Source organism: Fundulus heteroclitus, chromosome 6 (assembly GCF_011125445.2).
Source record: "Fundulus heteroclitus isolate FHET01 chromosome 6, MU-UCD_Fhet_4.1, whole genome shotgun sequence".
NCBI classification, from domain to species: Eukaryota; Metazoa; Chordata; class Actinopteri; order Cyprinodontiformes; family Fundulidae; genus Fundulus; species Fundulus heteroclitus.
This window is the reverse complement of record NC_046366.1, coordinates 14,923,374-14,984,321: the sequence shown is the minus strand read 5'-3', so window position 1 is coordinate 14,984,321 and position 60,948 is coordinate 14,923,374. Positions and strand designations below refer to the sequence as shown.

At 39.7% G+C, this 60,948-nt stretch overlaps 1 protein-coding gene across 3 annotated transcripts; it reads left to right on the top strand.

The window, feature by feature from the left end:
* The first annotated feature begins 7,517 nt into the window (after positions 1-7,517).
* LOC118556098 (fibroblast growth factor 12) lies at positions 7,518-47,605 on the top strand. 3 transcript variants are annotated; one of them, XM_036138139.1, is made up of 6 exons: positions 16,099-17,292; positions 18,688-18,735; positions 24,233-24,343; positions 31,975-32,078; positions 44,463-44,661; positions 47,063-47,605. In XM_036138139.1, exons 1-6 carry the CDS (start codon positions 17,097-17,099, stop codon positions 47,176-47,178), a joined length of 774 nt encoding a protein of 257 aa, XP_035994032.1. In that variant the 5' UTR covers positions 16,099-17,096; the 3' UTR covers positions 47,179-47,605. The 3 variants fall into 3 exon arrangements, with proteins under 3 accessions (XP_035994034.1, XP_035994032.1, XP_035994033.1); XM_036138141.1 differs by lacking the exons at positions 16,099-17,292; positions 18,688-18,735 and adding an exon at positions 7,518-8,009; XM_036138140.1 differs by lacking the exon at positions 18,688-18,735 and having other exon boundaries at positions 16,101-17,292.
* The last annotated feature ends 13,343 nt before the right edge of the window (positions 47,606-60,948 follow it).

The window sequence follows — 60,948 nt, the reverse complement described above, 5'->3', positions numbered from 1 at the left end:
AAAAGAACTCAGGCTTTCCGCACTTTTACAGTTTTCTGGAAGTTTGTTCCAGATCAGTGGAGTGTAGGAACTAAATGCTGCTTCTCCTTGTTTAGTTCTGGTTCTAGGTATGCAGAGTAGGCTGGAGCCAGAAGACCTGAGTGGTCTGGATGGTTAATACACTGATAACAAGTCTGTGATGTATTTAGGTGCTAAGCCATTCAGGGATTTATAGACTAACAGAAGTATTTTAAAGTCTATTCTCTGAGATACAGGGAGCCAGTGTAAGGACTTTAGAACTGGGGTGATGTGCTCTACTTTCTTAGTCTTAGTGAGGACGCGGGCAGCAGCGTTCTGGATCAGCTGCAGCTGTCTGATCCACTTTTAAGGCAGGCCTGTGAAAGTAATACATTTGATTAAAGATGAATGCATGGATTAGTTTTTCCAGATCCTTTTGAGACATTAGTCCTTTAATCCTGGAAATGTTCTCCAGGTGATAGAAAGCCGACCTTGTAACAGTCTTAAGATGCTTTTGGGGGTTCAGGTCTGAGTCCATCACTACTCCCAGATTTCGGGCCTGATCAGTGATTTTTAGCTGAAGCGACTGAAGCTGTGTGCTAACTTTTGATCTCTCCTCTATTGGTCCAAATATTATTACTTCTGTTTTGTTTTTATTCAACTGAAGAAAATGTTGGCACATCCAGGAGTTGATTTCTTCTAGGCATTTACTCAGTGCCTGAACTGGTTTATAGTCACCTGGTGACATGGTGATGTAAAGCTGTGTGTCATCTGCGTAGTTATGGTAGCTGATGTTGTTTTTTATGATCTGAGCAAGTGGGAGCATGTAGATATTGAATAGGAGGGGACCCTGGATGGACCCTTGGGGAACCCCAGTATGATAGGAAGCATACTGGCTCCTTTTTCTACCTCCTACCCTACTCAGTCCTGCAGCATCAGTCCAAACCTTTATCTGTTTTAATTAAACTTGTAACAAAGTCAATAAAAATACATATAGCTTGTTTACTGAAAAAAAGAGGAAATTTTAGGGTTTAATATATTTAATGAAAAGTGAAAACAATATTGGATAAGATTTTTCTTAATGTTTGATCTACAAATCATTGGTCAGAGCTGATCAAGTGGAAATTGGTCAATTTCAATCACTGGCAAATTAATTTGTGCACCACTAATAATATAGGGATCTGATTAGAATTGTTAAATAAACATATCTGATTTTTTAAAGTTATACTTTCACTGAAGCAGAAATCATAAAAATATTTTAAAGTATATTTTCCAGATGGTAGACGATTGAATCAATAATAAGTAATAATAAAATAAACAATAAAACAAAGGTTCATTAAAAATCCAACATGTACCTTTTGTAAAATTACTTCAGTTGCAGTTTCTTAAGGTGTGATTACTTTGAGCAAAAGTCTCTCATTATTATGACAGAAAAAATTTAAACAAGGATATAAAACATGATCTAATTGCAGAAGTGCAACAAGCATTCAGATTGGTACTAAAATAATACAATACATTTATTTATTTAGATAGGATGTATTATTAATTTAAAGAAGAAAAGGGAATAGAAGACAAAACTTGTACAACAAAGTTATGTTAAATATTATATCTCTTTATGGTAAATGCTTAATATACAGAGGATACACCTCTGTGCTGTTCTGCTCTTTATAGAGTAATACTGGGAGTCTAAATTAGCTGGTTAATTTGTCAGTTCTCTGCTCAGGTAAAACCTGCAGTCGAATGTTTAACAGCCATGCTGCTTGTAGCATGCTGACACATTATAAAAGATTCTTAAAATACTATTAAAACAGCATTAATTCAATAAAAGTTTCCTTTAGTTTCCAAGACGTGATTGTTCTTGGATTGTGCCACCAAAAATATTTCCAAACAGCTAAATTATCATTTTTTTGTGAACTAGGGAAAAGTGGTGTTTTATTTTTATTTTATATTGTTGAGGTACTGGCAACTGAATATTCTCCTTGATTAGTTGTACTGTTTTATTTTTATTTATTTATTTTGCAATGCAGCAACCTAATGTCATAAACAAAGCAAATATTGTGTGATTAGGTAGTATAACTAACTTAAAAGAAAAGGAGAATTCTATAAATCTTTTGCTGTAAAGACCTTTTATGTGTTTGAGAAGAGTCCAGCATTGTTTGTGATGTAATGTTATTTTATTTATAAAGTATATTTCTAAAGTTGTTATATTTATAAAGTGTTTTTCTGTTGTTAGCAACTACCGACCGGACGCAAACTTGGCTCATTAGTTCTTTCATAGAGAATTTATAATATTGTTTCTAAAAAGATAAACTTAGCCACGTTTAGACGGTGCCAGAGGTGTCAAGTAACAAAGTAAAAATACTTTGCTACCTTACTGGTTACTTGATGGGTTGAGTAGTTGTCTTGAGATCTGAAGGTTGTGAGTTTAATTCCAGCTTCCCTTTGTCATATGTCGATGCGCCCCTTTGCAAGGCAATCCCAATTGCCTACCGAGCTGCGTATCGGTGTATGAATGTGAGTGTGACTGGGTGAATGTGGCTCTATTGTACAGCGCTTTGGGTGGTAGGTATGACTGGAAAAGCGCTCTGTAAGTTCAGTCCATTTATACTTTAGTGGAGTAATTATTTTTTAGCCCACTTTTTATTTCCACTCCTTACCTTTTCAAGCAATTACCTGTACTTTCTACTCCTTACATTTTGAAAATAGTCTCATTATTTCTCATTTCTAGAATTGCGCCGCTCAGGGTGGCAGCACGTTGAAGTAGCTCTGTTACTCTGATAGAGTTTTATTTTTATTTTTTTCAAAATTTCATTCCTGCTTTTCAATTTAATTTCCCTCTGGGATACATAACGTATTTTTGAATTTTGAATTTGAGTTTGAATTACTTCTATTTTATTTCAGCTTGTTTTTGTTCTGGCTTGTCAATAAAAAACAAAAGAAAAACAAAAGAAGTATTCAGATAAATTGCACTACCCGAACAGAATGATTCTGATTGTGGTTGGAGGCAGTACAGCACCAAATTGTTCGTCCAACAAAAACTTAAGAGGAAGAACAAAATTCAGAAGAACATTGCATTTTTAGGATTCTTTGTTCTTTTTCGTTTTTTGATTAACTACCAGGATTAATCATTCATTTTTACAACGCTGTCTACTGTATAGAGAAAAACATATAAGGGAATTGTTATAGGAGGGTAATGCACTCATTTTCATGTCCAGTTGTGTTATTATACATCTGTTGTCCTCATCAATTCCTGTAGCTATGCTTGGATGGCCTATTACATTTCCAATAATAACAAGTAAAAGGTTATTGATAATATGTCTCTGAAGTTTGACTTTTTGCACCAATGCTTATAGGCAACCAGCATCACATTTTCTGCTCTATGAAACCTATGTTGATGCTCAGTATTGTACCTATATAGACCTTTAATATTTGCATTGTACTAAATGGTACGTTTTCAATGGACATATGTGGGTGAAACATTTTTTTTTCAATATTAACATCATACTATACAATTATAATAATAGGGGTGGGTGGTGGCAGGGGATAACTTCTGTTTTAATACTTTATGTAGTTTTATATCCGGTACTTTTATGCTTTTACTTGAGTAAAAGGTTTGAGTTGATACGTCTACTTCTACAGAAGTATTTTTAAACCCTAGTATCTATACTTCTACTTGAGTAATAGATGTGGATACTTTTGACATCACTGGATGGTGCCGTGTATGTAAGTGCAGACATTTCCTAGTTAAAAACCCAAAATCTCTTCTGATTGTTCAAAAACATCAAAAGAGCTATCCAAATAGTTGTTTTTTTATGTAAAACAAGCAAAATTTTATATTTATAAAAAAAAACTAAACTAAAAACCATTTTCAGTTAATAGATAAAAAACACTAAACAAGATACCACTTGAGACTGAAGCACCTATGCAAATCTTTTATACTGATGTATAATATTTTGTTACAGTGCAATACCAAATTAATTTTGATTATGCTTCAAACAAAGGCAGTATTGCCTTACAAGGTGAACATTTTAACCTCCCTGATGCTGACGTATTTTTGAAGGTGAAATGACTAATGGCTTGTTTAGCGTCTTTCCATAGTGTCATTCAAGACAGACCTGAGTTTGCTTTAATGCAGACAGGTTATATACAGCTGAAACCAGATATTTATACATGCTGTATAGAAAGACACATACTTTTTTTTCTCTGTCTGACAATAAATCACACTCGGCTTTCCCTGTTTTAGTCCAGTTTGGATTACCTTCATTTTTTCTGTCTGCTAAATGCCTGAATAATAAGAGAGATTAGTTGTAAGGCAGTCTCTACATACATTAAGATCAGTATGTCTTTCTGCTATTTGGGAGAGGGTTATGTTTTTTTTAAACATTCTGCTTCCTTGTGACATCAAAAGAAATTCACTCAAGACCCGAGGGAGAAGAATTGTGGACCTCAAGTTTTCATCAAGGGTACAATGTCCAGATGTCTAAAGGTGCAATGTACGTGTGTTCAAACAATAATTAGCAAACGCAGTATTAGTCAATGATAAGAATGTGTGTTTGGATGAGGCTTGAAAACATCAGTCTTTTTGTAATTAACCTATATAATGTGTTAGAAATGTCCAGCCAAAATAGAAATGTCCAGCCATCATATCATTCATGAAGAATAAGAGTTTTGTGTCTTAGAAATAAATGTGTTTTGATGTGAAATGTGCGGATCAACCCCTTGGTCAAAGCAAAATATCTTGTGAAAATGCTGGGTGAGGCTGGTAAAAGACTAGGATCATTTACTGTGAAACAAATTCTGTACTGACATTAGTTGAAAAGCCACTCTGAGAGGATTGACTCGAAATGCCAGATTGCAGTTTGAAAATGCAGTTAGGGACAAAGGCTTTAATACTTTAGAACACCAACTCAACTGTGACGTATGCAGGTGGTGTCATCATGACCAGAGACTGGTGCACTTCATAAAATAATTGCATCATTAGGAAAAACAACTATATATTCAAATAAGAAGGCATAATCTCAAGCCATCAGCCAGGAAGTTAACATGGGTCCTCCAAATGGACAGTGAACCTTAAAGTACCACCAAATTAATTACACAGTGGCTTAAAAACAACAAATTCTATGTTTTGAGATGGCCTGCAACCCTTTTACACTTGTTCTGTCAGGAGGAATGGACCAAAATTCAAGCAACCATTGTGAGGAGCTTGAGGACAGACACCCAAAACATTTGACAGAGTTTCTATAAAGTAATTCTGTGAAATACCACTACAACACTGCATGTACACCTGAAGAAATAAAAATAAATCTGATTTATCTGCCTGGTTATATTTAAATACATGAAGGAGGTACAGTCATAGCACTGGTTTCTGGAGGATGGGTGGGTAAGAACTTACCCGAAGAAAGGAAAAATACTGAGAGTAGATACGGAGCAGGACAATTGTGCAAAAAAAAGGTAAACCTTTTAAGAAGATTTATTATTATTTGTACAAGGAAATAACTATCACCACACAATTTTTCACTTACTGATCCCTCACATCTATTTCAGGGCTGCATCAGTTAATTTCAGGCCAATACTGAAATACTGATCAGATTTTGGGATATAAGAAGATAAAGAAGACTGATAACTACAACTTTTCTCAAAATATTCCACAGTTTAAACATTCAACGGCTTTGAATAAAGAATTTGTTTACAGTAAAACATTTTATTAAATGTATTGATTGATCATGAATCAGGATTCCCTTTGTACTTTTATGCATGCAGACAATGTCATCCACTCTCTGCTGAAGCCGGCAAGTGGTTGCTTTGCAGGGGGGCAGTTTTGGGATCTGAACAAACAGCAACATCAACATATCTGTGACTCTGGGTCTGGTGCCAGACCAGTCCCCACATCATCCTTCGCCACAGCCCCTCTATCCTCGGTCTCTGCACTCAGCTTCTCTTTATTCCTCTCTGACCTCTTATTTGCATGACTGCTGTTAAAGCTTTTTGCTGACCTGACGTGTTCTTTGATGTACATTGTATCTTATGAACAGCCACAGCATTTTCCCAAGGTATTTTGTGTGACAAATTGTTGTCCTTGTGCATGGTGCAATGTTGCACAATAACTAGAACCAACACGAATGGACTACACAAAAATGCAGTAATTTAAAGCAGTTTCAGAAAAATGCTGCAGAGGGAATTGAGCTCTAACACCAACATCTGGGATATAAACATTTCGTTTTGGTTTCGCTGTTGGTGTCCATTTCTTATGTTGGCCAACTTTAGATCCATCTTTTGTCTCTGAACTTTAAACATTTAATGCTATACCCCCCTCTAGTGGTAAAAGTCTCTCTATGTCTTCCTTTTACCATTGCAACAAAGGATAGTGCTTGTCATCATGGACCAAAATGCATGTCTACATCCTAGAGCTTGGACTTTAAGGATTAGGTCATGGCTTTTGTATAAAAAGTGTATATTTCTTTAACACTTTCTAACAGATTTTACCGAACACCCATTAAACAGGCATTTATAATCATAGCCATTTTCCAACTGCCAAAAACTCCTACTTTCCAGTTTATTGCTAAGGCTGATTATACTGCACAAGTCTGCTCACCAACTGTTTAAAGAGCAGCTTTTAATAAACAACAATGTTTCTGTTTTATTCTTGTTTTGTTCCTGCTCGCCTACCTTTTCCCACCCTTCTCAACGTCTTTTTTTTATAGTAAGACACTGGGCACCTTTTTCTGAAAAACCTGCTCAATATGATTTTCGGCTGAGCCACACAGTATTTCAGATCGCATCAGTAATCGCAGCATCCATATTTGATGCTGTGATTCATACAATACTTATAAATAATGTTTATATATAATCCTGCAATATTTACTTTTGCAGGATTGCTTGGGTGCAGTATGCTTCGTTTGCTCCTAATATATTAGATGGACTGTATCACGTAATTATACAGCTCAGGTAGAGAGGAGGGAGAAATGTTTTGATGGAAGAAAAATAACCCCAAAATATATTGAAGTGAATATTGCGGTCTTTATACTGCGCAACACCAGTTAATAATTATATTCTGTGTGGAAAAGTGACTAAAAAATGATGGTATTGTGGCACACAACTCCTTCACTGATGGGCGATGATTAACTGAACCTAAAGGGCAGTATATTTTGGCTCTTTCATAACGCAGCGTCAAAGCCGGACACTTTCTGCTACTATCAAATTACGAGGAAGACTTTAGGACGGCGGAAGTCTGTGTTTTGGTCCCCGTGGATTTATCGAGAAAAAAAGAAGAGAGAAACGAGGGGTGTGTTGGGGGGGATCTCTGGTTCCAACATCTGTGCGGCTTTTCTGATCTAAACCGTCAACTCCGCATTACCTCACCGGTGTCCGGTCTGCCACTTTACCCCTGCAGTTTAACTTTGGCGTGCGTACTCCCTTTCCCCCCCTCCCCTCTTCTCCTCCCTCCGCTCCTCCCTCCCTCCTCCGCGCAGTCTCTCCCTTCTCATCTCGCGTTCCTTCTTTTTCTTTTTTTCTTTTTTTTTTTTTTACGTCCGCTGCTGGAAAAGACGCGGAGGCAGAGGATGTAGCCACAATTAAAAAGAGCACACTGTAACGTCCTTGCGTTGCCTTGCTGTGGCGGAAGAGGAGTGCGCGGACGCGAATGACCGTGGCTAGACTGTGGGAGAGTGAGATAGGACGAGAAAGGGAAGATAGATAGAGAGAGAGAGAGGCCGAAAGAGAGAGAAGGGGGGATCACTCAAGATGCCTCGTTTTAGCGTAATCTGTCCCGCAGACTGTGCCCTTCTAGCGATTTGAGGGGCTGCTGTGAAGCCCACGGAGAGCGGCTGGCTGGCTGGCAACGCTATGCTGCCTGACCCTTCTGTGTTGTGATAGCGCTGTCCGATTGTTTGGATTGAGGAAAGGCTCCCACCAACCCAAATCAATGAGGATTCTGAGGCCATTCCTTCAGAAAGGAGCGCATATGCTGCAGTGTTTCTGTGGACAACGATCGAAGTCGACCACTATCACCGACGGTGAGAGACAAACATAGCTTCAACAGCTGCCTTTGCTTTGCATGCTTTCTCTCTTGAGTGACAGAGAGGGAGAGAGAGAGGGCGAGCGAGAGCGAGAGAGAGAGAGAGAAGAAAGGTGAATATAAAAAATGAGAGATGATGCGAAAGAGGAAGGAAGGAGTGGGAAAGCTTTCATTAAACACTCGAGTGTTTAACATCCTCCGAGTCTGCAGCAGAGAGAGCCTCCCCTTTCCCTGCGCTCCTCGCGTTTGTCCCGAGTTTTGTGTGCAGTATGCGCCGGCCGCAGAAGGCTGCTGCCGGTCGGCACCGAGAGGACACGGAGAGCTCCACACACTTCATCCCAGCCGAGCTCTATATTTGCAGGGCTTTATCCGAAGGAGGGCAATGGAAAAGGACAATGCAGGGATGAAGTCACTAAACTTCAGGGGCCGGAAGAGGGCCCCAGATATGCAGAACCGCGTTCAGCACCACGGATAGCGCTATAGCAGACGCACTCCAGGGCAGTGATTCAAACTTTTCATGTCAGTGTCGGTTTTAAACAGCTTATAGCAGAACTGATCAACAAAAGGTTAAAGAAAAATCACTAATTTAGTAGAAAGAAAATCAGTGCTGTGGTCTTTTTTGCGTGAATATTATTTGGACTCTGAAATAACAAAAAACAATCCCTATGCTTTACTTTGACCTGAGTTATTTTTTTGCATATTACAAAACAGGCCAAACTTGGATATGAAACATTCTTCTTCTACTTTTTGAATGTGCACAACATAGTATACTGGTCCTAATGATATGAAAACTAAGTGACATTTATATGCACGTGCGCGCACACGTGCACACAAACAAAACACACACTGGTGTTTGGCAAAATGCCTGAGATAACCCCTGTGTCCTTTAGTCATCTCAGAGGCAGCTGACTGCAATGCTACAGTTGTTCACTTGTGACATAACTGTTCCTGTTTTCAAAGGCATTAAAGAAACTGACTAGTATTTACAGAGGGAACACTGTGCATTGTTTCTCCTCCTGCCTGCTGCTGTCACCTCTCAATTGCTCAAAAATTCAGGGCAGACAATTAGAAACTCCATTAAGCACAGCTGATTCCTTCGAGGTAGTTTGGACCAAAAGCAGCGTGCACACTGGGATCTGCAGGGCACCTACTGACAGCCCTGGCGGTCGTTCTCCTGTATCTCAGCTCACTGTTACCTGAACCGGGTGACCTCAATCAAGTCTTCAGTAGTCAGCTCAAGGTTTTGATAGAAATTGATGCAAAGTCTCAACCTATCATATTTCACAAATCTGCTACAAGTTCAAGTTAAAATGTTTAAACTGCATTTATGAATTTTTAAAACTTGTAGAGAAATTCACAGGTACAACCACCAAGGAATAGGACTCGACAGACTGTAGTTAAATACCTAGGCATTGTGCTGGCACTAGTTAAACTGCTGACCCTCTGGTGCCTCATGAAAATTTGGGAAATGTTAGATTACCAAGCATCTCCTGAGTAAATAATTGATACAATGAAGCAGGACAACACTAGTTTGGAAGAAGATTCCTTAACAAGCGTTCTTCCGTGCCGACCTCTCACTGCATTATTTACTTCCCTAGCATACTTTCTTCAGTGGATAATGAGCATAAAGAAAAGATTAATGTTTTATCACTATGTTCAGTCAGTATACAAACCTTTCTTCCCTATGTTTGTTTTTGTTTTTCAATGGGCTTTTGGGGTTGGCATAAACGTTTGCACCTGCTTTTCCTTGTGTCAGATATGCACCTGGATCATAACCTGGAGATTTCACATTGCTGTCTCAAACATATTTTGAATAATTTAAATGCAGTAGGTTGTTTTCTGTTGTTCAGACATTTAATTTAGCATTTTTCTGCAGATTAGGAAGACTTCTTAGCTCATTAACATGTTTTTTTCATGTTAAAAGCTACAAACTTAAATATATTAATTTGGTTATTTGTGTGACAGATCGACAAACCAGTAGTCAATAACTTAGATGCCAAGGTAAAAATTTTTTTTTTTTAAAATATCGTTTTACACATAAGAATCTGAAACTGTTAAGCGTTCCCTGTATTCAACCTATTGGGTCAGTACATTGTACAGCCAGCTTTTGCTGTAATTACAGCACCAAGATATTTGCGGTATGTCTTTACCAGCATCTAGAGATGGATAAAGCTCAGCCAGAAGTGTACATGAACATCAACCTTTAAGATTTGCCATAGACTCCTAGTTGGATTTAGGTCTGGGATTTTCTAAATCAATGAATTGTAGCTCTTGCTGTAAGTTTTAGGATTGCTGTCCTTCTAGCTGAGGAGCCACTTGGCGAACCTAGATTCCTATGTAGTATATAGCATGTTTTACCCAGCTTCCCTGTTCTTGCTGAAGAAGAAGAAATCACCCCACAGCATAATGCTGTCACCACTGTGTTTCAGGGCAGTGGTGATGATGAGTGCAGGGTGATGTGACGTGTTGGTTTTGTGTGTAGGCCAAAAGCCTTCCATTTTGGTCCCATCAGACGGGACAAGAGCACCTTCGCTCACATGCTTGCTGTGTCCTCTACATAGACTTAGACTTAGACTTTCTTTATTGTCATTTTGTAGCACAGAGTGCATACAGAACGAAATTTCGTTTTTTCATACAGCTCAGAAAGATTGCAGTAACTCTACAGGATACCTTGCAGTGAATTTACAGTACAGGATAAGAAAAATGCAGTGGTAAATCACAGTCAAATACAGGATAACTTTCAATTTAACTTTTGGATAAAGTGCAGCAGTGAGCAGTAGGCAGATTGAAATGTAAAGACAATGTAAGCAATGTAAACAAATATGCAGTAAGGTGCAGCAGTGATTTAACAATAGACAGTTGCATTGTAAACAGTTTTGCAGTACGTTTCCGGAAAAAGTGCAGCAGCGATATTGAAGGATACATACAAATGTGCAAATTAGCGGGTCGAGTGTGGTACACAGTCCGTTTATAGGGTATGGTAACCAGCTTATTTTGGCTTTCTTTTAACAATGGCTTTCCTTACCACTCAAAACAAGATTCTGGGAGTGCACAACCTACATTTATCAAAATAATGAATTTTCCTATCTTATCTTATCTTGGGCCTCAGTTTATGTAGACACCCATTTCTTGTTAGGTTAGTATTTATGTAATGCTCTCTTCATTTTCAGATGATAGACTGAATAATGCTCTGTCAGATTTTCAAGAATTAGACTATGCATTTATAACTAAACCCTGATTTAAACTTCTGCACAAGTTTATCTCCGATATGTCTGTTTTTTCCTCTGGTCTTAGTGGTACTGTTTTTTTTTTCTTTTTTTAACTAATATTCTCTAGCAAATCTAAGCAGCCTGTGTAGGACCACTGTATTTATACTGAAATTAATTGCACACAGATGGATTCTATTTACCAAATAGTTGAAGGCGATTGATTGCTCAAGATTCTACGCAGGGTTATCAGAGTGAAGTGAGGTGAACAGATATCCTTGCCACATGTTTATGATTTTGTTTCCAACACATCTGGCCTTACACATTACAATTATATACTAGTTTGTGCCAGTCTATCATGTAAAAACCCAATATGATTTGTGGTTGCAACACATAACACTGTGGAAAATCTCAAGAGAAAGTCTCAGCCAAAAGGGAGGCTTTCTGGTGGGCAGCAAAATAGTGAAAATAATAGATGACACTTTTATGTGGTTACATCTCTGCCTGAACAGATTTTTTGTTGTTAGGGTTGTTTCCTGTCATGAGTGAATCTAAATCTGGGCTTCACTTGTCTAAATGTGTTTTTCCTCAGAGACTTTAACACAGGGAAAATGCTGGTTTAAATAGTTTGCCTTTTTTTTTAAACAACAGCTGTTTTGCCTTTACTTCACTTTTTGTAGCCCAAACCATAGTCTGAATGTGTGATTCACCCTTACAATAAGGGAGGGTCTTTATGGCCCAAACTGCTTGCATTTATGTGATGATTTCTGCCGATAGTAGAAGTGTGTTGAACAAGCAGTCTGAGCTGTGGGATTGCTTTCATTCTCTCACATTTCTGCTCCTCAGCCTCCTACGGACTCAGTGAGAAAGTCGAGCAGACATTACACTATGAAATCTCACTCCAGCTATTGTGAGTCAACAAATCTGTGAGGTATTTCAAGGACACTCAGTAGTGACAAACTTAGAAGTTGGAACGTGTACTCCCCCATCGCCTCCTCCTCTTGTCGTGTCCTCTTGTGGTTTGTTTTTTTAACCACAAGATGGCAGCAGACAACAACAAGTGAGGTTGGACCGGACCACAGATGCTCTGAGGCTTAGCTTTATTTTACTTAACGTTGAAGTATCGCCTACACATTTTCATAAACATTTTTTTTATATAAAAGTTTTATACTTGATACGTTACAAATGGAGGTTTATGTAAAAAAAAACAGTTTGACATTTAGAAAATGTCTCTTTCTGGATTAAGCTTGTGTAGAACTGGTTCATTGCTCTGCTGTAAATCTCTGCAGGGAGCGAACACTAATTGTCTGCAGTGGAACGAGGAAGCTAAGCAGATTCCTGAAGGGGAATGCTTTATCTTTTCCTGACAAAGATATATGTCCACATCTGTAGCTCTCAGACTGCAAGGTCCCGCTCACTTCTCAGATGTTCCCTTTGTGCCTCACTCTGCAGCCTGCCTGCGCGCCCTGTATATCATGCTGTTGCACACAGCTGGGAATAGTTAATGTTGTTTAGACTCTTTATCATTGATATATTCCTTAAAACCACAGTGGCATAATGATTTCTTCCTCTCACCTGCAGCTCCATTTAATACAAAACTGTGTCTGTTACTGTGGCAATCGCTCAGTTTGTAATCAATATCTTTTTGCTCGTTTATCTTTGTCTTGGAAAGGTAAGAGTTTATCCATCGTGTGTCTTTCTCTGTCTGCCTCACTGTCATTGACATGTAAAAAACAGACAAAAGACTAAAAAGGCTCTAGCTGTTCAGATTCTTTTTCTTCTAAATGTTATGTAAGTCAATCTAAAATCGTTTCCCTGATCTTGCTGGGGGAAGAGATTTGGTTTGGATAGAGAATGTCAAACAAAGTCGTGGAGAAAGCCTTTAAATGTTTCATGCTGTTTCATCATGGGACATGGAAGGTTTGCTGACCCTCGTGTTTTTGTCCTTCTGCAGTTTTTGCTTCTGTGCAACAAACAGACACAAGATGATGGGCATCAACTCTGGCAACGTAGTTTTTAAATGTATATGTATTCTGCAGTATTGCACGCAAACATGCATTTACATCCAAGCACATGTCTGTGGGGGCTCTTAGCAACATGCACACACTGAAAACCATGTGGAATTCCCAATGGGAAGGGTTTTTGGTTTTGTCTTTGAGGCATCTAAGGTTAATTAGTGGGTTTGTGCTCAGTTAGATGAAAAACAGAGTCACCAGGAGAAAAGGGTATTTCAAGTGCTCTGTGAAAGTGATAACATCCATTGAACCGCTTCATGTTTTTACATTACAATTGTGAAGAGAAAGAAATATGATACATGATTTATTAAGTAAAATTGTGTGATTTGTATTTAATGTTTAACCCACTTTTGCTGTATTTTATCTACCCACTTTGCACATCTAAAGACCAATATTTTTTTACTTTGTTTTCTTTGAAAATATAGCTCAAGCTCAGTCAGATTGATATTCTTAGTTGGATCTTTTACCTTCCTTTGGAGTTGTATAGGCTTGTAGTCCTGCTGTAGTCCTGTCTCATATCTGTTGACTTCTTATAGTTTCTTTCAACAGTTGCTTTCTTCTTACCTCTCTTCCATAAAAGCTAGCTACCTGAAGCTTGCTACCTGAAGCTAACTATCTGAAGGGCACAACTGATACAACTTATAGTTGTCCTGTCAACCGAATCTTCTACCCGAGCTGTATAACTCTGCAGCTCCTCGTGAGTTATTGTGAGCCTCTGGGCTGTTTCTCTGATTAAAGGCTGGTTTATGCTTTATTGCATCCATGAGGTCCACACGGCCAAATTATGACATTTTAGCAACCATGCCCCTCTGCGTGCCATCCATGCTCCCCAAAGTTTTTGAGAAGGTTCTAGCTATGGCTGCAGCTTCAAAATATGCCTAAACCGGTCCCCTCACCCTACCCCTAAAGACAGCAGGCGTGTTTTGCAGGACGGGGGCACGGTTCGTAGTGTCTGTGACAACGGCAAACGCGTACCTAGGAAATTTTCTAACTATGCAGAAAGTCTCATGCGAAAAAATGTGGGGGACGAGCAAACACTTCTACTGGTGTAGATTCATCATTATGATTCGGCCCATAAAGATCACCACCATCAACAGATTGTGAACAGTTCTTGGAAAGAAATTGCTGTCACTCCTAAGAAATGCCAATTATTGGAATTGTTGGATAAATTGTTGGAATACAAGTAGTGTGGTGTTGTAGGATTGCTGTATTTGCATAGACTGCCCCCTAGAGTCATGGAGTGTAAAGGCTGCAAAAGTTGTTTTGGCTTGATTCAGTGTGTTTCATTTCCGCAGGGAACATGCATGCATCAAGTATAAATGAAGGGTGCATAGCGAAAGTTTTGAAGTTGGACATTATTTATTTTCTTTTCCATAGATGCCCTGGAAATTGCCCGATCTGTAAAATTAGTTATCCTATATTTACCGCAGTTGCCTCTATATGTTGGACTAGTCAGTTTATGAGAGAGTGATTTAGGCCGAATCCTCTGGGTGCCCAAGCGCGTGTCCACAGGATGCATTAGCGAGGGAACGCAGGCTAACTTCAATATTTATAGCTTTCTTACCTCAGAAGACATTACACCTCTAGACAAAAGATCTGTGCAGTCGCAGCAGCAGATGTTTTGTCCTCGTCTCCCATGCATGTTCACAACACTGGTGTCGTTTCAACTTGCCACCACAGGGGGCAGACTTCTGCAAAAATCCTGGAATTTACACTGTGTTCCTTTAAGTTTATAGCACTCCTTGCCAGTCTGTTAGTTTAGAAAGACAGCCAAGTCTTGGTAAGTTTGCAGTTTTGACATAAATCCAAAAGTGCACCGTGAGATGTTCTCGGCTCGGAATATAATTGTATAACCTAACTTTGCTTGAAACTACTTCACAACCTTATCCCTCCCTCAGAGGATTTGTTCCCAGGTCTTTCAGAAGTTGCTTGTTCACTGATGTTCTGTAACGAACCTCAGAGCCCTTCACAGAACAGCGGCATTGATACTGAGATTAAATGACAGGCAAGTGGACTCTGATTACTAATTAGGTGACTGCTGAAGGCATTTGATTGCAATGGATTATATTTAGGGATATAAGAGTAAGTGGCACTGAATATGATTGCACCGCAAGCTTTTCACTATTTATTTGTTAATAATAAAACCATCTATCCTTTCCGTATCACAATAATGCACTGAAGTTTGCAGTTCTAGGTGTGAAAAGTGTTAAGGGGTTTGGATCCTTTTGAAAGAATCGGAATCACACATCATGAGGTGCGGTTATGAACTGAGAGGTGTTTAAATGGGCAGGAGGAGATTTGTAACCTTTTCATTTCATTTATGCCAGAGCATTTAATTTATTCATTTAATTTGTTCATTCATTATTTAATCATGTCCACCCACAGTGTTTTGTCTTTGAACTATGTCTCCAGTTGGCCATGAATACCTTTTGTTAGACCAAACTAAATATGTTCTATATCATCTCTTCCATTAAGATCTGAGGTGATTATGTGGATGAAAAAGTATTGTCGAAACGCTTCCCTAACGAATGCAACGTTGTCATTTTACATTTATTTGTACCTGACATCATCCCGAATTCTAGGGATGAGGAACCCATTTTTTTGTCTCATTGAAAAGACACGCCCAATAGCTGTTTAACCCTTATTCTTTTTGTATTTCTTTTTAATGCCACATTTTCATCAGGAGAGAATCAATCTATACAACCCTTGTGGATTCCTTATACGAACCTCAATCACGTATGATTGCGTTAAGAGTTAGAGAGGAGAGAGAGAGAGAGAGAGAGAGAGAGAGAGAGAGAGAGAGAGAGAGAGAGAGAGAGAGAGAGGAGAGAGAGAGAGAGGAGAGAGAGAGGAGAGAGAGAGAGAGACTGTGGTCCATTCAGTCTCGTCGGCGATGTAACTCACCGACTGCGTTCTTTCATTCTTCCTTGCGCTTTGGGGGGAAAACCCACCCTTCATTATTTGTGCGCTGCACTGTGCATTGCTTCAACTAGTTGTTGCTCTTCAGACACAAATCGCTCCCCACCGGCTTCATTTCCAGCGCTGCAGCATGTTTGCGGAGTAAAACCTCTGCTGCCGATTTGATTCCCCCCCCCCCCTCCCCAAGCCTGCGTCTAGAGGTGCCATCGACGGAACAGAGGGGTGGGCTCCCATATGTGGGCTCCTGTCTTTACCGGCGGACGCGGACGGTCTCATTGTTCAATGTGCATGGAGGGAACGACGTAATACAACACGCAGAGGAAGTTAGGACAGCCTTGTTTCTATTTTCTTTCTTTTTCTTTTTTTTTTTTTTTTTTTTTTTTTGCACACAGAGGCGCGCATTACTCGGCTTTAGGTGGACACGCATAATTAAAGAGGTGTCAGGACGGAGCGCCGTGCAGAGGAGGATTTCGTGCTCGTCGGACGCAGCGCCGCTCACCGGGAATTACCTGCGGCTCTCCAATGACGACGCAGCCGCACCGACCTCCGAACACTGTTGCATGTTTCCCCGACCCGTATCTCGGCCCCCAGCGGCCCTGCCCGTAGGTTTACGCTGCAGGGTCGGCGACTGCTGATTTCCAGCTTCCCCGTCGGCTGCCGCCACCGTAACTCAGATCAGTTGCATGCAACTGTCTCCTCAAAGACGGTGCATGACATGCAACGATGCGCGGGACTCGCAGGATTCTCTGATCCGGATACCATTTAGTTAAAACTCTCGGCGGACCGAGACCCAGAATCGACTTTTTTTATTATTATTTTTTAATATATATATATTCTTTGGGGGCGTCCCGTGCGCTTGTGCACCACGAGAAGGGAGCGCATCGAGATCCGACCTCTGGCGGGCAGCGACTATAGACTCTCTTTCTGCAGATCGGGTTCGGGCAGATGGCTGCTATCGCCAGCTCCCTGATCCGGCAGAAACGCCAGGCGAGGGAGTCCAACAGCGACCGCGTCTCCACTTCCAAACGTCGCCCCAGCCCCAGCAAGGACCCCCGCTCTCTCTGTGAGAGGCATTTCTTGGGGGTTTTCAGCAAAGTCCGTTTCTGCAGCGGCAAGAAAAGACCCGTTCGGCGGCGACCAGGTCAGTGGGGACCATTTTATTTTTGTTTTATTTTATTTATTTATTTTACAGATGTGTGTTGTGTGTATGTAGGGACCCCCCTCCCCCTCTCCATCCAGACCCCCCCCCCCCCCCCCCCCCCCCTGCGCAAACCGCCCCTCTTTTGCTCTTTGAGCAGCAGAAACATTATACTGCAGTCAGGGGGGGCTTTAATCTGAAAAGGTTGATGTTTTTTTTTTTCTTCGTAAAAAAAGATAAAATCCACCTGTTTCTTTATTGTAGCTCCGCTTGTTATCTGTCCATAAAGCACAGGAGCATGTCTGAATGGAAAGCAAATGCTGTCTCCTGTGACGTTATGCTTTTGACTATTTACTGTGACATAACTCCGTCATAAATAACCAGTTGTCTTGGAGTAAAATTGCTGTTAAACACAATAGATTCCAAACAAGACCTGAGCAGCTTTTGTTACCTCAGACATATAGACCAGTAGGCCCCCACCCACTCTCTTGCAACTCCCGTCGCCCACCCCCCCTCCCATTCCAAATACAAAGGCAAAATGAATATATATTTTTAAAAAGCTGCTTTAAATGGCCTAATTCAATATTAATGCAGACTGAGGGATAGAGGGGAGATAAGCTGCACCGCAGTGCACCAAGGCTCTTTTGAGATTAAATGTTTTTAATGGTAAATGTTTATTGCAGAGAGGGAGTTTTACTGCAGCGAAGGGAGGAATAGCCCTCTGCCACTGAGAGCCATATTGACGTACCCGTCGCCTCTGTCCCCCCCCCTCCAAAGAACTTAGGAGGTCCAGCCGTCTCCCTCTCTGATTCCTCCAGCGCTGCCCTGCGTGGTGCACAGATAACACCCCAGTCGTGCCAGCCACCGCCGCCTCCTCTTCCCGTTCCCTTCTGCACCCTAGCTCCCCACCCCTTCATCCAGATAGTTCTGCTGTGGGATGAGCGACAGCCCGGTCCACTCAGAGTCCCGCAGACAGACTGATGATGGATGAGGCGGACAGACATCAATTTTTAAGGCAGAACTGAGGGAGTCAACCCCTTTCTTTCCCTTCATGGCCAGACGAGCTAAAACTGTGCCGTCTAGCAGCCTCGGCAAGCAGAACCTGCGCCAGTGAAGCCACAAAATTCCTATATGTTAGCAACTACACAGAAAGCATATTGACCAAGCTTCTATAGGTGTCTTTACCTGGTAGGTAATCCCTCTTGATCTGACATTAGATAGGCGGGAAAGGCAAAGATGCTGTGTCTCTTATGTTTGACTATCATTACATTTGCACTGTTGCATTGCCATATATTTACCTATAAATAGCAGATACACTGGAGAACTGATGAATTCTGCCTGTTTAAAAGACTGTTGTTTTTCCTTTTATTCCCCCTCCCCACCCCCCCCCTTCGTAAGATGCACCCTTGAAACCTCCACAGGTGTCCCATAAGGGCTGCAGGCTAGGTCAGTAGCTCAGCCTCCATCCGTGTTTGCTGTGTTTTCCTCGTCTCCACTCCATCTCGCGCCCATGTCGACAATCTCCTCGGCCAGGGAGGGGGGTGGGTGGTTAGGGTTTTGGGTCTTTGTGAGAGGAAACAAATGGGGAATGGAAGGGCTGGGGGCCTAAACACCTGTCTGACAGCCGACGACCCTCTCCCTCGCTGATTTTCTTCTTCTTCTTCATTCTTCCCTCTGTGTGGCTTTTTTTTTTCTTCAAAATTTTTAAGCTTAATTTCGTACCTTATCCCCAAACCTGTATCAGCTCAAGCTCTCCACCGGCAGGTCGTCTTTTGCCCCTTCTCTTTCTGCCTCTCGTCATTTCCTTTCAGTCTCATCCTCTCCGTCAGTCAGTGTCGGCTCAGTCTTTATCCTTGTCCCTCGTCGTGTGTCTGTAAATATGTGTTGATTACAACTGTGTAAGTGCAGTACAGGGATGATATTGTGTGTATATTGGTGTACATTACTATGATGTTTTTTTTTTATTTTTCTTGTCAAATATGATGTTAGAGCAGCTGATCATTCCCCATCCCATGGTCATGATGCCATTTGTCAGTGTACCTGAATGTTTTTGTCCTTCTGTATTGGTATGAAGCAAGTCTAGTGCCGTTCTAATGGTCCGTACACTCATGCAATGATCTCAAGTTTGTTGTCATTGAAAGTCATTTTTCACGCACAAACACAAGCGGAAGGAATCCGGTTGCACCTGCACACACACGGACACACGCACATGTGCAGCATACACCCGCTCTTTGCTAAATGACTGGAACTGATGAGCCGTCAGCGATTGCTCAGGGGCTGCGCTGTTGCCGTAATTTATGGAAGCGTAGTTATCACGTGTGATTTACTGATGTGTACACTCCCATGTGCTTTCGCACACGCATAAACACACACACTCTCATTCTCCTCAACCATGATGGATGATGAAGTGCCTGTCTTAGGAATTGATGGCCCTAACCCAGGGGTAGGTGAGTTGGGAATTGATGGTCGGGGATGATGTAAAGCTGAGCAGACGTGAACTCACTCTCGCTCTGGGTCACTACTTGGCCAACTCTTTCGGCTTGCTGCCCTCTCCATTCACTTGTCCCTTTTTTTTACGGTATGAATAAATCTCACACACTTGTAATTATTGGAGCAATCGGCTTTGGAGCAGATCCCATCTGTTATTGCTGTTGAATTAGGATCGGGGTAAAACTGTCTTTCTTTCTCAAGATAGCGAGTCTGAAACTGTTTCCTTTTTGCTAAATCATTTCGAATACTTTGTGTCTGGCCAGGCTGAAATTAATTGCATGTCCTCCAACTCTTGTTGTGACCTTGGAGGACAGTCTGGCTCCAACATAGCTGCTAATTCCTCCCACATTCTTCATTTATCAGAGCAAACACTCACACAAAGCAACCGTTGAGGGACTTTGTGTCGTTGTGTCAGGTACATGGCACAATGTACAGTGTGGTTCTTCATAGTAAACCTTAGATAAGTATAACTCTACACCAGTGATGGGCCCTTGACAGGAGTCCGGCGATTAGATTGATCAGTGCTGATCAGTGATTTGCCCATCAGAAACTTAAAAATCTATAATTTTTCTATCTTGGAACTTTATGTGAGCAATCCTAAGTCTAATAACATGCTCTAAAAATCATTCCAAGCACCAAAATTACTCAGGTACTTACAGGTACATTTATATATATTTTTATTTTGTAAGAAAGTTAAAAATGAAAATATTCATTTCAGGAAATAAAATTTGTTTATTATATAGAATTATTACACATGAAAGGAAATATTCCAAAGCTTTATTTCTTGCCATTTCGGTGATCATGGCTTACACATAATAAAAGACTGAGAATTGTTTCAGAAAATTAGTATATTGTGAAAAGTTATATTAGAACTCTTAGTTTCAAACCTTTGTCAGCTAATTAACTCAAAACACCTGCAAAGGTTTTTTTCTGAACTTCTAAATGGTCTCTCAGTCTGGGTCAGTCGGAGACACAATCATGGGGAAGACTGCTGACTGAACAGATGTCCAGAGGACAGTCATCGACACCCTCCGCAAGGAGGGGAAACCTCAAAAGGTAATTGCTAATGTAGCTGGTTGTTCGCAGCGTGCTGCATCTGAGCATATTCATAAAAAGTTAAGTGGAAGGAAAAAGTGCTGTAGGAAAATGTCCACCAGCAGCAGGGATAACTGCAGCCTCAAGAGGATTATCAAGCAAAATCCGTTCAAGAATTTGATTGAGCATCACAAGGAGTTTACTAAGGCTGTAGTCAGTGCATCAAGAGTCCCATATGCACAGATGCATGGGTTACAAATGTTGCATTCCACTTGTCAAGCCACTGCTGAACCAGAGACAATGTGAGCAGCGTCTCATATGAGCTAGGGAGAAAACCAACTGGACTGTTCTCAGTGGGTCCAAAGTCCTCTTTTCAGATTAAAATAAAGTTTGCATCTCGTTTGGAAATCAACAACCCAGAGTCTGGAGGACGAGCAGAGAGGAACATAATCCTCGTTGCTTGAAGTCCAGTGTGAAGTTTCCACAGTCACTGATGGTTTGAGATGCTATGTCATCTGCTGGTTTTGGTCCACTGGGTCAGAAGTCCACAGTCAATGCAGCCATCTACCAGGAAACTTTAGAGCGCTTCATGCTTTCTTCTGCTGATAAAATGTATGGAGATGCATTGCGGGCAGGTGTCCGAAGGCTATTATGAAAGCGTCCTGGGCTTGCACTACAGTTCAGCAATGCTGAATGCCATGTTTGATGCAGTAATCCATGCAAAAAGTGTCCCAACCAAGTATTGAGTGCAAAAAATTAAACAGACTTTTCATAAGCCTGAATTTATGTATATGTTTTCAATTGATCTTATTTAATATTCAAAAGTTGGAGACACTGAAATTTGGGGTTTCATTATCTGTAAACCATAATCATCGAAATTACAAGAAACAAAGGCGAGACATTTTTCACTCTGTGTAATTAATCTATATAACATGTGAGTTTCACTTTCTGAAATGAATGACAAAAAACAAACAAACACTGAACTTTTTCTTCATATTCAAATTTTTTGGAGACGTACCCGTACTACCCACAGTCCGTAGGCTTTTCTGATTCATGAAGGACAGTGCTTCAAGTTGGTGCATGCAGAAACAAAGACGCATCCTCGTTTCATTCACGCCAGGAAAAGGAATAATAAACAAGGCAGACTTTGAGAAAGAAGTCAGGAAATTTCTGTTTGGTCCAATTTTGTTTTAATTCTAGCAATGATTCTTAGTCATACATTTTAAACCTTGGAAATGGTACAGATGAAAGGGCAATACATTTGTGATTTGAGCAGCAGAGTTAAGTGCCTTGATTGCACTCATGAAAGTCCAGCCCAATCTTTTCTGTCTATGCAAAACAGCTTTTGGTGGAGGCAGATTGATGATGTGCCGCTGTGTCACTCTTACTAATTACCAACGTTTGATACCAAAGGCAGTATGAGATGCTTGCATTGTTATCATTTTGTCTTTGTTTTAAAATATTAGGGATCACCCTATCTTACTGCTACTCCTCTACCACGCACCTTCTCTCCTGTGGTCTTAGTATAAATAATGAACAACCACTCACATTATAAGGGATAGTGGAAAACTATTTTGTATACTGTTCTAATATCTTACATTTCTTAAAGAAAATCAAGTCAGTCAAAATCCAGAAATCAGACACAAAGATTCTGATCAGAACTGCATACGCTCGATGTCCATTTCTTTCAGGTCGTCATTTATAAAAAAGATAAATGCCAGAAACAACAAAACAGTAAACTATTCTTAAAAAATGTAACAAACAGCACTGTTTTAACACACTGCCCTGTGAGAAGCCAAAACCTCCTGGTTGTATCTCTCTATGTTTTACTTTTGCACAAAACTCTAAAGCTCTTGGACAGGAAACAGACTGGAGGCTGTACACTTTCTTTTGGATAAAGATCATTTTCCACACATGTACTGTAGTTTTTTCCTGGCATCGCTAGGGGCCTTGAGGCTTTTGTTGCCCTGAGCTAGTTTTAGTTTTCACCTGCTCGCTTCAAGGGTATGGGGAGCTCTGAGCAGCACTCTGACAGCTTGCCAGAAGTCCTACGCTTCAAAGATAGAGGTCGGTTCAGGGTTATTGTCATGTTAAAAAAGAAAAGTGAACAGAAACAAAAAATGCTTTTTTTAACCTACTTGTAAAAATCTGACAATTAGAGGATTATTTTTTGGATTTCAGCCACATTTACTCCATAACCACAGTTCCTTTAAGTTTCATTTTGAAAACACCACCGAATGATGTACAACAGCCACTTTCCTGCATTAGCTGCAATAAATCACAGAAAACATAAATGCACTTTCATTGTTTTTCTCTTGTTTAAAAAGTCTGCCAACTGTGCAACCATTTATATTTTTATGATAAGTTTTGCGGCAGATGCTTTAAACCTTTCAGCAGCTGGTAAGACTGAAACGTATGTCCTGAAATGTTCAGTGCTGTAAGTTACTTTTACATTGTGAAAGCTGTGGAGGCTGGATTGTAAGGTCAAGTCATTTATAAAACCTGGAGCGATTACTTGTCTTTCTCCGGCTTTGAAAATTTAATGTCATTTTCATAAAATGTAGTTTTGAAGTTTTTGTTCATTTTCTCCGGAAAAAAACAAACAAATTATTTTTGACCCCTGGTGTTGAAAAGATTTGAAATAATGACATTTATATTTTATATAATTCCAAAAAATACAATCTAACATTTAATTTAGGTACATTTATTCAGTGTGAAAAAAAGATCTAACTACATCAATGTAACTGAAGAATTTCTGTACTTAATATTTTAAATAATTTATTACATATAATAATAATAATAATAATAATAATTATTATTATTATTTTTATTATTATTATTATTATTACATTTTAAATAAAAGCAACTTGCATAAAGTTGCCCAGTTGGAGCAGCAATTAAAATGAACTGAAGGAGGTTGGTTTTGACTCCAAACACAATAATAGGAATGGTCGGGAGGATAAAAAAAACATGCTCTTAAAGAGCAACATCTCGAGATCAGCTAGTCTCCTAAACAACATGTTTTAAAGCTTTTGCATATATCTTGACCAGGAGTCCTAATAATGTGAAGTTGCTCTATGGTGCTTATAAAAAACAACAACAATATCTTAAAATTGATTAAATCACTTTTACCTGAACACTCTATCCTCCACAGCCAGTGTACTCTGTTGTAGATAGCAATACTGCAATAGCCCCTTTGTAATTCATTTGTGATGATTTCAGCATTTCAATTAATTCAGAAATATGTTTGTGTGCAGGAGTTCTATAAGTAAAAAAAAAAAAAAAATGTTTCCCATTATCAAGCGACTCTTGTTCTGACATGTTCTTGTTGGGGATGCTGCCGTGGCTTTGCTGCTGGTGGCTGTGTATGCGTGCGGTGTGTGTTGCCCGTGTGCGTGCGTGTGTTTGTACGTTTCAGAGCCACAGCTGAAAGGCATCGTGACGCGACTGTTCAGCCAGCAGGGCTTCTACCTGCAGATGCAGCCGGATGGGACAATCGACGGCAGCAAGGACGAGAACAGCGACAACAGTGAGTGGAGCGTTCGGGGGGGGCTGCAGCTTCCAACTGTTTTAAACGGTTGTGAGTCAGCCGGTTATGTAACGTTTCGCCACATTTTGCGTGCTTAACCATCATTCTTATGCAATTGATGAATGTGGGACTGTTCAACGCACCCCAAAACTAGTTTAGGAGACTTCTGAAATCCATTTTCTCCCCTGAAATGCACCGTTTTGAAGGGAATTGTTTAGTCGTTTTCACAGCGCAGTGTGCCCTCATTCCTGCATCTGGTTATGCAATCACAGGAAAAGAAAATGTGTCAAATGGTTATTCAATGGTTTGAGAGTTCTTCCTTTATCATGGCAACAAGATACTTTTCTTGTTGTTGTTTTTTTTTTTTAAATTCTGATTTAAATTTACTCCAAAATTCTGTCCGATTCCTCATCAGTTTAATCTGATCTGCTTTAGACACTATTGTGTCACATTCTTTAATTTAATCTGTTAATTATTTGAGCTTCAAATAATTTCAGATGGTTAAGTGGGAATTTGAAAGCCGTTGTACCTTTACCCGTTTATTTCTGGTTCAAAACATCGTTCCCTGAAGCTCCTCTGTCCGGTGTTCCAAGACCAAATGCCTTTCCACAATGAACCATGCAAGCAAAGGTCTTCTGGGTGCAATCACCCTCAAGCTTTTACAACCCGTTTGCTTTTACAGGAGCAAAAAAAAAACGAGGAAAAAAAGGAAGTTTACCTTGTTGGTTTGTACCTTTGACCCCTTACTTTTTCTTTGAAAGGACCTTCCCATCTCGCACCGGGGAAGAAATATATGTCAGCACAGAACGGTCATCAAAGCGATAATGATGACACTACCAGTCTGGACTGAAGCCAGTCGGGAAACTAATCATGACCTTTCTCCGTGAAAACCTCCTGCCAATCTTGAAATAAACCTGGAGCCAAAGCTGCTGGTAGCAGCGGTCATGCAGTTAAAAAAAAAAAAAACGACCTTTCCCCATCAAATGTCACTTTATATTTTACGATGAGGAAGCTTGTCGAGTTAAACCTACTTACAGCACAGAAAAAAGATCTTCAGGACAAAGGAGATCACCACCTAAGAAAGGAGCAAAATCGACATAATGCATTTCATCTGTACAGGTGAAGCCCTTTTTTTTACTGTTATTTTAGGTATTCTCTATTGCGTTCCGGAGATCACGGCTTGTGCAGGGTTTCCCCACCTGGAGGTAATCCTTTAGTTAAGCAGTCCCACTGGCCCGTGGCTGGAGGAATGCGGTAAATAATTCAGCCGCAGCAACTAAAAATACCACCTTCTCCATTCGTGCCCAATGAATAATTCTCTACATGAGATGCCTCAAGCTCAGACATGGTCCGGAGGAAGACACAGAAGAAGCATCAGAAAGTCTCAGGTGCTGCGAGAGACATTTCAAGCGTTTACAGCAGAATATTCAAACGCAAAAAAAAAAAAAAAAGAAAAGCTAAACACGGCAGAGTGAGTAAGAAAGCTAGACATGGAGCAGAGAGATTTAGTATGCAGCTCTTTGCAGTGAACCATTGATTGCCAGGGTGGATTATTAGAATAATAGATTACCCCCCCCCCCCCCACCACCACCCTTGAACTACGTCACCTTCTGACCTGCCGCATCCTCAGCGCTGGCAGATGGAATACAGTCATTTATTTCCAGGCGGAGGCTCGGCGAAACTCATAAAGTTGAGACGCATGTGCTGCGAGCGTGCTTTGCCCAACATGAGCTCGGACTGAACCCAATTTACTTTTTGATCATTTGCCGTACTCCTGCTACGGACGGTTGTGCTGAGAAAAGCACAAACCCTTTGGCGTAACACACAAAGCGCCGACCAATCTCGCTCGCTAACACGACCAGCGTGGCAGGTGTTGGATGAAGGATAATGTTTTCTAATGTACATGTCACGCGGATATGTACATTTAAATTGATACTGTTTCCAATGTAGCTGTGGATTGAATAGCTGAGAAAACCCAATTATATGTAACCTATTTTTCCATGTATTTATTTTTGAACCACTAAAAGGACGTTAAACTGTTATCGAACCATAAAGCCCAACAGAAAATAGTGGCAATATACTGAACTAGTGCTTTCCAAAAGAACTCGTACCTTTTGAACTGTTTTGCATTTAAAGCGCAGACTCAGGGGATTTTATTGGAATTTTTTTGTGATGGACCAACACAAAGTAATGCATAAATGAAGTGAAAGTGGAAGGCAATTGATACGAAATTTTGATTTTCTTTCACATCCCTAAACCAAATCTACTGCAAGGCGATAATGTGAAACGGAGTGGTTCAAGCAGGGTAAGGGTATAAAACAAACGTTCAATCCATCAGCCAAAAATGCAAAGTGCATGGCCCAACTGCGAATCCACTACGATATAGTCATCCACCGAAAGGAATTCAGAGGACACAGCAAAGATATGGACAAAGTTGTTCTGGTCCGATGAGACCAAGGCTGACATGTTTGACCTATTTGGAGACAACTATGTGTGGATGAAAACTAGCAACCTAAATATTCCTCCACCTGAGTGAAACATGGTGGTTGTAGCATCATGCTGTGTGGGGGTGTTTTTCTTCAGCTTGAATAGAGAAGCTGGTTAGAGTCGTCAGGAAGATGGAAGAGGCTAAAAACAGGGAAATCCTAAAAAGAAAAAAAAACCTTGGAGAGGCTCCAACAGATTTAAAACTGGTGTGGGGGTCTTCCTGCCAGCAGGACAGTGACCCTAAACTTACAGGCAGAGTGAGAATGGAATAACATGGCCCAAAGCATGCTTAGGTGTTGCAATGGCCTGGTTAAACTCCAAACCTAAATCCAAGTAAGAATCTGTGGCGAAACCTGAACATCTGTGATCTCAGAGGCTCTCCATGCAGTCTAATTGGGTTCAAGCTGTTTTGCTTCAAGGAATATGGAACGTTTTGAGTCTCTAAATAAGCAAATGCTGTAATTACTGGGAAGATTTTTCCATGCTCTTCTTCACAGCTATGGGCTACTTTGTGTTGGTCTTTCACATAAAGTCCCCTGAAAATACATGGAAGTGTTTGATTGACAAATGTTGAAAAAGTTCAAGGGGTAAGATTTTTTTTATTTTTTTTTGCAAGACACTGTAATAGGTTAGTTTTTAAATGGGTTACTGCAGAAACTAGTCTTGTTCCATTTAATTTATAGAAATAGAAAATTACTGTGACTGATCATAAGCAAACAATTTGATTTTTTTTTTTTTTTACCATAAACAGAAGTTGGTTGCCCACATGTGCCAGAGCAGTTTTGTTTTACAAAAGGGAGATCGTCCTTATGGAGAAAAATGCTCTAATGCCATTCCCTGTATTAAAACCTAAAATATCAGCTAAAACATCATGAAAAGAGTCTTTTTCCAGTTTGTTTGGGATTGTTTTGGCTGCTGGAATATCAAGTAAAACGACTCGTTTTAGAGAAAGCAGGACTTACTTGCAAAGCTTTACACCAAACTGACTGCAAGAGCTCTAAAACATGATTAATTGGACGAACAGCCGTGTTGAAATTTGAAGAGTGATTAATCAGTCGATCGTGCTCGGTAATTAACTGCCCACTCTGAGACTCTTGAAAGATACAGTTGGTAATAAGATACCCACAGTCTTAGCCCTCAACTCTCTGTCTAGCACTGACGGCCAAAAACTTTTCAGTGAGATAACACACCCGGCAGCCTTTAAACATCAGGTCTCAGAGCAGCAGTCAAACAAGCCTATAAAATACTCTCAGTAAAATGAATGTAACAGAGGCACTTGGTTTGGTTGGGCGAATTTAAACCTTGTATTCGTAAATGAAGAGTGTGTAAACACAGAAAACCCCCTAAAACGGCCTTACCTAACCATGATTTATTTTTTTTTTACCACTACTCCTCAACCAGTGTTTTCACCTTGATCATTATTGCTTGTCAAAACGCCTGGCGCCTCACTACTGCCGTAATTTAACAGACCAGCCTCGTAAAACCCGAGAGGTTTAACACCTTTCCAACACAATTAGCAACATTTTCAACAGTACATTTGGCCATTTTATAATTACCATTAGGTTTCTGTTCGTTTTGTGTTTTTTAAATCTGACATAACAACTAAGGTTGTAAATAACAACCGAATAAAATAAAAATCATTTATTTGCAGACAAATGTGTATAGTGACAAATAGGACCCACACAGTCTCACATAGACACAAAGCAGGACAGGCATTGCAGACTTTGTGAATAATTAGGGTAATTAAGTGCACCAGCTTAACACATACTATCAAAAACCTTCATCACTTGAAAGTAATGAGGACAGGGTCATATGTTAATGCTAATTTCACAATTTCTGCTGGTTTTGTCAAAGTTTAGGGTCATTTTTCAAAGTTTCAAGACTTCAGCAAGGTTGCTTGTGCACAAAACTGTAGAAATTCTCCTTTATTAGCAGGAAGTGGTTTCTTCAACAGGAGATTTAGCTCAGGATGGCATTAAACTGAAAGAAATATTTCACATAGAGTATATATACAGTATATATATATATATATATATATATATATATATATATATATATATATATATATATATATATATAGTTACATTTATGTTATTTTTTTAATAATGACATTTATATTGTAAATATTAACATTTAAAATATAACCTTCTCTGGCCAGTGCAGTTAAAAAGTTAATATAAAATAATTTTAGTTATATTGACCACAGACCAACATGCTGTATTCAGACAAATCAAATATTAAGAATCTATTAACCACAAGCACAACAGGACTACTAGAATGTAAACAAGTTTACAGATGGATTTGAATTTGGAATTCATTTTTGGATTTGAGGATATGCCTTTGATGTTTCACATTTGGCCGGATGTCCTTTTAAACCTTTCATGAGTGATTCCTGCTGTGCTGGCAGCCTTCTTGTCAAATAAAATTTCCTCAGCCTAACTGCGGGATTTGCAGATTACCGTTCCGCTGGAAGATTTGCCGTTTTCAAGGATTTTTACTTCACTGATGCGTTTCAACCTGTTTTATCGCCTGCTTTTTTTTTTTTTTGTTTTATAACAGAAGATCCCCAGAAATCTCTTAAACTCTTCCCATGCCATTCAGACCGCTCTCTTTTGCCGGGGAGGGTATTAAAGAAGAAGAATCACCTTCAGGATAGTCATCAGATACTCTTTACAGGAGTCGCTGCCGCTGTAATAATGAAATCCATCAGCGGCTGAAAATAGAAAAGCCGGACGTTTCAGCAGCAGCCAAATGACAACTCTTGTCAACTCAATAAACGTTTTTAAATGACAAATTAGTGCAAGAACAATGGACAAGAACTAAAGTAGAATTGTCCTGCGGCAGGCCTATATTTTATGTCTTTTCACGCCAGGATAAGTTGTGCTTGACAGTCTCTACCAGTCATCAGAAGGACTAATGGTTATTAAAAGTATAAAGTGAAGAAATAAAAAAAATATATATCTGGAAGCTGGGAAACTGAATTGAACGCTGCACTCTGCTTATTTAAAGCCTTTTTATGAATGCCCAGAGTGCATCTATGCTCCAGCGGCCTGAGGGCAGGTTTAAACCATTGGCAGGCAAAAGCAGCATGTCGATATTTATTGAGTGAAATTGAATCAGCTCAAAGGACTGACCTGTGTTGGCACGTCTCTACTTTTCCCTGCCAGTTTTATCTGACAGTCCCCACCGGCACTTGCAGAGCAATCATTCCTGCGCTCCGTAGGTAAAGTGTGTCCCACACCTTCACCGGGCCAATGTCCGTCAAAGTCACAGCTCAGACGGGGGACTAAATAGAGGCAAAGAATGACAATCGGCATCCTGCTCCTGCATCGAAGCGCTGTTTGGTTTTTAAACCACCGTAATTCTGTCCAGTCGGACGTGTCCAGCTGGTATTTTAAAGTTGTACTACTTTAAATAGAAAACACAGAACCTTAATGTACGAGTTAATGCTCAACAACGGTTAAGTGAAAACAAGGTGACAATCAAATTAAACCCCACCATCACAGTAACAAAGTTACGTTACCTGCTTTAATTAGATAAAACGGATGCAAACAAAGTTTACGGAACTTGTGTCAGTTTTGTTAAAATGGTTAAAATAAGTGACTCTATCACTGTAGCTGCATTATCTCACATTGAGAAATTTAGAAAAATCCTACTTTTAATTTGTGGGCATTTATGCAGTGTGGAACAGTACTGCACACGGTCTTCTTCTCTAACATTTCACAACGTTAGAGCGGAGACAGAGAGGGATCTTTTATCATTCCTCTCTCTTTTGGCTCCTCTCTTTTGCTGTCTTCTCTTCACCCCAGCCTAAAGGCCTTATAGGGTTTAGGGACCCAGGTGGCCACAGTACAAGGTTGCTTTTGTGTCTGGTGAACCATCCCTACATTCATATAGCCATATATCTTTTATCATTATCCTGTTGAAATACTCAATGACAACCCATTTCCATTTTCTGACATACGCCAGGAGATCTTCATTTCAAATGTCCTGGTATTTCAGAGAATTCAAGCCGACAGCATCGAAGCTCCTCAGCCATCCTTTACACTGGGCTGGGCTGAGGTGCTTTTCCACATAATGACCCTCCATTTTACGGCAAACTCACCTGGAGTGTTTGTCGCTATAAATCTCAACATTAGTCTGAGTTGACAAAATCATACAGTGCCAGTCACGGTCCAATAATGCTCAACGTTGAGACGCATATTGAGAGAAAATAAGGAAGAGGATGATGAAGGCCTCTTTTTAGGCCTCTTTCTTACAATATACATTATCAAAATTTCCTCCACCATCACCGTGTTTGCTGTTGTAAGAAACCTTTCTCTACATCCAGTGGCCTAAATTGAAATTGACAGCATGTGGGGGCAACGGCACTGGACGATTTCGGAAACGGGTTTACTTATTTACGTGCATAAGGGGAGCGCAAATGTACCTTCCAAAATCCCAGTAGAGTTTAGCAAATGCTTCATGTTTATCTTTGTTATGGTGCTGGTGTTATTTATTAACATGGGATTTTTTTTCCCCCTTACAGAATAAATATAGTCAAGTGTATTTTCAATGCAATTTCTATCGTGAAATTATGCTACTGCAGTAAAAGAATAGTTTATCCTAAGGCTTGTTACACATTTTTTCCCTGGGGTGTAAACAAATTTACCCACATCTGTAATTGTCTGGAATGTATTTTTTTCGACCGTTAAATATATTTGATACGCTGTACAATTAATCGGAGCGACTCAGATTGAGCCCATGTGACGTTCCCTCAGTGTGACATTTGCATACAAAGTTGCACGATTTGTATGAGCCGGCTAGCGCTCTCAAAACCAAAATTGAAACCTCTGTCAAGTGTTTAAGCGAGCCAGCCACATGTTTACGTGATTGAGATGCCCTGGTATCATATAGCAGTTTCAGATTTCTGCTTTAGCGCCGATACTTCACCCTGAAGTGTGGCGGTGTTCCCGTTATCCGTCTCCTTTTCACTTTAATCCTGATAGATAGCCAAAAACCCCACAGATCAAAGCTTTGTACGGTCTACAAGAGTTAAGTGCAAACTCAGTTGTCCTGTTCTGTCCTTTTGTATCTGATGTTTCTCCTTTGTCTCTGTCTCTTTGTGCCTCCCTGCCTCGTCCTCAATCTGCTGCGCTCTGCAGCCCTGTTTAATCTTATTCCCGTGGGTCTGAGAGTGGTGGCCATCCAAGGGGTGAAGAGCGGCTTCTACATCGGCATGAATGGCGAGGGCATGCTCTACAGCTCGGTAAGCTTCCGTCGGCCCGTTGGATTGTGCAAATCTCTCTGTCGCTGTCACGCGTAATTATTCGCTTACACGTGTTTTGTTCTGGCCGTTGTCTGTTTTATTATTCTATTGCTGTAAATACTTAGCTTATTCAAAGCCTTTTATCTCCGCTCAGTTCAGTAGCTCCTCAGATGTGGCTTTCTGTTGCGCTGCAGCACCTACTCCCCCACTGTCTTTGAAGAAGCACGGCACATGTTTTGCATTTAATTTACTGTTAACTTTTGCGCTCCCTTCCTGAAAGGGATTCTCTGCTCCTGCACCGGCTGCTAATAAAATTTTAAATCAGCAGCTATGAATAGAAACTTTATTGCCTTCTTCAACATTCGTTTCAATTCAAAATTCCTCTGACACTGCAAAATGTTCATTAAACGCAGCATCCCCCATAATTATTGGTGCACCCTGGAATCAAGCCTTTTAAAAATGTATCTTTTACTGCAATAAAATTATCCCACAATGAAAAGATATAAAATTCCAACCTTTAATATGAGTACATTTATCAGACAGAGAAATAGATTCTAAAATCCCATGTGCCATGCTGTTATACATGCAATTTTGGCTCTGCATTGACTATATTGCATACGTGCCTCTCAGTTGTGAGTATTTCTTCAGGATAAAGAGTTAAAAGTTGTGCCTAAATGGTCTAGATTGAGTTCGGCCAGATTAAGAGGAATTCATTAATGTTCATATAAGGTTCCCAGTTCACCACCAAGTTAGTGTGAACTAAGTTCTCAGTTGCAACATTAACCCTCCCCAGGCTAAGCATTGTCTGTTTATTTTAAATCCGTCAAACATCCCGGTCTAAATAGCTAACACGCTAGCTGTTATTAGCTCGACGCACAGTACATCCACGCTGTGCCCCTCCTTCGAGCCGCATGCGGCAACAACCCCCCACCCCAACTCCACGGTAAAGCGCCCACTACACAGAGCCTACAACGACCCCTACTGCCAGAAGTAGTCCATTTCCTGGGGGAAACCCTGGATTGTATGATGACTTTTTCATTCTGGCAAGATAAAGCCTGATAAACATGCTTGCACAGATGTTGCGGTCGCAGGTATTGGGTCTGGACATTCATTTGTTGGCTCCTTATCACCAAATTTTGTGCATTTATTCTGTTACAAAACCATTCTGGCTTTGGTGTAATATTTATTCAAACTTTTTTATTGTGCAAATTAATACAAAAGTGCAAACATATCCACAGAACCAGCACTCACCTCTCGTCTTAACTACACTGTACGATGGATAGTTCTCACATGTCTGTGCTGGTTTGTGGTGAAACCAGCTCTTAAAGTGGAACTAACCCCGAAGTAAAAGCATAATATCATTCCAACATAATGGGCAGTGCCAAGACACATTGAGAGGCACGACCACGTGTTGAGATTAATGGAGGGGGCCCAATTCATACAGTTTATCTGCAAAAACAGTTGATTGGAGGTTTATCTACTCTGTTAAGTCACTTAGATTTTGCAACTATGCTTTATTCTTCTAAACATCTATGAAATGCAGACAGATGCTTCTTTGTTTTCGGTTGTCAACGACATGATGCACTCACACACTAGCCTCACTGTTGTCGGCTGCCTCATTTGCAGTGGAGCGTCCCCCCTTCTGTTTTCACATGGTATGATCCTATTGGGATCGGCCACATGGCTACCATGCTGTCCAACTGGGGTGAAGCACTTTGCGAGCTAAGCAGCGAAGGGAAGAAACTGGGGGCCGGCTTTAACTAGATGCATGCCTACTGTGTTTCACTACGAAACATCATCTTTGGCGCAAGACACATCACTATCTGCAGAAATCTGTTTATTGAAGTGTTCCTTCTTTCTGGTGTGCTTTCAAAGCACAGGTTGATAATTAACGTACAACTACCCCCTCCCCTTGGGTTGTCCCCCATGGGGAGGGGAGAGGTGTTTCAGTTTTGCAGTACAATATGCTGTGTTAACTGATCTCACACCCTTTGAGGCTTTCTGTCATTTTCTCTGAGCTTCTTTCTGCCCCTCGCCATTTCCCTCCATAGCTGATGGCATCCGTGCATCAGTAGCATAGGCTATCATCAGTGGAAGGGAGAGCATTGTGCTACACAAATAACCACCCTGCCATTACACAGTGCACCTAATACTTAGACAGAATCTATCAAGGCAGATCATTTTCCTCGAGGAATTTTAGTAATCAAGTTCCTCGAGTCGTTCGAGGAATTGTGTCAGTCCTATATTCAGCTCACACCTGTTGAACCCGTTATGTCTTAAATCCAAATGAACGTGTTAATACTGAATAGAGAAGAAGACCTGAAGACCTCTGCTGAGGTGTTTGATGGTTGTCTGAATGCCACTCACCCATGATAAATGAAAAGCAAGAGCTGGACTTAACAAACTATCAAACCTTTTCTTTTCATAAATACTTGAAGGGCACAGTGAAGCTCTTTTCAATCTTGCTGCCTCAATGGATTTATTGACCGGGGAAAAGCTTCGCTGAGGCACGTAAGTCAAAAGTAGGTGAAATGAGTGGTGTAATTTTTTTTTCTTCAGGTTGCTAAGTCTTACAGCTGTAGAGTAATTTATTTATGACAACATTTCTTAACTTTGTACACCTCCAGCATCGCCTGACAGATGTGTGAACCAGTCGCAATTTCGCGGAAGGTCATTCAGCGAATGCTATAATGACTCACCCAGGTGGATGGACTCATTCTCAGCTACAAGCTCATAAACATACCCACAATTCACAGCTTCACTGTAACACCTACAATAAAACCCCAACACCCACCCATCCATGCCTAATTAAAGTTTAATCACAACTAGATGGTGCGGTGTCTCATTTCTCGAAATGATTCTCAGTTAAGAGATGCTTTGAGACCCCCAAATACACTGTATTGCTTGAGGACATCATCATTCGGATCGCAGTCAGTGGAATATTAGTCATTCCAAGCAGTAACGTGCCATACTGTCAAATGGCAGCTATCAGCTGTACATCTTTTTCTACTATTTTTTTCACACGGAGAAGCAGACTTTTCACCTTTGCAAAAGAAGGTCATTTCCGCAGTAGCAGTCCAGCCTGATCCACACTTGGCCAAACACATGGAGACCTGCGTCTAAAAAAATGCAAAGCATGGGACAATTTGCTTTAATATCTATTATGTGGGTAGTAAGCTGGAACATTTAGAGGCTTTTAAAACACAGACTGGCACGACACGCTAATAAACAAGCTAAATTATGATGCCAACCTCGAGTAAAAGCTGCCTGTTTTTCAGCTATTGCCATTATTTACCTGTGAAATATTCAGATGAGCGACTATTGAAAGTCTCTAGAGAAGACAGGAAAGAGGTGCACTTCTGCTCCACATTCACACATTGTGTGCACCCTCATGGTGCAGCCACACCATTTACTACAATCCTTCCTACTTTCTCACATCTAATATCTGTCCCTGCCTTAATTGTTTTGCTCTCCATTTGACCTGTTCTGCAGTAAACTTGCTGGTTTTACTTCCTCTTCTTTAAGGTTGCCAGACCTCTCTCCTCTCTCTCTAAACTTAAAAAGTTTGTCACTGCTTTTTTTATGCTCTCCTGTTTTCTCGTTATCCTATTGTAAAGCACTGATGTGCAGCTCTCCTCGTTCCCTCCTGCCCCCAGGGAAATAATTATAAAGGGAACCCTTCCCTACTCTTCCCTCCTTTCATTTTTTGCTTCGTCTGGCGCTTTGCAGTTTTGACAGAATGATGTGAAAGGCTCCACTGCTTCCATGCTTTCGGTTAGGCTGCAATTTCCAGCAACATTGCAGTCATTTTTTTTATCCAAGTGTTTTGTATGTGACTAATTCTCAAGCTTCAGTATACAATTGTTGTTGATCAGTTAAATGGGTTGCACACAGTAAAACTAGTGGGTGGCTCGCTTCTTTGTGTTTTAGAGTGCAGGGCTTGCTGTTGGGGCTGTTGCTCATTGAAAGATGAGGGTGAGTTGGGTGATAATGCAGAGTGTTTAGCAATGGAGTGCGTGGGGGCTGAGCATCTACAATAAAGAGTTTTCTTCCATTATTTATAACACACAATATGACCTACTTTACAGCACAGCAGCAACTAACCACTGTTCCTTCGCTGTTTCCCTCTGCTATCTATCTATCTATCTATCTATCTATCTATCTATCTATCTATCTATCTATCTATCTATCTATCTATCTATCTATCTATCTATCTATCTATCTATCTATCTATCTATCTATCTATCTATCTATCTATCTATCTATCTATCTATCTATCTATCTATCTATCTATCTATATTGATGCGACAGTGGCACAACAGTTAGATAGGTCGTCCTGGGAGGATTGCTGGTTCGATCCCCTGCTCTGAGCATCTCAGTTGTTGTGTTTTTGGGCAAGACACTTCTTCTGCATTGCCTGCTGGCTTCGGTCAGAGGGTCCGACGTCGCCGATGTATGGCTGCTTCTGTCAGTCTGCCCCAGGGCAGCTGTGGCTGCTAACATAGCTCGCAACCATCATGGTTTGAATGAGTGACTGTAGTGAAAAGCACTTTGGGGTCCTCAGACTTGATAAAGTGCTATACAAGTACAGGCCATTTACCATTTGAAACCAAGGCTTTGTCAGGACTGAGCAAGGAAATTAAATGAATGCGGTGACTAATGATAATGTGTATTTTTTTAAGTGGCTTGTCGCTTTTTCCTTTACCTGTCTGCGGAAGAAAAACGGGTTGTTTGTGTCTTTTGACTGAAGCTGCGATTTATATTCTTGTGCTGCGTGATAGCTTGGTCTTCAAAATAAATGGAGAAGGAAAAGCAACGCAAGTGACTAACTAGACTTTTTTTTAATTTTGTCCCACACACCAGTTCCAGTCATTTAAAGCACAGCATTTGCTCCATGGCTGGTTTTAAAATGAGCCCCTGCGCTGCACTAAGGGTATTACAGTGACATCACTCCCATGTCTATGCTGCGCCAATATGGGGTTAATTAGCTTTAGTCTATCTTTTTCTTTCAGGAAAAAACTTTGATTGAAAATAATTGACAAAAAAAAGAAGAAATATGGAGATGAAAGCGGTTGGTAGAGGATAGAAGTGAAAAAATACAGTTTTTAATCGATATTAAGTAATGTTCAGACAATCCTGGATCAGAATCTTGGAAGGGATAATAAAATCCCCAGGAGGTTAATATTAGGTCTGGGATTATCAGATGGGGTAAATCCCTCAAATATAACAAGGGTTTAGTGCCCTACTTAACTGTAGCTACTTCCTATCCTTTCCATATAATTATCTGAAGATACCTTCTTTTTTGTAGACTTAGAAAGCTGCTTTGCTTCTTGGAAGGATCTGGACTCAGAATGCAAACAACTGCCAGAGTGACTCAGATAGATTATGTCTTTTTATTATTTTTTCCAGATTTTATTGATATCACTCTGACCTTACCATTTGTTTGAAGGTAGAAATGATGTTTTTGTGACGTTAACATATTTTAGCAACTCAATAAAAAATCAAGTTGAACTTTAAAGCTGTGAAACACATTAAACTCACCATAACAAAACCACGGATGATTGGAAAACAACAAGAAATCTTCAACATTTGACATAACTGAATCTCTGAAATTCAAACTGGAACAGAGCCGCTCACCCAGGAGCCTTTTCAGTGCATGGGCATTAGGCAAAGATATGCAACCTAATTATCACATCAGCAGCAGCACATCACTTTTGCCAACGGAATACTCTGTTAAAAAGAGTGTAAATCATTTGAAATTTATTCTGAAACAGTAGTTATATTTATACATACTATGTTTTTTTTTATTTATTTTTTTGTTCTTCCCTCATCACTTGTGAAAACAGCTGAGTGTGATTACTAATAGGTATTAGTTGCTACAACACAATGTGCAAAATTTGGATAAATTGTCTCTCGTCCGCTGTTGTGGGAGTTTTGGGTGGAATATTAAACAATAGTAACTGAGTTCCCATCTTTACTAAATGACGAGACGGTGGCATAACGTTCCAGCACTTTATTGAGAAACAGAGCAGAGATTCACATAGTTGGAAAGTAATCGCACCCTTCGGTTCCGCTGCAGTCTCTGTCTGCCCTGTCTCTCTCTGTGTCACTTTTCGGGCTTCCCCTAATACTGCACCGTGGCCTTCCCATGAGACAAAACAAAGACAGTCTATCGTAAACAATCAGTATCCCTCAGCAGCTGCAGCATTTGGCCTTGCAATCAGAAAACAGTGGATCTTATACACAGACATCAGGTCTCCAGGCCTCCTCTGTCCGAGTGGTGTGAGGCCATAGTGACTTCAGAATAATAATTCTTATAACATTCCTCTCTTTTTTTTTTTTTTTTTTGATGATGGCGTCGTCAGCATCAAGACAAAACAAGATGACCCATCATATGAAAATGTGAACAAAGCACAGAGGAACCATTTCTGTAAACTCGTAAAGTGGGACCCAAAGGGTTCCCGTGTTGGAACCGGGTAGTGCTGGAACTTTTAATACAGATCAACATGAATGCTTCATAGAGCTTTAACACACAAGATCAAAGGTTTAGCTTTTGTCCACAATTTAGGATTCATCTAATTAGGTAAGGCCTGTTTTAGGTACCTATGCGCACATTATTTTAAAATTACATTAGACTATGGTAAGCTAAACCCTGTTCAGTAACCAAGGTCGAATCCGTCTACTCTTCCCCACCCTGAATACCCTCCTACTCCTTTCTCCACTCACCCCTACGATGGACAATAATCCACCACTCCAAACTTACAACACCAGGAGCAAAGGCAGGAGAGGTTCAGTGCGGGCAGGGGAACCTCCAGAAAACGCTACCCCTAGGGGGCAGTAAAAACTGCAAGGCCCCCTCCCAGGGAGATCTGCTCTCGGCCTATCTGAGCCTGAAAACCCTGTATTGAATCTAAGTGTTATCATTACCAGCTAATATTAAAGGATCTTTAGAGCCAATCCGATCCTGGTTCTTCCTATATCAAATCAAAAAGGTGCATAAACCATAGATCCTTGTGTGTCTGAAGCAAACAGTTTCCATTTTTTACCATAAAACCATATTGATCAACATGATGTAACATTAAGTGTAGATCTCATAACACAAAAAAATCAAACATGTGAGTCAGTGGAACAGAGCAGTTAAACAAACAGCAACACAATATGAGAAGAGTTCTAAACGTCAAGAACGCAAAGTTAAGAAAACCTTCAGGCCATTCAGGCACAAGGCAGAAAATAATCTAATCGCGCTTAGGGTCTCTTCAGGCAACTCCTCCCGTTGAAGAATAAAGAATCAGAGTTCTGTGGCTTCTTCATCCCCAGTCCTCTTCTTGGTTCCTCCTCGCAGGCTGGATGATTGAGCTGGATGGTAATAAGCGTTCAGTTCTGGATGGGCACTGAGCATTTTATTTTGCATTTCTCTCTAATAAAACACTTTGTGAAGATGGTCTGCAGACACGAGTCCTTGTTCCCACTAGAGAACAGAAACAAGGTGTAATTAGTGTTCTTATCAAAACCCCTTTCATGTGTCATTTATTAAAACATCCTCCAAGCACTTTCACATTCAAGATATTTCTGTGCACAATTATTTAGCTTTCAGAATTCTGAAATTTAATTATTAATTAAAATAGTAATCTTTAAGTTCAAATGTATATGCAGTAAATTCATAATAATTCTTAACAGAATGCTTTTAATGTGTGTCTTAACTGTTGTTGTCTGACAGTTGAAGTTCTCTGCAACATAATTTCATCAACATATTCGTTTCATGTCATTTCCCAATTATTTTGAAAACCCAACTGAGAAAAAGAAAGCCTTTCCATGTGAAAGCCTTTTCCCTCTCTCCCTCTTTTTTTTTTTAAAGTGAGGTGCTGTTCTGCACAGAAAAGACAAAATATTTATACCATGCTGTTACTGTTCAAGGATGCCAAGGTTCTACAACACAAAACAAAGCAGAGAGCAGGAGAGAACAGGAGTTTTTTTGAAAATGTTCTAACATTGTTGAACAACTAAAGCTACTTAAGCAAATCAGAATTAGTTCCCAAATTAATCCTAAAATACAGTAAACCTTACATTGTGTACATTGTGATTATTTATTTATTTATCTTCTTGAACTGAGGATTGAGGACTTTAATTAAGAAGTTCTTGGGTGAACGCGTCTCTGCGTTCCTATTTGTCTAGGCCTCTGCAATCTGATCTATGATCTATGTATTCTGAGTGCCTGGTCAGGAAAGGTTAAGGTTCTCTGAAGCTTTCTGTTTTCAGCAACCCTGAAAACCCAGAACCCTTTACAGTCAGTGTAAGGCGTCAGATAACATGTGGGACCACCTTGTCGTCCCTCTGGTTCCACCAGCTGTGTCAAGTCCACAGCAGCTCGTCCTGGGTGCCATGCCCCAGGGGTCTCCACACCCCCCTGTGTGGAACGTCTCTCATTGTAAGGATCTCACCTTACGTGCCGTTCAAGATGTTCTTAACACAACAGGATGTTGTGGGATGTCTTTGCTGCTTTGATGTTCCTCAGAGAATACCTTCATTCATTGATATCACCTTCAAGCTGTTACCCTTTTATCATCACAGCCCCCCAACCATCCTGACCAGATCCAAAATGTCCCCATAATCTAATCTAATTAAATTAATCTTACTAATATTTACTGTATGTAAGACGATAACCATTAAATTATCCTGATCTAAAAGCCCTCAGGTTAACGGGTTAACTGGTTAAAAAGACTTTTGAGTTATTTGTGTTCTAGTTGAAGATATTAAATCCCCATAAATATTGTAACCATTGTACCCTGATGCTTTAATCCTAAATTTACCCATGTTAGTTAGTAGGATGTGTCATTATGCTAATTTTACTGCAACATTACCCATTTTAGCCAGTAACCTTTCTTTGCGTTTTATTGATGCCTGCCAGAGTAGCAGAAATCAGCTTACACTAAGATGTTTATTAAATAAAATGCTATTTAAAAGTTCACATCACTCTACTTATATAGTGAAAACGTATTCTAATTAATTTTTGAATTTTAGTTTAATGTTTAAACCTTAGTCACCGTTCGGTATTGCGAACCCTGTTTTATTTGCCTTAAGGATTAAATATAATTCATTATTTCTACCGGCTTTTACTTTTACTACCTTTTAGGTTTACAGTTTTAAATTTTAAAATTTCTTGAGGTATTCTTTAAATGGGGTTTAAATTTTAAAAGCTTGCAAGCATTTTTTGACCAATTGCGTTTGTTTTTAAAAGAGCTGGAAAATAATCCCCTTACCGTCTCATGAAAGAAAGGTTCGGATCTTCGCGCCGACGCCCAGAGACGCTCCGAGACCAGGAGCTCCTCCACATCCCTTGAAAATCCATTCGGGGTACCAGAGGCCGGATAACCTCTCCGGGCCGGCCAAAGCAGCTCCTGTCCCCGGACTCCCTCGCTCGTCGGTCGGAGATCTTGTTCGTTTACGCCAAATTGTTGTGGGAGTTTTGGGTGGAATATTAAACAATAGTAACTGAGTTCCCATCTTTACTAAATGACGAGACGGTGGCATAACGTTCCAGCACTTTATTGAGAAACAGAGCAGAGATTCACATAGTTGGAAAGTAATCGCACCCTTCGGTTCCGCTGCAGTCTCTGTCTGCCCTGTCTCTCTCTGTGTCACTTTTCGGGCTTCCCCTAATACTGCACCGTGGCCTTCCCATGAGACAAAACAAAGACAGTCTATCGTAAACAATCAGTATCCCTCAGCAGCTGCAGCATTTGGCCTTGCAATCAGAAAACAGTGGATCTTATACACAGACATCAGGTCTCCAGGCCTCCTCTGTCCGAGTGGTGTGAGGCCATAGTGACTTCAGAATAATAATTCTTATAACATCCGCTTTTCCCCGTCAGTCTAGTTCTTAATCTATACTTGATATATTTGATATTTTAAGTCAGTTATCCTCAACCAAAGTACTTGAATACTGCGAGCCCTGTTAAACCCCTTTATGAACAGTCAGTGTAAAAACTTTGTGGCAGATTCTGGAGCTCGTCAGCAAATCCAAATGACTGGATATGAAGGGTACAATAGTATTACTAATGGTTGTGTGTGCTGAAGGGGAAAAAAAAAAAACCCAGCTTGCTGCCATGTAATGCATCAATGCCAAAGCTCTACCCGCCTGAACACATATGTTCACACTCTAACTCGTGCGGTCAGACAGGCGCAATGTGACCCCTGAAGCTCCACCGGCGTGCAAAGTGCCTGCCGGTTGACAGCAGACATTTCGCAGCAGGTCCTGATTAACTGAAGCGCCAGATCTTCTCTGAGCTTGTCCTCCCACCTGCTGACCAGGGCCACGTTTTCACACGTGCGACCATGTGACTGAGTTCTTCCCCCCGTGCTGCTAAGCATTGCTGTTTTTCCTCTAATGAGACCACACTGGCTACTTTTTGAAAGAACGTGTGGGGGAAAAAAAATTAGACACGTACATACAACCTGCTGAGTTTTCCTTTTAACTTACAATAGTATGACTGAGCAGAAATTGAGATCTTATGAAAAAAAAATACAACCTTTGCTTTCTAATTAAGTATTGCACATCAATACGTGTGTCTGGCAGTATTCATTTATCACCTATGTGGCATTTTCAGCTGTAACCTTATACTTGGGCTGCAGTTCTAACTTTTTGGGCAAATCAAACCAATCTGCAGACAACTTTATGGCTTGTCATTTTTTTTTCAGACTACCTCCTAAGCGCAGTGCCTTGCATAATAGTTTATACCCTGTGGGGGTCTTCACATTCTGTTCATGCTTCAAACACCACCTAGAATGAAACAAATGGACATAAAAAAAGCATTAGGCTCAGCAACAAATGCAGCAAGACATGGCCATCAACTGACAGGCCAGGCAAGGAGAGCTTTAAGGAAAAGAAGCAGCCAAGAGGCCCATGGGAACTTGGGAAGAGGTGTGGAGATCTGCAGTTCAGGTAGTTTGTGTGCGATCTCGTTCTTTCGGTCATGATCCATAGCTCCTGACCATAGGCGGGGGTCGGAACGTAGACGGATCGGTAAGCTGAGAGCATGCCTTTCTGGCTCAGCTCTTTCTTCTTCTGTCACATGAAACCCCAATAAAGTGCATTGTAGTGCATGATTTTGAAGTTCAAGGACTCTGAACACTTTGTAAGGCACTGAGTACAGCGGCAAAGAAAATTAGCATGCAATCGTACGCTTACAGTATCAAGACAGTTTTTGATAATATTAATTCATAATCAAATGACTGACTGTTAAACTGATCCGTTGAGGTTTGGTTGAGCTTTCAGGATAAAATAACATACAGGGCAGGGTAACCTAGCTTTTAACTTCTTAATTCCTAGAGGAAAAAATAAACCGATTTCTGTGGCTGTATTCTGTCTTTATGGGGGTTACCTGGCCTAAATTTGAGAATATAAAATGCAGACTTGAATTTGGTCCCGATAAAATGACAGTAAACAGATTTATGTGTCCCCAACCATTGCATCATAGATGCACAGTCACCTCCAGCAGGAAGCAGAATTGGGCTGTCAGTCAAACAGACAACCGTGAAAGGGCACAGAGCCCTGAAGGATATATTAATAAATAAAATCTAGCTCAGGGGTAAACACACACTCTCTCTCTCTCTCTCTCTCTCTCGCTCTTTCTCTCACACACACAGTACAAAGTCTGCCAAAACTGAGATGGTCCAACATCCTCTAAACCAGCTGTTGTGCATCAGCTGCCTCTATAATCGACAGACATGTTTCCCCTCCTTTAAAACAGATTGGAATTGGTTTATAATGCAGCCTCGTTCACTTTGAAGACACTGAGAGGGGGGGTACGAACAGGGACCAGGACTAAAGATGGGGAGCTGGGAATAAGCTTTCATTAATCAGCACATTTAGCTCAATGAATATAGATTTTGTTTTGGATTGGTGAAGATACAAACTTTAAATGGAATGGTACCATTACCCTAATTAGAATTATATAAATGACCCAGTTTACAGTATCTTGAAAGACTGATGGATTAGAGGCTCAAGTGCATTGTTTCTTTCCCCCTTTACTGTCATGATTGGGATCTAGCGGAGAACTTAGTTCTGACACTTTCTCTAGTATAAGGTCCTTTCCATTTTCACCGCCACCTCTCCTTACTGCGTCATTTTCACTTTCCTCCTTGACTTGCAGCTGTGCCATGACATTGTAAGATAAAAATCTTCTGCTGTTCTCTAATTTTCCGACAGTGCCGTCATTCTCATTATCTCTCATTTGTGTTTGCGCGTGTGGACACAAATGACGTTTTTGAGCCGACATTGGCAACGTCCACACGCAGGTCTTTAAGGCAGACGCCGTGCCTCAGCTCAGTTATTATTCTCTGATCTTTGCGTCTGTGTAATTAGTTTTGTCTATTTTTCTCATGCAGGAGATGTTCACACCAGAGTGCAGATTTAAGGAGTCAGTTTTTGAAAACTACTACGTGATCTACTCGTCCACTGTGTACCGGCAGCAAGAGTCGGGCAGAGCATGGTTCCTCGGCCTCACAAAAGAGGGACAAGTCATGAAAGGCAATCGGGTCAAGAAAACTAAGCCCTCATCTCACTTTGTTCCCAGGCCTATTGAAGGTATGAAAATGTTTAAAGCAAGCTTTTAAACATTTAACTTGTTCTCAGTTTTTAGTCGTTCAGGATAGGATAGTCTATAACGGCTTTTAGACTAAAACGTTCCAAAGGTTTTGAGAGGGGGGGGGGGGGATTATAGGAAGGTTGGTGCTCCCTGGATATCAAGATAGCTCCATGCGTAATATCTTTGTTTGCATTTCCACTGCAAACAGGATCCTAAGGTGACATTATGTGAACGTGGGAGTTGTTACGCCAAGGGAAAATGTGTCATCCTTTTTCTCTTTTCTTACAAGGCTAAATGAGTCAGGGCTTTACTTTGGTTTCACTAATGTTTGCTTCTTATTAAGTTTTCTTATCCAGCAGGATTTTACTTCAGTATTTCCAGCCAGATACTATATTTAAATTTACATACAGGGTTCCTACTCATTTTAAAAGTCTGGATAACACCAGATTGGGAAAAGTCTGGGAAAATGTTGGCATACAAAATTAGTTATTAAAACTATCGAAAATCTAAAAATTTAAGTTCATCTCAAATGAAGACTTTTTTTAAACTGATTTTGGCTCAAATTGTATTGTTTATTTTTGATTTCCACATCAAAACTTGTTTATATTTTAGCTATTTGCATTTTAAATTTTGAGGTTCTAGGTTAGAATCCACACATAAATAAGTGCTCATCGGAAACAGAATTTTCACAGGATTGATCTCTAGCCCACTTAAAATTAAGGTTTTACACTTAATATGTCGCTCCTAAACTAATCATGATCGAATGGGGTTTAGAAGCCAAACAAAGATTTGAAACAAGCTAATATTTTCATGAATGGAACGAGAGTAACAAAGTACACAAACTATGTTTTAAAGTCTACGTATCAAACATTTTGAACAAAAACGGGTGTTATTTAATTCAATTTAATGCCAAATAAGTAGTGAAACAGATTGCCAAGTCAAGACCTAACATCAGTGTCGTGATTATTTTAAATAGATCGATGGTAAAACTTATCTTACTTTAGGGGCAATTTCAAGATAAATGTTTTGAACTGAATGTCCTGGATGTTATAATTATTAGTATTATTTTCTTTTAATTTGGATCTGGTAAAGTTTGTAATTTTTAAATAAAAACCCCATAGACACCATGTACATAAAAAGAATCCTTAACAAAAAGCAAAGTTTTTAGAATTTTTACTCATAGTTTTGTGTTGTTTACCATGGGAGCCATGATGTATGCTGCCTTTACCTTTAATGTTGGTCTCACTATAACCATACTGTCTCATTTTCGTTTCTGAAATGGAATTCACATTTTTATTGATTAATCTACCTAGTATATTGGAAACAGTTTAAGAGAAGTATTCTACAGGAATCACACGCAAACTGATCATTCTTATTTTGCCACACAGATGAAAATTTGAGTGTTTTTTTTTGCAAAGTTAAAAGAATTGGTTACTACGTCTTACTTCTCTTTTCATCTGCAAAACACCAACTCTGGCACCACAGGACCTTAGTTAGAAAAAAACAGTCTTTGTATGTATTATCATAAGAATCTCCCCATTAGCAACATACTCCATGCTGCTCACAGAAATCCAAGATAAACAGCTGTTTTTTTTTTTTAATAAGCCGGTGCCTATCAGTTAATACTACTTGTTTAAGTTTTGCTTCTAGTCTAGCTTTAATGTGAATAAAAAGTTGAATGGGAACTGTAAAAATGCAAGCTGACTGTCTTCCTCCTCTTTATTTCTTTGTTTTGATATTACCCATTATGTGTTTTCAGCTACGGTATGAAGCCGGATTTATAAATGGAGGTGGCAACTTAAGTTCTAAGCACTCTCTAGTGTTTTAGTCTCACCAGCTGGTGTTTAGTGAGTTTACTTGAAACAGCATGAGTAGGTCCAGTTTGAATGCAGTGCAGAATGTCCACCTGCCATTATGAACAACGTTAACAAAAGCTACGACTGTTGATGATGAATTATTTGCTTTAAGAGATTTGGTGGAATAATGCTTGTTTGAAACTTACCAATCTTTACAAATTTAAAAGTCTTAAAATTTTACTTGAACATTGCATTGAGAAACTATGCTGGGAAAAAAGACAGATTTAAGATTCAGCCGTTCGATAGAATGGTCATAATAGGATGTTTAACACAGATTTACAAACTGTTATCAACTTTTTCGATCAGGACATTATTCTCATCACGAGAACTTGTCAAGAAGTTTGATGAAAAGAAAATCCTGCTGACAGTGTCCTCGTTCCCTTGTCTTTCCCCTCTCAGCCTGGTATAATTGTCCCAGCCTCACGCCTAACCTTGTCCGTGTCTGCACGCCCATCTCTTCAATCTACTTTACACCGTACCCTTCTGACCACCTCTTGTCTTTGTCCTTTTCTTTCCTCCCTTTTTGGTTGCGTTCCTGCCACAGTTTGTATGTATCGGGAGCCGTCGCTGCATGAGATAGAGGACAAGCACCGCTCCAGGAAGAACTCAGGGACCCCCACCATGAATGGAGGGAAAGCTGTCAATCAAGATTCCACATAGCACCAGTTACAGGGACTTCCAGCGGGGGGGGGGGGGGGGTTCTCATCCTGACTCAGGAGGAAGGGGCCGAAAAAAACGACATCTTACCATCTCCCCTTGAGATTTCTGCACCTACATACTCTTTTTAAACAAAAGAGGATGTGGGACAGCTGCAAGGAGCTACTGCTGTACAACCAAGACAACAAAAACAAAAGTGAACTCTTGCCTGTGAAAACGTTTTAGATATCTCTCTATATATATATATATTTAAATATATATATTCTTGACCAACATTTTATGCAAAACTGAGAAAAGGCTGTGAAAACTAAGGAATTGTGGTCTCTCTTCACATACATACACACAGATATCTGTCATTCCTATTTTATGTTGTGAAAAACAAGCTTTAATATATGTTCAGTTTTCATCCAACACCTTTTTTCCCTAAAAAGAAAAAAAAAAAAAACATTGTTGCTCTTTTATGCTTTATTGTCTTATTTTTGTAAATTAAATCCTTAGCCATTATCATTATAACCATCATGACAGATTTATGGAGTTGGATCCCAGTTACTATGAGGCTCGGTTCTGTGGACCTTTTTCAGTTACATGTGAGTTTTTTCTTCTTCTTCTTCTTTTTTTTTTTAACTAGATCATGTTGAATGCAAGGTCAAAGGTGAAAGCTGAACGTTATCAATGGTGGGATGTAATTTACTCAGGTGTGTAACTGTAAGTTAGACCAATGTGGCTCATCGGGAAGGGACTTCCCCGTGTTATCCTGCTGCTGCAGGACAGAACTACATCAAGCAATATCATAAAAAGGGCAATCTGGAATGTTTTTTAAAGGACTGCAATAGCTAGCATTGTTGTAGCTGGTGTGCTGGTCTGTACAAATGACTGACAAAGAAAGTTGCATAAGTGGGTAAAGGTAAGAATAGGAAAATACTGTCTTGCTACAGTTTCCGTATGCTAACAAAGTTTGTTAGTTTTTTTGTAAAGCTGTGCAAACTTTACAAAACGCAAACATTATAGATTTTTCTCCAAAAGCTGGGCAGCTGCTAATTACCAGCATCTCTTCTTTGAGCCAATGCTGCTAAAAGAGACTTTACATGTGCACCTCAAGAGATGCTGTTAGCTGTAACAGATCACAAAATATAACTCTATTAGGAAGTATACGGACAAATCAGGACGCATTACCTGGCTGAACACTTTATCATGTTTTCCTAGGATGAAAGAGAAGCTGGGTTCTGTTTAGCAGGCTTAGTGGTGAATGACTTAACCTTCCAGAGTTTTAAGTTTCGCAACCTCTTTTATGTTAATTATGAAGTCATTAGAGATGTTTTAACACTGATGGACAGGGTGCCTGACTGTTTTAATAAATCGCTGTTCTTTCATGCTAATATTTCAAAAGCAAATATAAATGCTTTCCTATCACAGTGAAAGCTGAACGTTTGATTGAGCCACCGCCCCCCCGAATGAGCCATTTGCTGTATTATAAAGAGTTTATTTTTCATAAGTCTACACACTTACAGGGCTGTTTAAACCTGCTGATCAGACGGGTATACCTCATGTCGTGTACCCTGCCACGCTCATTTAGCCAGCCTCCGTTTTAATTTATCTATCTCAGGAAGTCTCACGGCTGTTTCGGTGATGGAGTCGGGCTTGAGGATGGCTGCTTGTGGTCTCTAGCCCACGTTGCGCAATGCCCGGTGTGTTCGGCATCGGAGGGCGACGACGCATAGCCGACCCTAGCCATGTTAGGAAGGCTGGAACGAGAAAACCCGACAAAGACAAAGCATGATCATCGCATGACTGTAACAGTTTAAGTTTGAGGTGAAATCTAAAACATTAATAAATAGTTTGACTTTGGGAGTATATGTCCAAACATTTTATATGCAACATTTGTTGGAGTATTTTAGTGAAGGTTTATACATACATATATATATATATATATATATATATATATATATATATATATATATATATATATATATATATATATATATATATATATATATATATATATGTATATGTCTACTACTGTACATCTGGGTGGAAACTGTTGGTTGCCATGTCGGTAGTTTGTACAGTTAATAGCACACATTCAGCTGCACAGAGCAAACTGCAGTGGGTGTATTTTCATGGATCTGGGAGGGTTTACCACTTGGAATCCAGGCCCACAACGGAGACCTGCAAGAGCTAACGGTAGATTAGTTCAACATCCACCTCACCTCCTGCAATACTGCATTACTGTGAATTGTACATCATGATCAATGTGAGACTGAAAGTCAAAAGGCAAGACCAGCATAAAAGTATCTTTTTACAGATGTTTATATTGTGTACATGAGAAATGCGTGGGGTTATGGTGGTGCATGACACCGGATATGTACATCGTCAGCCGACAGCAGAATGGACAGATTTGGGAGGTGAATGAAGTGAGTAAGGCGGTTAAAAACTGCAAAGCACTTTGTTGTGGGTTCATTGATGTATGAGGGGCAAAGGCTTTGGTTGTTTGAAATATTGAACATAATTTAATATTTTTATGTTTGCAGATGATTTCACTGCATTCAGACACACCCATGTATGCATTATGAATTGTGACATAACAAAAAAAATATGCATTGATTATAAATTCAGAATGAAGTTAGTGATTGTTTAAGAATAAAGATTATGATATCAAAAGAAATTGCCTCCTGAGTGATTGGTTCAGCGAATAATTGATGATACATCACTGTACTCTTCTATATACCGTCTCTGCACCTCCTGTTTGTTTCAAAGGTTGCAGTTAGACACTAAACTCCACCCGACTCCTCCATGGGAGGTGTGACTTGTGGGATCAGTTGTATCCACAGCTTTGGGTTGCTTTTCAGTGTTAAATTGGGACACAAGCAATCTCAAGACATTATTGTCACGGGAAAGAAGACAAAGCACATAGTCTGACACTTCAAAACTAATCCAGAAACAGACAGACCAAGGTGAGAAAAACACTTGACTGGCAGTTTAATTCCGCGCACATTTCCCTTCTCTGCACTTCAGCCAAGTACAGATGGTGCAGATCCATCTTTGGAGACAACGTTTGATCACAAATCATGCACTGACCTTGCTCAGGCTGGGAAAACATCACTACACCGACAGAGCAACATAACAGCCAACCAGCCAGGTAATCACAGCAGTCAAAAGCAGGTCGTGGTTCCTCCATCATGGATATGCGCCACAAAGCTTGGGCCTCACTTTTGATTTGTTGCTTGGTTTTTGGATTTGTTTCAAGAGGCTCACAAGGAAGAATGCCGTTGATATGTGTTAATACCAACCGATTTCACACTGTAATGGCTGAATGCTGCTACACAATCATGTGCTTTTATTGACAAATAGGAACTCGAATTATCCTCTTCTGGTTTGAAAAAAAAAACCCAAAACAAATCAAAACAAAAAAACTAACAACAAGAAATTGGAGCAATTTTAGCCCATTTTTTAGGATGTCTAAATAACTGAACCATAAATCACCAAATAAGGACATGTGTTTAAGTTGCCCGTTCCTCCACATATGCCCCTTAATCACAGAGACATTGTTATTTCACAGAGCGTTCACAAATATTGCACTAATAATATGGAAACATCACGCCGAATACAATTTCTTGCCTCTATCGTTCACACGGAAGGATTTATCTTCTCCCTATAGCCTTTAAATCCAATGTGTCACTTTGGGATGCCGCTCCTTCCCCCTTAATACTCCGTCGTCATGGAAACAGACCTTTCGTGTCTTCTGCAAGGAGAATACGGAGAAGGAAGAGGATGAATGCTCCCCTGGCTTTTCGGACGTCTCGCGGGGGAGAACAGCAGGAGTGTGTGTGTGTGTTTGTCCTTTTCTATTTTGGAGTTTCCCTCGGTCACAGCAAAGAGCAGAGAAGAGACCAGGCAGACAATGTCTACTCTCAATGAGAGAGAGACTAAGTGAACAGGAAGGGCAACAGAACTGCTGAAGCTTTCTCAGTAGCTGTTTAGTTTATGATGTTTCTTACTTTATTTCTGCCTTCAAATATACTTTAAGCCACAGTTTTTCAAATCTGCAATATTATACATATTATATAAATGGCTTGCCACTTCAAATTTGGCAGTAATTCAGAATGGTGGTCTAGTTCTGCCATTTCAAACAAGGGACTTAGAGTATATTTAGTAATGAATGTGACAACAACAAAAACAGTTTAAAAAAGCAGTTTTCTACCCTGTGACGATTGAAAAAAAATATATACATTTTAAATTTCAACAAGAACAAAATAACATTGTCTTATTAATGTGTTTGGTTGACATTGTTTTTATTTTTCCAATCTTCTGTCATTTATTTCTTTTTGTAAATGAATTCTTATCTTCCAATTACTTCATTGTCCACAGGTGTATAAAATCCATCACTTCAGCATACAGACTGCCTCTATAAACAACTGTGGAAAAAATGGATCACTGTCAGTGAATTCCAGCAATGTACTGTGGTATGTTGTCAACAGTGAAATAAGTCCAGTGATGACATATCCTGGTTACTAAGTATTTTGCACTCCACTGGTGCTGTGGATCAAATGGAAGCAACTGGTAACAAGCGCAGCGAGGACATGAAATGTTCTGATTGAATAATAAATACATTGATGCCGATCAGACCTCATGCCCCAGAAAAGGTTTAGATAAAGTATCAAATGTTTTGATTTGCACACTTTTATGTTCAGTGTAAGCATATAAAAAGCACAGAAACAAAGGTGTTGCCAGACCTAAAAGTGTCTTTAATATGAACCTTTTCATCAAAGTACATGGGAAAAAATGTCAAGCAGAATACTTTTGTTTTTCACAACTCATTTACTCTCTGCTCAGCAATTTTGAACTAAGCTTAATCAGTCCATCCATCCACGGTCTACATACCTGCTTATCCATGCAGGGTTGCGCAGGGCTATCTTCAGCAGTGGTTGGGTGAGAGGCGTGGTGCACCTCAGACGAGTCGTCAGTGAGCTTATTCAAGTACAGAATTATCACGCAAATTGACAAGAAAGGAAAAATTAAATGAGGGCTGCACATTGGTGTCTCTAAATTGTTCTCACGGACGAGTGTGTGTTTGTTGGTCCCATGTGTCTCAGCGTTGCCCTGTAGTGAACTGGTGACCAGTCCAGCGGGCACCACGCCCCTTGCCCGATGATCGCTGGGGGAAGGCCCCAGCTCCCTGTGACTTTGTAAGGATAAGTGGGAAAAGACCATGAAGGGATATCTAAAATGATCATCTTATGTCAGTTGCTGCTCATGAGTTAAATGAGATAAAGCGACTTAAGTGATCATCAAACCAAAGATATTCTGTCATTCAGTCGATTAAAGGTTATCATTGCTTGCTCACAAGTGAAATATAAAACTGTTGTATTAAAGGCACAGTGGACAGTTACACAAACACGGAGGATTTTAAAGATATATAAGCAGTGCTTTGATGACTAATGTCCTTATCTATAAAATGGCTCCCAAATTAAATTCTGCTTTGGGTCCCACACAAAACTGAGCCAACTCTGTTAAACAAGCTTACCAAACTAAGACTGAAAAACCAACTCAGTTAAATAAGCTTACCAAACTAAGACTGAAAAACCAACTCAGTTTAACAAACTTACCAAACTAAGACTGAAAAACCAACTCAGTTTAACAAGCTTACCAAACTAAGACTGAAAAACCAACTCAGTTTAACAAGCTTACCAAACTAAGACTGAAAAACCAACTCAGTTAAACAAACTTACCAAACTAAGACTGAAAAACCAACTCAGTTTAACAAGCTTACCAAACTAAGACTGAAAAACCAACTCAGTTTAACAAACTTACCAAACTAAGACTGAAAAACCAACTCAGTTAAACAAACTTACCAAACTAAGACTGAATAACCAATCCAACCAATAACTACTCTCTTTAAAAATCTCATGCCAAAGTCTGCTTTTTTGCTTTATAATTTTTTGTTTTGTACTGCTACAATTTACCCCCACAACAGCCCAGTTTGCAAATTCATAGCGAAAGGCTCAGATACAGTACATGCAGTCAGGCGCAGCAGTCTCCAGAATGGAGCATGTCTAAGTAAGGCTCACGGTATGGCTATTTTGTTTTTTTTAGCTGCGTCCTCACACACTAACTAACACCTTTTTTGCTGCTGTAGGGATTACTTGTATTCTTTAGAGCTGCTGAAAACCCATTAAAGAGTATATTAAGAGCCTTGCATAAAATTCCTGCTGAGTTGGCACCAAAAACACACCAAAGTGGGTCATTAAAAGAACCAGGTTGGCCTATTATATTTTAAAGTACCAACTACAAATCATCACTGCTTGCTTTAGCCTCTGCGCTCATGTTACCATCCATCGTAGCTCATTCATTTGTCTTAGACAGATAAGGCTGATTATTTGCAACAGGAACGCTCCTTCTGCCTTCTGCTTCTATATTGATGAAAAGGCTTCAGAATTCATATTGGAATCTGTTCAGCATAAAGTTTAATAAAGCGAACAGTTCGCCCTTGAAACTCAGGTATTTTGTTTGAGCCCTGTTATTGGCAGTTGTTCCAACCATCCACTGTATGACCCAGAAGTTTACCACACAGAAATACTTATTTCCCATTTATTTCACTTTTAATAAAACAACAAATTTTGTTTAAATACCAATTTTCATTTTTATGTTTTTAAAACAGTTGTACGGTTGTTTTAAGAGAAAATGCACCTAGTCTCCAATTGGCTGATTTGCCAGTTTGCTCTTTATGTGTATCCTTGGTGTCAACGGTGTGTATAGCAGGAGTACTATTGTTTTTTTGGACCCCGGATAGAAACTTTGTACAGCCACGTGCATCTGATGGAAGCTTCGTCACTTTATTTTTCTGTCATATAAGAAACAAGACATTCAGAATATTAAATGCCAAAAATTGTATTTGAAAAATATATCTGTTCATATAAATATTTCCCTTCTTATGGTTCCATAGACGTTTATACTCTTCTTTTCTTGCAAAGCAACTGTGCTAACATTATAAATTTGTAGCATAACTCTTATGGGATTTTGAAGGTCACAGCTGGCATATTTTACAAGTTCTCTGTGGTTGTAACCATCCCTTCCCTAGAAAGCTGTTACATTTACTGTTTTGAGGGATTGACTTTATGTGTAAATGGTATCAGTTCACCAGGTAATTGTCTTGTTTTTCTGACTGTAAAAGAAACATAATACTAATTACCACATTAGAAGTCTCCAAAGAATCTTGATACAATGATAAGACCCCTGTCGTGTTACTTATGTGTTTCTTTGTCTTCTAAAGACTCATGAGTGAGCAGAAAAACATTCATCATCCATTTCTGTCTTCCTTCCTTTGAGTTTTTTTGTTTTGAAATGGGCCTGTCTGTGCCTCTGGGACTCCACTCGTCTCTTTTTTCCCCCCTCATACTTCTTGGGAGTGATTGAGGGAACTCCTACTTAGAAGCAGGGGGTTCAGCGCTGCTCATTAAAAATAATTAGCCCGTCTTCAATTAAGACTCAGTTATGCTCCTTTGATGTAGCTGGGTCGTTATTTTCCATCCAAATGCCTGAGACTGATAATAAATGTGTGAATTAAATCAGCTCTCGTTTTTAATAGTGCTGAATCTAAACCTGTTGGCTCCTTATCCAGACAATGGAGAAGCCCGTGCACACTTGCACCCACACAGATTTCTAACCCTCTCTGCAATATAACAAGTTCTGTGTTTCCCACTCCTATGTGCGCTTAATTCATTAAAAGAGCTCTGCAGCATGTGCTGGCAGTGGTTCCTGTAGCAGGAAAAATGTCCTGTTGAATCAATGTACCCCAAGCACAGAAAGAATGCTAAACTAAGCTTTGGCTGCGGCTATGCTCCAACACGGTGCTTTAATAATTTCCTCCCTCATCCCCTCGCTTATCCTCTTTATGTCTCTCATTCCATCCCTTCCTATGCTTTCTCACTCTGCTAATCTCTATTCCCGCACCATGAGCACGACCACATCAATCTTGTCTTCTTTTTCCACGGTTGCATCCATTCTGCTTCGGACCTTTCCCTACAATGTTTTCCCAGCAGTTTAGCTGTTTTATATTGATGATTTTTTTAAACATATATATATAGTTCACTGCAACATCGTCTTCATTTTACATGTGTGCACAGTTCAGACTCAGTGCACATCGAGGCATTTTTCAAAAGAAATGCCTAAGGGGTATTATTTTTTGCTTTCTAAACGTGTTTATTATAAGTGCAAGAATAATTGATGCTACGGGACAGTTTTATGCAGCCAAGAACTGGGAACACAGAAAAAAGGGGGACTGCGTGAATAAAATATACGAGGATGTATATGATGAATTATTACATGGGGGTTGGTAATTTTACAACAGAACACATAAATACTCGCAGGAAAAGAACTGATTTGCTAGAATCTGCTGCATTAAAAAAAGCACCTATAAAGCAGATGTTTTCTTGCTTTGTCAATCTACCATATGGAAAAATGTCAAATGCACCTCTGATATTCATTAGTGACCGTGTGAACAAATAGAATGGCTCATTTTACAGGGGATCAAACAATTACGTTTGAATAGAGAAAAGAACAAGGTGGGTGCTGGCAATGTGACGATTGAATGAAAGTTACACAATTTGGTTGATTTTTCTTAAAACAGATGCACGATTAAACAAAAGCAATTATGTCTGTAGGTCAGCGGAGCATAGCTAGCCATCAACAAAGCCTGCTGAGTTTTCACTTATCTGCGGGGGCTCATTTAACACGGCATCTCTCACACAGACAGGACAAACAGGGCTTTGCAGCAACATATCCACCGTGGCTGTTCACTTCCTGGTCGTTATAAATTCAATGCCCCACCGTCTACTTTAAACATCGCAGACACGCACAATCAGGGTCAACTGGGAATCAGCCAGCTGCAAGCATAAAATGTCTGAAGGACTTTGAGAAAGATGGGAGTGTTGCAACATGAAAAACTAACATTCACTTTTAAAAGAATGGACAAGGCAATGTCTCGACATAGCGTAGTATGCAGTTTGCTTTCAAATGTTGAATAAGTTCCTCTGAAATCAAAATGACATGTACCAGTGCAATAAATAGTTAAAACAGGAAACACAAAGTGAAACAGAAAAATAATCTAAATGAATCAGAGGTTTTGCAGTAATATTGAATAAACATCAGTGGCCATTAGCCTTTCACATTAGTGGCGTGATGATACACATATTCTTATAAATAAATCTTTGTTTGAATGCCATTGTTATTTTAAACCTTTGCAAATACCCCTATATTTTGTAGCACGACATTAAAAAGTGGCGCTACAACAAAGCATAGTGTGTGAGGACTAAATATCAATAAAGTTTGCTGTTTCTGAGCATTAAGGATTCTTCGTCTACTCCAGTGACGATGGAGATAGAAAGGTGGACCACACCAAGGTTTTACATCAGCCTTGAACTTAATTACTCTCCTGAAAAAATGTCAGATTGAAGACAAACATTACCTATACAAGGAAAATAAAGCCAAGGTACAGAATCCACCTGCCCTTACCATTCAACCAGTCATAGGAGGCTTTGTAGCAGTAGACATGTAACCACACTGTCTCAAAAACAGCAATTTTTTAATAAACTGAACTTGGCTGTATTGCTTTAAGCCTGCAATTGAGTATATGTAATTTACTTTAAATATGTACATGCAATAGGAATGACTTGACTATATATAGTTCTGTGCCCATATTCACAAAGCGTTCTAAGACCGAATGTAGCTCTTAGTGCCATAATTTTAGGAATACTCTTAGGATTTCCCAAATTCTGAGATATTTCTTGGAATTTTCCCTTGGTAAGATAAAAGTAATTCACAAAGGTTTTAGTTCTTGAGAGAGCTCCTAAAGTTAAAAAAAAACAAAAAAACATCAGGGGTAATGGGGAGGACTTTTAGAGAGCCTAAGAATATCTTAAGCAGGGAAGATGGTCGGAACAGAGAGCGCTGATTGGCTGATCCACCACCTAAACAGTGAAGGAAACAAGCGCATAAACTTTTTTAACAATCATACAAATATTAATATGTAAGTAAGATAAACTTTATCACCCCCTTAGGGGGAAATTAATCAGTTTCAGCAACCAGACTGTAATGTTCTGTTGTGGTTCTGGTTATTTTTTCAGTTTAGGATTATTTCTGTTTCTTGTTTTGGATTTATGCTTAGCCTATTTTTGTTGTCTGGCCTTTGTTGTTAGTTTTTATTTCACCCTGTGTCCGTTTAGTCTCGTTCCTTATCTTAGGTTTTTGTTTATTTATCTTATGCTCCCTTTATCACCTCCACCTGTTTTTGTTAATTAGACCCGCCCTGCTCTCCTGTTCTGTTGCCTATTTAAGCCCGCCTTCGTTTTTGCTTAGTTGCTGGATTATCTCGTCTCATTCCTGTCCGTTACCTCATGGTACGAGCTTTGCAGCCTCTGTTTATGTTATATGTCGGTTACCCTGAATTATCTGTCCTGTTTTTTGAGTCTGTCCCAGCCTTTTTGTCACCCTGGAGGATCCGTCATCTTTTTCAATAAAAACCCTTTTTTTTTAGCATTAGCTCCGTGTTTGGCTTAACTTTGGATTCACCACATCAATTCATTACACAGACGGGTTGAAAGCGAGGCTTTAGTAATGTAATTTTACAGAGGATAAATAATAATAAAAGTATTGAATAATCAACAATAAATAATGGAGAAATGTACAAAGAATATAGTACAGAATCATTTTTATGTTATTTACAGAATAAGTTGAATATTTCATCTTTTTTTTTCTCCCCAGACAATGTCATATTATCAACAATTGTGCAATATTTACTCTGACATTTATTTTTTTTACTTTTATTTTTGGTGTTTCTGATAAAGCTCATCCTCTGCAGCTTTAAAACTAATTTTAGATTAGATTAGCTTGTTTGTCACAACTATAAACTATATGTAACTCTGTCTGTGTCTTTGCCACTGTCACGCTCAAATTTTCCCATTGTGAGACAATTGTTATCCATCAGATTATCTTATCTGATCTTGCACAGAGCGCTTCTCTCTTTCCAGGCGGGTACATAAAAGACCAGTATGGTAAGTAAGCATAACAATCAAATCAAAACGATGATGTGTATGTAAATAAGATGTGCTCAAATATTTTGTTGCTGTGTGACATTTTATTTTGCTAAGTTTTATCATCATGTCACAGATTTCTTAAAGGAACAATAATTAATGACACCCAGTGGTTAAAATCGGAACAACAAATACGGCAATCCGCCATTTACTCACTGAATTTTTACTTACACAGGACAGGTATATGATGTATTCTGTTCTATTTCTGATCTGCTTCTCTTACTGGCTTCCATGTCTGCAGGCTGCTTCTCTTTTGCGAAGATAAATGACCAAATTCTGCGCTCTTCTTCGGGAACCCTGGGAACTCTCATATTATTGGCTCAGGAACCAGGAAGTAAACACCGGCTTCACTCTGAACTGAAGTAGTTCCGGACCGTACCTCTTGGTTTAAAAGGAGAAAACTTCCATCCCAGGTGACAAAAGAAAATGATTTAGGTTGATTTTACAGTAAACATCTTACTTATAGCTCTGTTAATCCAGTCAAATGGGTTATTTGTTTTTCTTATATTATCAACCAATCACAGCTCCTAAAAGACAGTGTCGTACCTAGCAAAAGGGTCAACCGCACCTCCTCACTAAGATAAACATTTCTGTCATCTCATTACTCAGAGTGACTCTCAGCAGCTATCTGAATCACTCTTAAGCTAAGACTCCTGGGTAGCTAAGATAGGACCTGAATAAGAGTTTGTTTTATATGTTGATGGAACTTTGAGCAAATAGATTTGAGTAAATGCATCTTAAAAAGTTCCATTTTCAATTATTATCTAATTCATTGCAGGCTATTATGAATCAATTCTATCATGACAATTCAACAAATGACCACATGTCCTGTTTCTGGTTTTGTTGGACTCTGGGATCCCCTCATTCCTAATAGTAATTTTTTGTCAGGATTCCTTTACCAGTTCAGCCGCTGCAAGTCAGCATGATTCATTTATGGATTTAAAAAATGTAATAATCACATGTATTTATTTGCAGAGCTGTCAGTTTGTGTCTCATTAAACGAGATGCATGTCAAATGCTGTATATCCTGCTTTGTAACCATGTTATTACAGTGTTTCAATACATATACAACATATTAAATTATTAACCACTTATCCCACTAATGTAGCTAGTCTGATTGACGAGCACTAAACAAGATCTACATACTATTGTTTTTCTGGCTTGCAACAGAATTTTATATCTCTAAAATGGTTGGATTTTTACAGCCAGATGGGAATTCCAACCTTCGTGGAAAATGGAAAGCAGCACATTTTGCAGTAAAAATAAACATTCACACATAGTCTGGGATGGTGCTATGATGGTTTATTTTTTTGTGACAGTTTTTAAATGTTGGTCAATTGTCCATGTTTTCCTTTGGGGATATATGGTGACTAAATTATGTCGTCAGCTGGGGGAAGAGCTGCCTTTCAATTCAGACAAAAAGCTTTACACATTCATTTTGTGAGCCGGAGCAGTAAATCAGGAGGACGTCAGCAGGAAGCCCAGGATTTCCAGTAGAATACTCTGCAGGGTCTTTGAGTTGTCAGGCCACTTATTGCTCCGCGCTTCTGATTCTTCCCCTGTTTCTCTGTTTCTCTGAACTCTTGGCGAATGATTCCATTTTCATATTTGGAGAGTTTATGAATCAAATCCATCAGGTTCTGTCTGTTCACAGATTCCTAGAAAAGGATAAAACAATAAGTTGATGGAAAAAATTGCAAGAAACATTTTGTAATATAATATTACATCCCATCACCTGTACTCCAGTAAGATTGGACTACCTAGTTATTTCTACATCAGCTGATTGTATAGTAAACATGTTAATAGAAGGTGAAATGAGAAGTTGTTCGAGACTGAATTCTAATCTCCAGTTTGAACAATCAAATAACCCAAAACAATCAGAAGATAATTTGAAATGGCATCTTAATACTTTAATTTTAACAGCTAATGTCGGCTAGGGTCTGTTTTCTGAAGATGCAGAATTTAATCGAGTATTGCACAAAACCATAGAATCCCAAATTGAAAAAGTTGTGTTGGAAATAAGAAACAAATAAATTAAAATAAAATAAATGCCTTACCAGGGAGTCATGTAGTTTGTTAAATGGGGGCAACGAGTCTTGCTGAGGTTGCAGGCCTTCAAATCTTTCCGCAATCTCTCCGTTTCCCGCAGCGCATAATGCAAAACACAGAACACTCAAAAGGCACAGAAGGAAGGCCATCTTGGAAGAGAAAGTTTCTCCTTTGTTCTTCTTTTCGCAGTGATTTTTTTGCCCCCAGAAAGACGCTGCAAAATCTTCAACTGAAGCTCAGCACAGCGAGACCTCTGTTTTATAGTGCTGAAGCACAGTAAAGGGAGGAGAAGCGTGATGTGCGGGTGACGCGTTAGAAGCTTCTTCAACTTTGTGTTCCTTCCCATCAACGCACCGAAGCGCGTACTTCCTAATTTTATGATGGCCATTATCAGGGTGACAAGAACTCTAAATAAGGACATTTTCACCATTATGGTCTTTGTCGCTGCCACAATGTAAAATACCCCCCAACCAACCCCACCCCTAGGAATCTGGCCGTAAAAGTAAAGGTCATCCTCATCATTTCATTAGTGTAACTTGTGAGTTGTTTGAATGCATCCTGTAAGCCAGGTGCTCCGTGCACTCATGTAAGATAAAACTTTAATGTCACTAACATGGAGGAAACAATGATTTCATTATCC

What these genes read in the sequence shown, in the direction of transcription:
- LOC118556098 (XM_036138139.1), top strand. Translation starts at nt 17,097, where the DNA reads ATGGCTGCTATCGCCAGCTCCCTGATCCGGCAGAAACGCCAGGCGAGG. An exon ending in ACCCGTTCGGCGGCGACCAG is followed by an intron (nt 17,293 to 18,687) that starts GTCAGTGGGGAC and finishes CCCCTTCGTAAG; the next exon opens with ATGCACCCTTGAAACCTCCA. An exon ending in CCATAAGGGCTGCAGGCTAG is followed by an intron (nt 18,736 to 24,232) that starts GTCAGTAGCTCA and finishes TGTACGTTTCAG; the next exon opens with AGCCACAGCTGAAAGGCATC.